Source organism: Apostichopus japonicus, chromosome 11 (genome assembly GCF_037975245.1).
Source record: "Apostichopus japonicus isolate 1M-3 chromosome 11, ASM3797524v1, whole genome shotgun sequence".
Classification (NCBI taxonomy): Eukaryota; Metazoa; Echinodermata; class Holothuroidea; order Aspidochirotida; family Stichopodidae; genus Apostichopus; species Apostichopus japonicus.
The window spans coordinates 20,037,318-20,109,406 of NC_092571.1; the positions used below are offsets into that span (position 1 = coordinate 20,037,318).

At 38.6% G+C, this 72,089-nt stretch overlaps 4 protein-coding genes and 1 long non-coding RNA gene across 5 annotated transcripts in view; 2 read left to right on the plus strand and 3 right to left on the minus strand.

Annotated features, from left to right (window-relative positions):
- Positions 1-6,235: 6,235 nt before the first annotated feature.
- Positions 6,236-20,368, minus strand: LOC139976083 (MICOS complex subunit Mic10-like). The gene is made up of 4 exons (XM_071984518.1): positions 20,208-20,368; positions 15,984-16,031; positions 8,918-9,027; positions 6,236-6,834 (listed from the first exon to the last, which is right to left on the minus strand). The coding sequence occupies exons 1-4, from the start codon at positions 20,290-20,292 to the stop codon at positions 6,721-6,723; spliced, it is 357 nt and encodes a 118-aa protein (XP_071840619.1). The 5' UTR covers positions 20,293-20,368; the 3' UTR covers positions 6,236-6,720.
- A 1,602-nt stretch (positions 20,369-21,970) lies between these two features.
- Positions 21,971-28,908, plus strand: LOC139976101 (uncharacterized). Its single transcript, XR_011795991.1, has 5 exons — positions 21,971-22,201; positions 22,887-23,083; positions 24,234-24,356; positions 25,763-25,904; positions 26,961-28,908. It is a non-coding gene; the product is annotated as an uncharacterized lncRNA (long non-coding RNA).
- Positions 28,909-32,530: 3,622 nt separating this feature from the next.
- Positions 32,531-46,401, plus strand: LOC139975855 (uncharacterized). The gene is made up of 12 exons (XM_071984103.1): positions 32,531-32,739; positions 34,845-35,056; positions 36,873-36,965; positions 37,717-37,857; positions 38,357-38,569; positions 39,497-40,066; positions 40,405-40,560; positions 41,207-41,371; positions 41,715-41,793; positions 42,445-42,481; positions 43,788-43,894; positions 44,684-46,401. Exons 1-12 carry the CDS (start codon positions 32,547-32,549, stop codon positions 44,932-44,934), a joined length of 2,217 nt encoding a protein of 738 aa, XP_071840204.1. The 5' UTR covers positions 32,531-32,546; the 3' UTR covers positions 44,935-46,401.
- Positions 46,402-46,513: 112 nt separating this feature from the next.
- Positions 46,514-55,961, minus strand: LOC139975856 (sulfotransferase 1B1-like). The gene is made up of 7 exons (XM_071984104.1): positions 55,784-55,961; positions 54,263-54,421; positions 50,015-50,127; positions 48,587-48,836; positions 48,246-48,340; positions 47,720-47,915; positions 46,514-47,316 (listed from the first exon to the last, which is right to left on the minus strand). The coding sequence occupies exons 1-7, from the start codon at positions 55,800-55,802 to the stop codon at positions 47,207-47,209; spliced, it is 942 nt and encodes a 313-aa protein (XP_071840205.1). The 5' UTR covers positions 55,803-55,961; the 3' UTR covers positions 46,514-47,206.
- Positions 55,962-69,776: 13,815 nt separating this feature from the next.
- Positions 69,777-72,089, minus strand: part of LOC139975992 (uncharacterized) — a 4,604-nt gene continuing 2,291 nt past the window's right edge. The window contains exons 2-3 of the mRNA XM_071984322.1: positions 71,399-71,599; positions 69,777-70,119 (exon numbers count right to left, since the gene is read on the minus strand). Of these exons, the coding sequence (XP_071840423.1) occupies positions 69,935-70,119; positions 71,399-71,599 (386 nt within the window). The 3' untranslated portion in view covers positions 69,777-69,934. The remainder of the gene's footprint in view (positions 70,120-71,398; positions 71,600-72,089) is intronic.

Below are 72,089 nucleotides of genomic sequence, written 5' to 3' on the forward strand. Positions count from 1 at the left end.
AGGATATAAATGCACATTAATGCTATCATGTGCACATTCTGTTTGTGTTTGGAATTATAAGTAACATTTTGCGAACTTATTCAGTATATTTCAACCAACTCCATCAAGGTCTCCCCAGAGGCTAACATGATGGAGGTGTTGGCATGAAAACGAAAATTAATGTAACATGCCAGTACTCCTTCCAGCCAGATATTAAAGTGGACAATAATGTAGAGAGGAGACTGGCTGAAAGTACAGTAGGGGCAAAACCGGCAGTAACCGCGTGTCTCTTACTTATACATGATACAAATGTACAACTGCTGTGATGTCATTGTGATGTCATTGTGATGTCATTGTGATGTCATTGTGACGTATAGGAGGTGAAACATGTTTCTTTACCTTTGTATTTCTATTTTATACGATTTGTTTTAGACAAAATAGATACAGTATAAGTTGATACAGATAATATTTTACGTACATTAATTATGTCATTATGTGGACTTTCTGTTTGTGTTGAATATAAAAGCAAACTTATGCGAACTTATTCAGTAAATTTTCAACCAACTCCATCAAGGCCTCCCCAGAGGCTAACATGATGGAGGTGTTGGCATTAAAAACGAAATACTAATCCGGTATAGGATTATCATGCCAGTACGCTTCCAGCCAGATATGAAATCAGCCAATGATGTACAGACGAGATATATAATACAGACGTGACAATTATATAACGGAACAAATCCGAGTTATGTTTTTGTTTACATTAAAGAAAGCTTTGTGCTGTACAACTACTGTGATGTCATTGGTGACGTACAGGAGGTGAAACATTGTTTCTTCACCTTCATGTTTCTATTCATATTTTATAAGTGAATGTTAATATTGTTAACACTGAAATCGATTTCTTTATTACGTCAAGGCATGGACACTAATATTGACATTAAGTATTTGCAACCCCTCGTGAGTGTTAAAGAAATAGAAACATTGTATAATAAGTAAAAAAAAAAGCCATGCAAGAAAAAATAAGACGCAAAGGCTATGTGAGGGAGCTGTGGTATATATCATAAATAGATTTGCGATGGTTTTCGGTTTTATTTTTGCTTGAAGAAACATTAAATTCTGATATCTTCCAAATGTAATAAGATTTTTATTCTTAGCTGTTTCGGGAAAGTTGTTCATCACAAGTGCTTCTGTCCAATAGACCAATGATGAAATAACGTAATGGTGCTTGTTTGTGTTAGTTTGAATTAAACATTTATCGGCATCTTCAGATGTTGCAGCATTGGTGACCATTCTTGTACTTTAAAGTATATATATATACCTATATTTTAGCCGAGGAGGGGGGGGTGGGAGGGGAAGGCGAGGGGAATAGTGATATTCTTTAATCGAATAACAATACAGAAAAGTAGACAATGTCCTGCTGCAGTGTTACTTGGGAAAACTCAAAACGTTAAAGCTCAATCCATTATTCTTTCTGTGACCCTTGAATAAGAAACATGTAATTTTCCTAATCCAGCTATATGAAGTTAATGACCTTAAACATTGATTTCTTTTGTTTATGATCACTGCAGATTAAACTTAATAGAACAGTCGTTCTTATTGTTACTCGTTACACTAAGTCTTACCGACCCATATCAGCACTCGTCGACCACCAGTGGAATGAAAAAATGAGACATTTTCAGGTATAATGACCCACATTATCTAGAACATTGAAAAATTACGACCAGCCATCGCCATGTCCTGGATACATTCCTATTTGTAATTAGTTTGTAATTATTGTAACTTAAGATTGTAGTGCAATTTTTTTCAAGGTAGTAATTAACGGTGATTTTAAATTTCGAGATCACATGTTATAGAGGTCGCTATTGATGAAATAAAAGCGCCGATGGTATCGTCTAATGACGTAGTCACGAAAATATCATTGAGCATTTATACGGGACGGAACTCACGCGTACGAATCCTGAGTATAGGCTTACAGTACGCCTATAGGCTATACTCAACAATGATGTATGCATAACAGAAATGTATAGCAAAGGTCATTAGCGTGTTCAATTTTTTTCTTTTTTTTTGGGTACCAAAACTTGATATTATAACAAACATAATGTCCTCTTCAAATTTAGCGGTCGTTTTTATGTGCAAACCGACTTTAAGCAACAAAAAACACGATGTAGATTAATTATCGATCGGGAAACACTCGGCAAAATTCCCATCAACCCCGGCCGATAAACATCACCACAGTTATGACAAAAACCGTGGCAACCAACCATTTTGAAACTATCTTTGTCTTCTTGTATTTCAACAAAGGCCATTCTCGGACACAGATATTCTCTCTGGGATATGCTGATTACGTCACGCATGCGTGAAAAGAGAATCGTGAACCAAAAGCCAACGCTTAATTATAGAACTTGATGCTTCTATACCAATTGATCATAACTGCAGCAAATGTCACTGGTATAAGTCTATAAGAATTGACTAAATCTTGTAATGTAATTCCATCATAAGTGCACGCTCTTACGCACCGCCGACACGAATTGAATGCTAATGTAAGTCAATGTGAATACTACATGGGCGTGAGATCCCGTTATAACGCCCCGAACAATGTTACCTTTCAGCTCAAATTCCGCAATTTAACTGCATTTACAACGATTCTAAATTTCCGGTTTAAATGTATGACTATAGATTACTATCGAACTGTCTGCTACATTTTGATATAAATGTTCCTATACATTTTAAAGTTAGATTGTGCAAAATGAGGGCTTTCTGTCTAGACAGAAGATTGATCGATTTGTCATTCTACTCGTAAAACCACGTTGGGCCCTCCCTCCTCCCACACTCCACAAGGAACATTTAATTGCCTTCCTAGGGAATTTATAGGCCTGCGTCTTTGTAAACATTTCTGAAATCCAAAACAAATTGCAACTGAAGTTTATGTTATTTCATTATCGACAAAGCTGAGAACTATACCGACAGACTGATATATCTACTAACGTTTCATGGACAAGAGGAAATATCATTTTATGACTTTACTGACTGTATCGACCTATCCTATTCGACCCGGCATTCAACTGCTTCATCCACATGGATAGATATCCCTTACCCTCCCCCCCCCATGCCCTCCCTCCCCAACCTCAGACTCCCAAATTTGGAACAGATTCTTGCAGTGTAGTTTCGTATCCGTAACTTTAAACAGAATATTTTAGCCCAAGAAGAACATAATTGTGTGAATATGAGTTCCGATGTATTGTGCGATAAAATGTGATTTCTTCCGACCATTGTTGACGGCGATAGGCTTACAAGTGCCCGACTTTACATCGACCCTTCATATATAAGAATATTAATGATAATAATGAACACTTTATGGGGTTTGACAGCTTCTATGAATCAAGCCGAACGCCAGTACGTATGTATACACAAGTGGGTAATGAAAGCGAGTCATTTTACGATAGCTGAAAATATAGACTATCCCGTGGTGGCAAATTGGCCTAATTCATAACAATTTTTTGTGTTAAAGGGTGTATTTTAAAGTCACACTTTAAAGACAATCTTGATAACACTTTACGGCGTACTATATGAGATGTCTTCTCTTTCTCAAATTCATCTCTAGAGTGCAACTCTTCATTTTGTATTTCAGTACACATCGGTACAGTACAGTGTAGTTAGGCCTACAATACAATACCGTTTAGCTATATAAGAACAAGTTTAGTATCTGTTCTGCATTTCGGGGCCCTTTGCACTTTGTCTTGTTTATAATGATATGGGTTTATGTATTAATCATTGCTCTGTGCATAATCATGGGGAGTGGGGGTTGAAAGTGGATCAGTCGTTTGGTTTTCGTGCCTATGTTCTTTTTTGGATTATTTTTCTTAATACGAAGTACGATACAATTACAACACCTACATTGGATTTCCATTGATTACAATACATACATGCAGTCCTAACATAATATATATATATATATATATATATATATATATATATATATATATATATATATATATATATATATATATATATATATATATATATATATATATATATATATATATATATATATATATATATATATATATATATATATATATATATATATATATATATATATATATATATATATACTCAAGGGCGTAGGAACCGGGGGGCCCCAGTGAAAAATGTGGAGGGGCGGAAGTATCATTCCGCCCCCCCCCCCCGCTTCGCAAGTCAGAAAACCCCTTTTTCATTTCCAAATGAGAAAAAAAATCTCATTTGGAGCACCAAATTGCATCTAAGGCCTGGTGAAAATACAAAATTAAGTTTACAAAATGGAGTGGGTGTTGAAGTGTGCTATATTGCACCAAATTGCATCTGAGGCTATCTGGAAATGCAAAAAAATCCAAAGGGGAGGGGGACATCCCCTCCCCTTAGACCCCTCCCCCAGGCCGGCCATCAGTCTTCAGCCCCCCCCCCCACTCAAAAGTACCTTCCTACGCCACTGTATATACTGCAATTTATTGCATCGCACTGCACAGTAAACTGCTTCTCGGCCTTTTTTTTCGGGAGGGGGGGGGGGGGGACATGTGCAAACAGTACACAGTGGCTCACCAACAATCATGTGTAGAAGCTATTCCCTTTCCGACGGACTCGTGATGGTCACCTGACATAACATCGTCACATGATCAAACGGTTACAGTCTCCATGTAATGGGACTGGGGGTCGAAAGTGGATCAAATTGTTTGGTGTTTGTGTCCAGGTTCTTCTATCTTGAGTGAAGTTTCTTTAAAAGTGTATACTGCATTTAACTGAATATCAATACGGTGGGCGTATGAAGGTTGAATGGAGTTCACGGTTTCGAGTCCCCACCCCCCCCCCCGCCCCCACCCACCCACATTCGGCGGATGGACAGAACACCTGCAGGAAGCTGGATTAGTGACTTGGAAATAAGTGTTTAATAACGTCATCCCACTAGAGACTTAACAGGTCCAAATGTATAGATGTAAATATATTTATATTACCAAATTGAAATGGGAAACATTGAAACAAGGTGGTGCAATGACAATGCCTATAAATAACGATAGAAAACAACTCGTTGTAAAAGCTATTATAGATTTGTGTTAATCGAAACCAGAATTAGTATCTAAACACGTACAAAAGGTTGACGTATGTGCATGTCTAGGGAACAGAAAAGAAACATTAATGAATAAAAAACAAGACTCCGTTCTAATTTCCCCGCTTTCCAGCCTTGTTTGTAGTATCCTTATTCCGATATTTTGCATTTTAACGCGACTTTATGTATGAATTATTCCTTATAGGAGTGACGCTGAATATTCCCCCCCCCCACATACCCACACACAAAGCTTAAAAAAAACTCCTTTTCCTGCAATTAAAAAATGTTGCTCTTTTCTCTGTCAGTGTTTTGTGCGAAATTTAATCATCTAATACACACTTTTCAATGAGCCTGACTTGTTGCAGACGAAATCGACGGTGAGGTATTGTCAAGCCGGCGGAAATTTCACGATACCCGCACCTGCTAGGTTGGACGTTTTTACGTCACAGCAAGGCGTTCTTCACGGCCTGTGCTTCGCATTCCGGAGGTATCTCTTGAAAATGTTTAAAAATGCAATGATTTTTGAAGGCTTGCAGAGGGTCACACAGACCTCCTTCTGCAGAGAGGGCGTGACTGTGCTATGACGTTATAAATATATTATGATTCCTGTTTTGTACATTTTTCGTAGCTATTCCCTCCTTGTATAACCACCAGCCAGCATAAGATAATTACAGTAATTGGTTGGGAGAATGGGGAGGGGAATGGGGAGGGGGAATGCAGAAGGGAATGGGGAGGGGGAATGGGAAGGGGGAATGGGGAGGGGGAATGGGGAGGTGGAATGGGGAGGTGGAATGGGGAGGGGAAATGGAGAGGGGAATGGGGAGGGGAAATGGGGAGGGGAGTTGGGATGGGAAGTGTAAAGGGATGGGAGGTCACAGTCTCGAATTAAGAAGATAAATCAATTTGATGGATATGATTGACTTCTTAGATCAGGATTCAGCTCAGAAGCTTTGCAGAAAGTGTACAGGAGTTAACGAAGTGATTATGCCATATGTGATTGGAAGAGAAAGTATGATCTTTGATGTGGTGGGCATTGCTACCTCACAATTTGGATGCTGCATCCATCCAATTTGCACCCTACAGCCAACCGTTGATCGCCAGGGTAACTTGTCTGTCTCGGACAAATAAAATAAAAAGATCATAAAAGGAAAATATAAAACTGAAACACACAGAGACAGATCTGTTTTCAGTAAAACTTTTGTTTTAATTTGCACCACTTTTCATTATATGAAGTAGCATTCTTGTAACATGGTTTTCAAGTTTTCAAATCAATATCTTAGGCATTTTGCAAACTCTAAATAAACTTTAAAAACATACTGTACGTTCAACTAAGAATGATATAACTTCAAGACCGTACTTAATATATTGACCATGTAAGTGATGTTAAATTTGATAAATTTCATTTATTTCCTCTGTAGTTCTTGGACACTCCGTCCGGAAAATGAAGGTCATTTGGAGTTCAGGAAAACAAGATCGCTTGAAGAAAGGTCAACTTTAAATGATGGTTCTCCACTCGTTAATCTCCCATAGGCATTTTTCTCCAAACAGCGGAACATCTCAACACCCTTCACAATGCAACATCAAGCCAACATCACCCTGTGAACGTCGGAAACGAAAAGGGGGCTCCCGAGGGGCAGCGGTGATTAGCAGCCATTTTCTGATGGTTACGAGGATGATGACGACGTTGGCTCTTTTGAACCATCTGTATTGACTTTACTTGCTTCCACTTTGACCTTCAAATCCTCTGTTTTCGCTTCACCGGGTGGTTTAGGCTCAATCTAAACGATGCAAAGAGGGAGAAGAAGGTAGTCTGAGTAAGTAAAGCTGTTTAACGCAGCAGACAGGCTATTAGACTCATATGACTGATGAGCGATGATGGCCTTTGCAGATGATATGTAACAAAAGATATTACCGGCACGGTAAATACTGAATTAATGAAATGAGAACTTAATTAGATTGCTTGATTTACATGTCCTTTTTCAAAGCCACTGAGAGTAGGAGAGAATAACTGTTTCCAAATTGGCTCTGCTTTGGTCTCCTGGGGACCTATTGAGTAGCTATTTCCGGAGGCTTGCAAACATTACGATAACGACTTCGTGGGTAATTGGGAGCTTTACGGAGACCCCTGCAAAATTGGACGTCATGGCCATATGCTGCAAACAGAGATTGAAAAGAATTTGCAAAGCTTCTTGCCTTCGGTATAGTTTACCCAATTTTGGCAGATCTTATTTATTTTACTCCCAGTGTAGATACCTTTCTAGTTTTTTAATTAATTTCTGTTGACATTTCTATGACAGTGAGAAAGAGTTGCCAACTGATTAGCAAAGATAAAATGATGAAAGATTATTCCATCGATTCCAGGAAAATATTTCACGATTGATGTTGAATAAAAATTTATTTAAAAAATTCATAATTAGAAAGCGGATAACCAAATCAGCTACTGTACAGTATCGTGTGCTTCCCTTTTTATTCACAGAAAATATTCTAATTTTTTGTCACAAATATTTATTTTTTCTTTTCCAGAAGAGGGTAACCAATGTCTGCCCCCTAGTGAGTCTCTTTCCTTCATTTCCATTTTTTTCTGGTCAGTATTAATATTTTAATATTTAGTGTTTATTGTGAGTCAAATTTTGGATAGTATCCCCCATTTATGTGTAAATATGACCAGAATATTTTATTGTATGATGCAATGGCCTCATCCTCTACAGGTTCCACAAACAGACATTGACAGTGAAGCCTTTTTTCTCTTCACAGCAAATTTTTTTAAGGTGGAAGGTAAAACGAGTGGGAACACAAAACACGATTGATCTTGCTGGAGTAAAACTAGAATATTTTGTGACCACAGAAGATGTACACATATATTGTTTTCGTTTCGTCCAACAGGCTTTCTCCAGCTAAAAGAAAATTCACACTTGTACTCTGTAGTGATGCTGATGTTACATTCACTTTTCATGGACTTATTTCTAGATGCTATCCATGTGTATAGGATATGCTTTCAAATGCATACTGTAGCATCTACGGACAATACATGGTAAAGTTTGAACAAAGTTTACAAGCAGGGAGGGGTACCAAAACAAGTTTCAGACTAAGGGGGGATGGGGTGGGTGGGGGAGGGTGCATGACGATGACAATTCCAGGTCCATTGGGAGAGGCCAAAAAGATCCATTACTGAACCATGTATTTTATAACTTTTTGTAAATTTACGTGAACTCCAATATTTTCCAGTATATAGGTAAGTACCAAATACGGCAACCCCATATGTGGGTTACTCTCCGTTTGTAAAAATGGAAATTAAAAATGATAATAATGTAGGTCTAATCGTAACCACGACCTCCACTCTCTACCTTCTTTACATCTCACTTCACGAGCCTTGCCCAATTACGACAGATCAGAGTATTTATAGCATGCATGATATATATATATACAGAGATAAGCAGACTAACTGTACAGCAAGAGCAACATAACAACACAGCTGGCTGTGGATTGCATACACAATATACGGTCTGTACGTGATCGTGATCATCCCGTTGCTAGGTAAATTTGAAAAACTCAATTACGATACAGATCCCACGCTTAAATTAAGTGAAGTTTGCTCGTCGGTGGTTGTTAGCATTATATCTATACGATATACACGTACACCTCTCATCTCACTAACTCTGGATTTTGCCCTCTGAACTTTTCATCAAGTACAAACAAAGAGTCACCCATCAACGGAGAGATCTACGTCAGATCTTCGCATCAAAAATTGACTCCATATTTCAATCATTAAGCGTAAGTAACTCACAAGAAGGGCAAATATGATTTTTCGAAAATCTGTCCTAAAGGGCAAAAAAGACCTCTCGGGAAGTTATTTCAACTCACTCGTGCTATCCTAGCTCTGAGATTGTAAGGGTCGTTGAACTCGTGCTGACAATTAGCGTACCCCATCCCGAGACCGACTCCTCCTCCGAATGCGATCGGCCAGGGCCTTCCTGCAAATTGGATGATTAGAAATTATGAAATGAAAAACTTGATGAGGATCCGATGAAGGACAGGGTCATGCTTCTTATGATGTCATAAACTGTCGACTGATATTTTAAATTTCCATGAAATTATCCTCATCTGTCCCCCCAAGCGGTGCCCATTTTTATATTATCGAAGGTTTACAAGCAATTAACCACGTTGGCTGCCTCCACGAGACTTTAGCAAGCTCCCAAGCGGTAACAATATTGTCGTCATTTTGTCATCGTATCCAATCTTTTTCAAATTGCGTGTGATTGATGACGATCAGAGGGATAACAACAAGCGATACTTAAATAAGTCCTGTAAGTCATAACCTTTTAGATTATTTGGAAATATTTGTTTGTTCTGCAACATTTTCCTATACCACACAATGTCTCTTGCCTATAGATTATTACCTGATTATAACAGACTGTTGTAATTAATGGCAAATGAAGTAAGGCCTATCTTGGCATGATCATTCAAGCAAAACAAAAGAGTTGGTAGATTGAGAAGTTGAAAGTTATTTGTAAAATTCAAAGGTTTTCGAGCCAAACAGCTGGATAATGTGTACAGGTGGTGAAAAACAAGCAGGTTGAATCATTCAATCGTGTTGTGTATTGCCCGGGTTGGGGCTAATGTTTGAACCTCCAAAACCGTTACCAAATAAGACATGCCAGAAGTATCATAATCTACACATTACCAAAATATTCCCAGATGTTGGATCATCTGTACATCTAGGGTTACAGTTCGAAGGTTAAGTGATTTTTATAACTTGTAGAAAAGCTTAAAGTACAGAACTTAGTGTGGTCAATTTGAATTCAAATTGAATGTTAGTGCTTGCTCAAGCAAAATTTGCTGAAAGCTCTTGAAAGTAGTGTAAGATTGAGGAGGGGGTATTGGTGGGAAGGGTGGTTGTTTTCAATGAGGCAAATAAATGTTATGATGCTGAGCTGAGAGCCTGGTAAATTTATGCTTTGAGGATGGCAGTCCATGCTTCTTGAAGTTTGGTGATCTCTCTTCATGTATTATGCAATTTTCTAGCTTATTTAGGGGTCATATGAAAGACCTTTAAAGTAATAATGCTCCCTTCTTCAGACCCGGTAGAATACCCTCTACAGTTTCAAGTACTGGTGAAATTAGAATGATTTTTAGAACCAAAAAATAAACTTCAGTTTTAATTTGGCTGACATTTTGAAAAGAACAGATAAACAACCTTAGCTAAAGAAACTATATCTAATTATAAAACACAAATGAAACAGCTTCAAAGAACAAATGAAGCTTCTTTTAAAAAGTTCATCAAATTATATGCAACACTTTGGGTACGTTGTGTAAAAGATCACTGTTTCTCAAATCTCAGAGGACCCTTTTCTGAGGGCAGTATACAACAATGTCTTCTTACTGGAGAAGCAGTATAAACTCGATAGAGGGACGTAAGAGGATATTTAGACTGAACGATCTACAGTGTTGTGTAGTAGACCTACCTGTAATGTTCATTACATACTTTTCTGCATAACAAAACTTGTTTTTTCTTTTCAGAACTACAACTTTGACAAATTATCTTGTATAAACTTCAAGTGAACTGGTAGTTTAATTTTGGTTCAGTACTTTGAGACCTGGCTTTGTGACTGAGACCAACTTACAACACACTGTACAGTGCTTGTAGTTACCGTAAGTCTGTACATCAGGAATGATAAAAGCTACAGCACACAGTACTGTATAGACTAATGAAATTATTACATATTAATGTAATTATTAGGTATTACTAATTAGCTACAGTACATTGATTGGGGCAATAATTGTTATCACAGTGTATTTTGCTTATGTGTGTTACACAACTTTCCACTGTAGTATGAAACATTTGGCATGTGGGCCAATCATTGGTGAGAAACACAGTCACATGTACACAGTACATGTATGTACTGTATGTGAGGTACTGTACACAAGTCCCATGTATTAACTTAGAACTGTCATGACATAGCAGATATACTGTACATCTCTGCACCAGAAATAACAATTTAAAGCAACCAAACATTCTACTTCAGTTTCATAGAAAATGTAGATAGTATTGCTTGAAACATTAACCCTTGAACTTTAAGCACAACTTGATTTACACTTTATCCAGTATCAGGGTTATAGCTAGGAGATTGTGAGTGCTGGTTAAATAAATTTGCGAAGCGTAGCGAGCGTAGCGAGCGAAGCTCTCGCATCCAATCATGAGATACACGTCATACAGGGGAAACCCCGTTTGTGCACTGTTTTATTTATACATTCGAAGTACGAAGTACAGCTAGACTTCGTTTTACACTGATTTTAGCTTACTTTTCATGATGATTTTTGCTACTTTTCAGATTTACAATTGGTAAATAACAGAAAAAGGTGACGTTATTATCATGTTTTACGGCAAGGGAAAGATAAATTTGTTACTTTTGTTGTATTTCACAAGCATTTTACTATTTTTTGTGCCGGCCAGTGGACTGTTTATTCACTTCCAATGCCGGCCGGCAGGCGTGAGTGGCGGTTACCACCGGCCGCCGCCGGCCGGCGTGGCTATAACCCTGTCCAGTATACTGTACACTCTTTTGACAATGTGCAAATTGCTGTACAAAAAATCCCACAATGTACAAATGACATGGCAGTTTGTTTGTACACTATGTTAGTTTCAAACTCCAAACTGTATACAAAATGTAAACACTTCAGTACTGTACTTATGCTACAGTATGACAGATGAGCATTTATAATTGCAACGTTTATCACCTGGTCGGAGAGGATGGGGGGAGGGGGGGGGGAAGCAAATCATGGAGAAGGGAATTAAGAAGAGAAGAGTCAAATGTGTTTCCGTAAAGTTACAAAACGACCTTCTAAAATTATGGAAATGAGATAGGGAAACTTCATCAACTGAGAATTGACCTTCAAAAGTGTGCTCCTACTGTACATGGTTATCCATACAACGGATAACATGAACGGAGACAAGGAAAAAACACACTGGGGAAAGTAAAAGCTGCACTAGAAATCTGCGAGCACTGATGCAGATGGAAGAAGGACTAGTTGATTGAAATTAAATTTCAGGCTCAGTCACCTGCTCAGGGATTTGGAGATCACTTATTGACAAATTAGTAGAAGAAACAGGTGCAAAACTAGCTGTATACATATATACTGTAGACTAAGGATAAAAGCCCGGTCTTCATGCAAACAGGTCAATAGATGCTTGGAAATAAAACGTTTCTAATCACATTATAAATCCATTCTTCCTGATTGGTGAACAGCACAGGACTCATATGAGAGACCCTGCAGTGATTCTCCTTCCCAAATTCATTTTCTCCCCTCTGGGCCTCTTGGGAGAAAATATGCATTGATTTATCTACAGGAAAGTAAATTCACAGATTCTTGGCAACTTGACTTGCAAAATGTATTTATAAAGAAGGAGGGGAGGGAGGGGGGAGGGGGGAGGGGGAGAATTAAAATCAATTTCCAAGTTAGGGTCTTGAAAAGTCCTACTTTATTTGTACTCTGATTTTATTGGATTACCCACATGACTGAAGTTTAACAGTTTCAAATGCAAAAAATTCTGTGTCATTTTCAAGAAGGGGAAATACTGCATCTCAATTGCTTCTCTTATTATTCTATAGTGATACGGTATTGAATATTTTGCATCTGGCAACAGTAGAGTAAGTAACATCATCGCAGAACGTAAGGAGGAAAAAAATCCTTTGCTGTGTTTTTGGAATGTAGAAATTATTTGTAATTAGAAACATTAATTCTTACAATAAGTCAGGAGCAATAATGATCAGTAAGACCAGAATGTTATTCATATACTGACTTAGTCATCACAGTAATGCAATGAGCTTTCTGTGATCTAGCTTGAAAAAAATTTCCTTTGCAAATATCCTTTCAACAAAAAGAACAATTTTTTTTTATATTTGCAAGCAAAGACCTGTACATGGATATTTGGGTGAGATTCTTCAAAAAACAATTATTCCTGAAGACTTCGAGTTGATGAGGACACCCACAACCAACAGACACACTACAATACTAACTGCAGTTCGAGACAAGCATCACTATTGTTTTTGAAAGTGCTCAGCGAATCAATTAAGACTTCAAATAGAATCATTTGCCCTGACAATATCCTAGATCGGACTTAATTTTCTCTTTTTTTTCAGCCGTACCTGAGTTCTTGATGTTTTCTACTCATTGTGTATGCCATACAAGCCACATTTTTGCTTGGTAATTGCTATGTCTTTTAGACATTTTCATTTTTAAATTACATGCAAAATTAAGAAATTTATGTACTGTAAATTATACAAAATGTATTTGAATATATAAATTTCCCTCCTTGAATTTCTTCACTTCTTTTCATGATCTCAAGTTAGGACAAAGGGTTAATACAAACTTTCTCCTTTAACAGTTATTCTTTATAGGGGTCAGAGGTGGCTGTAACCATGCAATACAATAGGTCAAATATATATGGTCGATTCCAACTTCAGCAGCATTATGAGTTCTTCTAGTTACAGTAAAGTAGCTCATACTGTAGTTCAGAACTGTTGTATTTCTATGTTCCTTTAATTTTTGAGAAATGACCCTTTATCAGAGGTCTCATCACTTAAAGTGGCTGGATGAGTTAGTCTAACATGTGTACATACAGTACTGCATTTTTGTCATTTAGCCTTTGAAGAAGATCCTGCTCGGATCGAAACGTCAGGCCAACTTACTTTTACACATTCTCTTACACAGGCTCGCTACTGGATAAGCAGTTTGCTAACAGTTTCATTTTATTATGTGAACATATACTATGTAGTTCAGTTCCTTAGATGCAATCACAAAACTCTGTGGGAAAACAGAAGAGTTTTATGACCGAACAAATGACATATATATTAAAATACCTTAAAAATTTGTCAAGGACAAAATGGTGTTGAATGTCATCCAAAGGTACTCAGTTAATTATACAAAATGTTCAGTTCATAGAACATGTTTCATATAACATAGGTACTCAGTTAATTACTGTATACAATAAGTTCAGTTTATAGAACATGTTTCATGTAACAAATTTACTCAGTTATTTACACAATATGTTCAGTTTATAGAACATGTTTGATATAAACATTAACATTTGGGCCTGTTAATGTTTATATCAAACACGTGTAAATGTTTACATCACAACATCATCATCAATTTAGCACTAAAGGAGCACTCCAAAGATATATTCAATGGTGAATATCTTGATAACCAGAATAGCTATAGAAAAATTGGTGGCACTCAATCCTTTTTATTAGACTTTTTATTAGACTATGCCATATCAAGATTAAAATTCTGTCAATAGTGCATTGTTTTCTACCAACCTGTACAAGTACGTAACTCTTTTTCTCAATCTCGACAGGATGGACACAGGTAAGTATTAAGCCTACAACCACCTGATGACAATCACAAGTCGAAAGCCTTGAATTATTCAAATTCATGAATACAGCACAGGTATTTGATTTAACATGAAGTGTGCCTTACTTGTCTCACAATGTGTTTGTTACTGTACTTGTGAATGTGTGTAAGACAAGGCAAGGATAGATCATCAACAATCAGAGGAATTTATAGATTGTGTAAAATATTGAAAGTCTTTAGATTATAATCATAGTTGGACCCACCAATGCTACAGTACTCTACGGTACTACTTGTACAGTAAATACACTGAATCAGGTACACACCCATTGCATAGATGTCTAAGATTTGATGTTTCAACGTGAGCCTAATTGACAAAACTTGGGGGCGACATTGGTGATGGGAGATGTTGTTTCCGAACTGTTGATTGGTGGAATAAAAACACACCTCCAAAAATATTACTAAAATATTAACGAGTACATTGCTTGAAAGAGCCAATCACACGAGGCCAAGAAGTGTCAAAGTAATCACTGCCGTCTAAAACTGAACAAGTGTGTCCTAAAGTCACATTGTTCTGGGAGCATTAAAATGTACAGTAGGATATTAAACAACAATTTGTTAACTTTTTGTTTACATTTGAGCATGAAAACAGACAAGTAGACTCACACTCAAGGATGCATAAAATCTAGGGACTATCTTTGGGATAGCTGTAAGGGCCTTAAAGGAGCTTACATGTGCAATAAATTAAATATACTGTTTACCATAATTCTTACACGACCATGAGATAAAGGTGCGAACTGTTCATGCTGTCAGTGTCAGTTTGAGTGCTTCAAAGCACGATATGGGAGGACAGTGTAGGGTGGTATAAGTAGCATTTCAAGAGAGAATTGTTCCAAATAACTGACCACCCTCAGCTGTAACACAATTAAATAGAGACATGTATCCAGTATGGGCAGGTCCTTCCTTCCCTCATTTCAAACACTAATTATGAAACATATTCTTTTTTATCATCATCATACGTCCCAGCAACCCTTCCCAAGACCTCCATCTAATAGCTACTGTACCTACCTACTGTACGTATATACAATTTAACCACAGATCTATCCATTTTCTGAATGGTTGCTACTTATCCATGTGGCAAATTGGAGTTACCTTTCAGGTTGTCCTGGTAACAACGTAGGACCTTAGACAAACTAGTTGTTCCTCTTACAGCAAATAAATTTTTGTTTAGCCATTCAAGAAAAATATCATGGAGACTTCAAAGCATATTAAAATCAGTCTAAATATTTAAAATCGGGGATTAATTAACATAAATTATGTAGTCATGGAGGGAACAACAAAAATAAAAGGACAGACCATTAATCTGACCATGACACAATGATTTGCTGTTAAGACCTTCAAGCAGTAGGTCTAGTACCTTCCATCAGGGAAGTAATGTTACTTCCACTTTATGGCCTGCTAAAAGATGGTGAAAAACACCTGAAGCCCGACATCATATTTCCTGTAGACCTAATTATTATATAGTTATTAACTTATTGTAGATCTATATAAAAAAATATAGGGCAAAGACATTTGTACTCACTCTTGAAGAGAAAGACAGAAAATATGACTCCTACACCGAGGCCACCAGCTAAGAAAAGGAGAGAAAATAGATTTATAAAGTATACATTATATACATCCTTAAAATTGTCTTGTTAAGAAGAGCATCATCTGTATATATTTATTAACAACATGTTTGTCACGCTGATAGGCCCTCCAGTACTTTTACATATCGTGAGAGCTATTCAAGTGATTGTCACTTCAATAAGGGTGGTACTGCTGATTATTTACTGGATTGTCTGTTTAATCTAAGAGGTACACCGGTGCTTATTTACACCATCATCGGTTAATCAAGGATTGTGGTCTTGATTATGTACACAATCGTTTTTTAGATAGCCTGACCATCAGTTCAATAATGAACATGTGTTACAGGTGCATATTAATATGATTGTCAGTTAAATAAGAATGATGCACTGGTGCTAACTTAACGGATCGTCAGTAAAATGTGGATGACGCTCTTAATTAGTTTACCTTATCGCCTCTTCGTTAAGCAATTGCTTATTTCCCCTATCTTTCTGTTTCTAAAGTATGCATTGTGTTTAGCGTATTAAGCGGACTGAAAGGGGAGGAGGGTGGGGGGGGGGGTGAGGACGAAAATATTGGCTGTTTGTCCTTTGGAGAGGTCAATGTAAATTAGAAAGTTTGTTAGGGCATAAAAGGAGGCTTATGTGCAAAATGGTGTTATATATACTTTCAATCATTTTAACTACATTTGTGTGATACGAGTTTTCATTTATGAAAGTGTGTTATTAAATGTAAGTCATTTGGGAGAAATTCTAATCATTCAGGGGGCAGAACACATCATCCCCTTCACCCTATGGTTATAGTCCGACAGGTAAGCCTAGCAGCCTACAACTTAGAATTTACAATTATTTGACAATTTACAAAAGATTTCTATGGGTATGGTGATTGGCCAGAAGCCTTGTTGTACAGCAAGAATACAGCGAGAATCTTCTTCTGATCCATTTCTATGCAGGGTTACGGCTAATTCATGAATTCCTGGATTATTGTGTTTACTGAACGCTACACGATTATTCTGATCATGAGCAATTGGACTGTTTATAGTAGATTGGAATTTGGATACATATAGGCTGAAATACAAAGACTTTCCTGGAGCGCTATGGCTTGATGAGTCTTTCAGCTCACAGACTGTGATCACAGAATAAATTCTGTGGAAGTGATCACGTAAATAAGCAAGGTCGCCATACTTATCCACTCAAAAATTAGCTAGACCTAATTAATAATTAGCTACAGCCTTTTCATAGGCCTAACATTAGGCTTACAGTACAGTAGGTTAGGTCTTATCATAATATAGGCCTACACATGATGCCAACTAGAAATGTTGACACCTGAGCTACTGTACACACATGACCAAAGGGTACAACTATAGAATACCCCGCCAACACAAACCACAGTGTAGCCGGCTACTGTACATTGTCGCTGGTACACACAATGCCCACACACAATGAAGATTATAATGGATCACATTATTATACTGCAAGGGTACTTGATGCAGTAATTTCAATGCAGCAGGTGTAATCACACCCGGGGAAAACTTCAGACTTAGTCTTTCTGAAACTTTCTCAACATTAAACTTGTGTAGGAAATGGTTGGGATCAAAGATGGGTCGTTCTTATATATTACTGAAAGGGTATTTGATGAATTATCCGACGAGGTTCCAGTGCCATTCCGCCATAGGTACATGCCGCCATACCTTTCCGCTATAGTTTTCAATCCTTTCCGCCATGGCTGAAAGGCTCAATACCTATGGCAGAAAGGTACATCTCAGGAATGGATTTTACACAGGAATGTATCAGTGAAACTTTCTTTGATTCGCATGGAAAGATAGGTACTAGGGTTGGGCGATATTTGCTTTTTAATGTCACGATAAACAGTTCAAAAATTATCGCGATATTTCGATAATTACGATAATTTTTTCTTGTTGTTTTTAGTGTGTTCGCGAACACACTAAAAACAACTGCCTTTTTCCTACCGGTGATTTCGCGCAGCAAACACACCGAGCATAATGGCGTGGGGTTCAGGGGCCCGCCTTAGAGCCCCGTTGGGGTCAAGGGGTGGAACCCCTTGTGGGGGTCCAGGGGGCGAAGGACCCCAGAAAAGTTAAGTATTTTTGCGTGTCTGGCGATAAAAAATTCGCAATTGAGGATTCAAAATACTGACTAACTTTATGAATTTAAATTGTCACGAAACTGATGAAAGTTTTAAAATGACAAGTTAGAGTAGCTATATAATGTGATAAAATGAAAAGAGAATTAATCTGTCTTACAATCTTTATAAAGTTTAACTTACAAAACTGTCGATATTATGAAACAAACTACGTTCGGCAAAGCCCTGTTTCTAGACTGCCTAACAATCAGTTTACAACTGCAGTGTTTAACCGTACTTAAATATCACGGTAGGCTACATGTGCTTCCAATTTTCCCAGGTACCTTACCAAACAAGTTACAACCCCCCTGTCTAACACCTGTTTGTTAACATTTTTGGCACGGTTCCAAAAAACTTTTCATGGAGTAAACTATTTTGGCTCCACTCTAGAATTAATTAGGTCAGTCAGTAAAGGATCGGTAAAGTTATGCGAAATATTATCTTAGACGTTAAAGGAAAGTAGGTAAATATCCCTGTAACATTAAGGTAAGTAAAACACACCTCAAGCCAACCGACTCCTCCGCATGAACAAAACAATCTATTCCCCATGATACACGAGGCACGGTCTATACCATACAGACATAGCACGATATCAAGGCCCCAATAGCTACAGTATGGCCATCTTTATGAAATTAAACCCTCTAATTCCATGTTTTAGGCCACCAGGCGTGATTAACTTAATGCTAAATATTGTTTCCATGTCCTTGTAGAATTCGTCAACTTCGCAAAATACAATTAGTTGTGTTTTTGTTGTTACGTGAGATCCGTAACCGACGAAGTGGTTAGGCTATTTACTATACACTTAACTATGGTAGGATATTATTATTATTATTATTTTTTGGGGAAATTCTAGAAAATAATTCTTTTCCCCCCGCTTTACACCAGATGTGGTCTTCAGGTTTATTCATAAATGGGTGTACTAGAGCCTTGTTTACATGACACTTGTTGCATTTAGCACGATATGCCACTTTCGCGTGAATTTTTCGAAAGTATTTTGCTCGATCTTTCGTAAAATTAGAAAGGTGTACCAACTTACTTTTCGTACACAATTGGTAATTTCTCTACTGATTTTCAGAGTTTTGTTCTCTATACAGTCAATGTTGTAAAGGACGGGTTTTTTATGAAGTGCAAAAGTCAGTAAATGAAGTTGATAAACTTTATTTCTTTTCAACTTTCTTAACCATGGAATGCTAGAATAACATTTACACATAAAATGGAGATTTTTTTCTACATTTATTTCAAATTTCTTTCACAAGAAATTATCGTCATTTGTTCAATTCTCAAAAAATATCGTCTTGAAAAAAAATTACCGCGATAATAATAATTTTCGATATATCGCCCAACCCTAATAGGTACAATGTCTTCGAATGTGACGGTACGCTGGATAGACTGAATTGTGGTTAAGACGAAATGGGGAATATGTGAAGCGAAGCAATAAACAGTGATTATAGACCTACAGTGCACCCACAAAAATATGCTCCTTCCGCCATACAAAAGTGCTTTACCGCCATCAATCCTGACATGGCGGAATGGCACTTTTTCTTAGACGGAAAGAGCACATCTTCTATGGCGGAATGTACGGCCCCATCCTAAGCAGCCGATGTACAGTAGGCTAGCCACTCCTGGGGAAACCTTTGGACTTCAGAAGTATTTTTAAAAGTATTTGGAGCACACGATGTAGTCACTCGAATTGAGGGGGTTTCTCATGGCAGGGTGTTCTATAATGGCTCCAAATATCTCATAAATTATTGCACTCACATTGCCACTAACTTAGTAAGGCCAACACCTAAGTGGTACTGGCAGTGGTAGACCAATATTGTAGTTATATTGTAAGTTACGTTACGCCTAAGTTATGACAACTTGGGCTAGAACTAGTCTAACTAAAAATTTACTATGCAGACCAATGTAAGCCTAAGTTCAGCCTAACACTAACAGTAACAGTCTATTAGTAACACTATTTTAGGTCAGTTTGTGTAAAGGGCATGTCAACTGTCTTCGTAACCCGTAGGATGTTTAGAGAAATTCACACAAAACAACATACCAATTTTGATCAAAGAGTCAGACACACAGCGGTCCCATTTTCTTCCTAGAACATTTTCACTTCTTTTAGGCTGTTGTTCTGACATTTTCACGGTAATCTTGTTGTTTCGTTAGTGTGTGAATTTGTTTTATTATTAACAATTAGTGACCGCTGTGCTATACCTACATACGGCTAGGAACAGTAGCTAGTCAGTTGCTAGCAAACTAATCTAACTTGCGATAGCTGTGTTTCCAATTTATTTATGGGGTTCTTAACCCCATTACTTCTAATAACCTCAGTTCCTACCTCTCTCAGCATGCTGTTCAAATAATATGAACTTGTTACAAATTAAAAATGTGTTAATAATTGTTAAAAATTCCAATGAGTGTAAAATGCAATTTCATTTCAGGATGTTTTCGATCCCATATTCCGTGAACACAAGCAGATGGAGAAACTAGATGTACTTGTGATATCACCCTTACCTGGCATTATAAGGCGTAGGGGGGGGGGGGGGGTTACAAAGAGCCAGCTTCACTTTCTTGGATCGACTTCTGGGGGTGCGACACCCCGCCGCAAATAGTGGCTTTATTTTATATCTTCTTTCCTTTCTAAACTATACACGGAAAATAAAGGTCTTTAACATCTTACGTCTATCACTCTTGCAGAGTTACGTATTCTCATGATATGAGAACAAACCAACATAATCATAGAAACACCTAACACAAATTCTATATATGCTGTTCTGTTAGCCTGTTCCGGAATGGTCGACAACAAGCAACAGCTTCCCAGTCGATATAACTTTCACCAGTAATTTTTGAATGCAGCACGCAATCAGTAAAAGGATTTTCAGTACGAAAAAGGTTCTCTAACTTGGGCAGGTAATATTTGGCATGAAGAGTACTGCATCTAGTTTGACTTAACATTGTACTGGCAGACGGGTTGTACGAGCCTTGTCTTGCTCATTATATCATTTTGACTTCCGTCCAGAAAGTTGTATCCATTAAACTTTTCTAAAATATATTAAGCGGCTGAAAATTAACCTTTGTTTGAAACATTGTATCTCTTTAATGCGGCCGAATGGCAGGTGTACGTATCCGAAAAAGAATAACCAGCAGATTTGTAATGGCATTATCCTTCACTACGGTTTTATTTGGTAACGGGTCGTAGTTACAAAGTAGATCCACCCCTGTTTAGGATAGTAACACCTGTTAAGGGTAATAGCATCGCCTGATTAGGGTAGTAGCACCTCCTGTTTAGGGAAGAAGCACCTCCTGTTTAGAGTAGTAGCACCTCCTGTTTAGGGTAGTAGCATCTCCTGTTTAGGGTAGTAGCACCACCTGTTTAGGGTAGCGACGCCAACTGTGGTCCTTTTGGCGTTCCATAATTAGCACCTTCCGTTTAGGGTAGTAGCGCCACTAATTTGCAGTAGCATCGCCGCCTGTAGTAGTAGCATAGTAGCATCGCCTATTTAGAGTAGTAGCGGCAGCTTTTACATCAGCATCGTCTCTTAGGAGTATCAGCACCTTCTGTTTAGAGTACGTAGTAGCACTACCTGCTTAGGGTAGTAGCACCTCGAGTTTAGAGTAGTAGCACCGCCTATTTAGGGTAGCAACGCCACCTGTGGTCCTTTTGGCGTTCCATATAGTAGCACCTCCTGTCTAGAGTTCCTTTTGGCGTTCCATAATTTTCAACTTGGCGAGTTGAAATCGAAAACCAGAGAAAATGGCGAGGGCGCTACAACAAGTTCGATTGTGCAACTGCATGACCTATTCGAGGTATAATGTTAATTTTGCAAAATGTTAACACGTGTATGCCGCGCCGCTGAAGCTGGAAGCATGTATCTTTCTACCGTGTTCCAAGTGAGTCGTAAGTTTCCAGTCCGCTCTCGAAAATACACCTAGAAGAAAAGCACAGTGGTATTGCAACGGAATTTTATTTCAAGTTGACTTAAACTATCAGTCATGACCGTTATGTGAACAGCAAGAGTAATTCTCTTTGATTGAACTGAAAATCAGGTATTTAATAGGCACTGTCTCGACTGTCCGTTTTGTCGGTAGGCATAGGCTACGCCAAACCATAGGCCAAGGCTAGGCCTAAATTAGTTTACAATTACAATAATTTCTTCATGCGAGTTGTGTAATTAGGCTAGATAAAGCGCTCAACACCACAGTTAAAGTGACTTTGATGCTGCCTTCCATTATAAAGAAGCATATACTGGTGCATATCCAGGATCGGGTGTCCTACAGTATTCCCTGCTTGGATTGTTCCAATTTCCATTTATTTATTACTGCCATTTTACAGCAACAATTATTGTTCTTTGACAATACCTGATTACTGTACTGTATACAGTACAGTAATCAGGTATTGTCAAAGAACAATAATTAGTCTTGTGAAAGGTTTCAATAACAAAGAAAGATAGCCTGTTGAATAGCCTATTTGGGATCATGCAACAAATTGCATCCAATTAAGCCGGCTTGTCGGTAGCTATTCCCTACTGAAAAGTTGCTTGGAGATGCATAGAGCAATGGTCAGCTCCAAATGTGACATCCAGAAATCTACGTGGCTGTCGCAATCAAGGCTTACCTATATCTGTAAGTGTAAGTTTCAAGTTATAGAAAATTGTATTAAATAATAAGAAATGTCACAAAGTGATAGCCAAATGTTTGATTCTGAATGCAGATTGTTAATCTTATCTTGCAGTATCTGTTTGCCAGTCATCATTATGACCAATTGTTTTGGACAAGACCAGTGGGTGGGCCAGTGCATCCATGTGGAAGTCACCTGAAGGCCTGATGGAGTGGATGTGACCTACTGTACCATACAGTATGTAAAGGTCACCCTGAAGCCTGCTGGTCAAAGTTGACATCACAATGATGATCTTTGCTTGATAACTAGTGGTAAGACATTAAATTCTTATGAACTTAATTGAACATTTCAGTTACAAAAGCTAATTACCTACTGTACCATCTCCTTGAAAAGCATTACTGACAGAGAAGTGTCAACTTCAGAATACATATCTTTGCACATTTCATTTTGGACACTACTGTATGTAGATGACCCCTGTCAACCAATAACACATTAGTGGAGTCTGCATTACAAACTGGTATCATTTCTGTGATCAACTCCAGAGTCTCTGTTGTTTGCCAGACAAGTAAAGAGTAATCAATTTGGCTATTTAATGATATTTGAGCCTTGACAGACCTGCTACTGTAGATCATACCATTTGGATCATAAGAAAGATGTCCATTACATGTAGCCTCAGTATAAAATGTAATTCCTGTCATTTCCTGATCAGTGAAGTATGGACAGTAGTATTCTATCTACCCTTTGTGCCTTAATGTCAGTAGTAATCTTTTGTGCCAATGCATCCAATTAAGCCGGCTTGTCGGTAGCTATTCCCTACTGAAAAGTTGCTTGGAGATGCAAAGAGCAAATGGTCAGCTCAACATGTGACTTCCAGACCATTACGTGGCTGTCGCAATCAATGCTTACCTATATACATTATTTTAAAATCATCGGTCAAGTATCTTTGAGCAGACTGTGTTTATCACCCATTTTTCGGCATATTGAACTCCATTATTTATTCTTCTCTGTGTACGTAATAAAATCTTAATTTTAGGCACAGTTCATATTATGGAAGGCTTAGGTGAAGATTGCCGGTGTGTTTAAAAGTTGCTATTTCACAGGGCTAATTTCCCTCAAGTCTTTTGGCCTATAAAACATCAAGATTGATGACAGTTTGCTACTCTTTTATGGGAACGATATCAATATAGTCCTTATATGAGTAGATGGTCAGTATCACCAGTGGATTACCCAACGCTTTTTCAGAAGTCAAAATGTGAAACTATCTGGTTTTCATCTCAAAACATTGTGTCTGTGCGACATTGTCAACCTCTACAAACTCCAACCATACATACTGTACATCTTTACTTACAGAACATCTCTGTGAAGAAGTTTTTGAGACTGAAAATAAAACTTCATACTTTTCTAGTGTATGTAAATAACTGTCTATGTTAAGTGAATAATTTTTTTTTTTAATTCTCATAGTCAGAATGAATCCCATCGACAGTCGCCCAGTCGTTAAGTGGGCAGTTGGTCCCACAGTCCTGAGAAGCTACGCAGAGCTGGCATCATGAAAATGTGCTTCAATTGAAGAGAGATTGGTAATTGGTAAGATAAAAAAAATTGTTTGATCATGATCCTACAAGTGTTTAACATTTGTTTTTATGATTTTTTTTTATCTTTTTGTTGGAATACTCCAGAAACAAAGGAACTACTAGCTATAAGGCACAGAATCACTGCTTGGATGGATTGCATAAAAAGGAAAAAAATATCTTAGCAAATTTTGTGAAAACCCTAACATTTTTAAATCCATTGCTGGTATACAGGCACTTGGGGAATATGAGTTGCTACCATGTTTATGTGACCAAATTATGCTGATTTAGTAGCAGTTTATTTAACTGTACTGAGCAGTTGTTGCAATACCTGCAAATATTGTGACACCTTAATACTTCATTTGACTATCCCAGACATGTCTTTCTCTTCATCTAATTCAAACTAACATGTTGGACAGTTCCAAAACTCGATAACTATGGGCTAGAAGTTGAAAGTGTTTTTGTCTATAATCTTACACACCTCAAACATCTGAAATTATCCATCTTTGCAGACTTCAAAGAGCAGTTGTAAAATTGTAGTCACAGCACAAATTTAGGTTTCTTAATATTGCCTCAAATTGGAATATAAGGGAATTCAATTACATGTGGGCAGATAATACTGTACAAAGGACAAAACTTGTCCTGTTAAGATCTTAAAATCAAAGTTATTAGTGAAATTATGGTACTCCTCATTGTTCATTTTTAACAAGAGGTTGGATTACTCCCTTACCAACCTCTTCCACAGCAAGAGGAAATATTAAAGAGATGCACTCCACTCAGCTCTTGCATCCATCAAGTACCAGCAAGGCTTGATGGGTAATGCTAGAGCCGAACTAATTGTGATCTGACAGTAACTTTAAGTTGACGACTGACTGAATGCCAATAACTAACTGAGTGGTTGCCTTTGTTTCATCTCTGATTTGATGTTTGATCTCTGTTTCACTTCATGCATTAGTATTCTGTAATATTAGGCTGATAGCTTCATATTACATAATTTGATTCAGGAAATCTGGTAATGCCTTCGTCAGGATAGTCAATTTAATTTCTGGACAGAATCTGTAGTTGATACTCTCCTACAGTATCACAGTCAACTCTGGATAGTGAGTCTTCTGAATGCCAAGTTGAAAAATGTTTTTTTTTTTTTTTTGCAAGGACATTCCTGTGGATTTTCTCATCTTTTGTTGTTCATATTGTTATAAGTGCAGTCATTGGAAGTGGAAGTAAAATGCCTTAAACTATTAGCTGAATGGTTGACAGTCTGAACAGAAGGTATTATTAGATAGTTTCATTGATAAACCACATCCCTTTAGTGAGTAGTGATGGTACTTACTACTTTATGTTGTATTTTTAAGTTAGTGGATGGATATCTGATATATTAAAATGGTAGTTTTATTGTGTTGGATCTGTTTTCTTTCCATCCAGGGACTCTGTCAGAAAATCTCTTTGCCATTATATCTACAATTTGAGGGATTGTTGAAGAGGAGACTGGAATGTCTTGAAAGCTGTCATAGTCCATAAAGACTACAGTACATTACAGTAGCGTTCCACAGAAGATCACAATATGGTAGGAATTGATATAGTCTACTTTGTTTGATATCTGTGATATGATTTGCGAAGAATGAACAAGTTTTTAGCCATTCAGTTGCTAGGCATTCTCCTCTTTGCTGATTTTTAACAAGAGGTTGGATTACTCCCTTTCCAACCGCTTCCACAGCGAGAGGAAATATTAAAGAGATGCACTCCACTCAGCTTTTGCACCCATCGAGTACCAGCAAGGCTTGATGGGTAATGCTAGAGCCGAACTAATTGTGTTCTGACAGTAACTTAACAATATTGTATATGATCTATGAGATTCTACGGACTACTGTATGGTATTGAATAGAATGTGACAGAAAAGGTTAGATGCGGGGGTGGGGGGGAGGAAGTAAGAATCCTTACATACGCTCTAACTGTGTGAATTCTGCAGAGCAGAGTGAAATAGCATACTACTAAGAAGGCTAGAAATAGAAGTGATGGATAGTGTGACCTGTTCTGCTAAACTTAATGCGTTCAGCCTAATTTACTGGCCTAATATCAGGGAGTTCAGCATCAGATAAGTTAGTAATTCAAGACTGTTAATCTGGCCTGCATCATCAATTAGTCCAACCTAGGTTACCGATCTTGTCAAAATTCTTTAGCCAGTGATGTACAGACCTGCCAAGCTGTCTTTTGGATGGCTGGAAGTTGAAGATATAAAGAAGATACCAAGTTTTCGCATGGGATTACTGTAGCAAGTGAAGCAGTCTTTACTTGCTTGTGGCATATATTTTAATTTTGCAGTCACTGTATCTGAAACTGAATATTTGATATCTTTGTAGAGATGATTGGGAAAAACAGTGTAGAGACAAATGGCAAATGATAAGCAAGTCCCTAACCGTACAGTAATGGTTTGTTTGGCCATATACCAACTTAAAGTCACTGAATGTCATATGAAATTAATTATTGATTGAGTCCATATGAATGACTTGGTATTTTCAGAAGTGAGAATGATAAAACAGATCTTCTTTGACGGGAAGAAGCGATGTAAACTTGTAAAATGTATTTGATTGCTCTTAAGTGTTTCTTTATTATTTCTTTGCAGAATATATTAAGCTTTGGGATGTCACCGTACATTGAAAGCTGTGAAGACCCAATATTTCAAAGGCAGAATTGAATGTCCATTATATTGATGTAGATGTTTCTTACTGGAGCTACTTGAGTTGAGGTTGCTGAACATTTTGAGGCTATTAATAGATACTACAATGCATGATCATCAGCACTTGCTAAAAACAAATATAATGGCTAAACTCAAGTTATCACTGGCTTACTGGAATTTTACTGAATTGCAAACAGGAAACAAAAATCATTTAGTGTTCAGATATTGTAGCACTAGAAGGCCCTGAACTTTTTTTCTCTCATCGATGACTAAAGTTCCTGTGTTACATCTACTATAGATCTTTACACTTATATAGCAACTTGACCATTTTGTTCAGGATGTTGCAAAGTAATACTGGATAAAATATACCCTGGCAACACACATCAGAACACTGTACAGACTTACAAGAGCAAGCTAATAATATTCGCTGATAACAAGCTTAATACAGGGCTATGTTAGGTATGGTGGTTATGCCGAATCTTTTATTTACGGTTGTTAAACCGACTTATAACGTGGTTTACGTTCTTAATACAGGGCTACGTTAGGTATGGTGATCATGCCAAATCTTTGATTTACGGTTGTTGAACCGACTTATAACATGGTTTACGTTCTTAATACAGGGCTATGTTAGGTATGGTGATCATGCCAAATCTTTGATTTACGGTTGTTAAACCGACTTATAACGTGGTTTACGTTCTTAATACAGGGCTACGTTAGGTATGGTGATCATGCCGAATCTTTGATTTACGGTTGTTAAACCGACGTATAACATGGTTAACGTTCTTAATACAGGGCTACGTTAGGTATGGTGATCATGCCGAATCTTTGATTTACGGTTGTTGAACCGACTTATAACATGGTTTACGTTCTTAATACAGGGCTACGTTAGGTATGGTGATCATGCCGAATCTTTGATTTACGGTTGTTAAACCATAGCTCCATGGTTAAACCGACTTAACACATGGTTTATGTTCTTAAAGGAATTGTCTGGTGGAAGATTATGATACATTGTCCTTGTAGTTCTTATTTTTCTCTTTCTAACCATGTGAACATTGTCCCCATTTGAAATTTTCTTCTTGTAGAAATCTGGTTTTCAAATTCACCAGTTTCTCACCAAAAGCATGGTTTGTTCAAACGCATCAATTTGGTGATTGACTTAGTGCAGGCAAATAGGCAAAAAAGGCGACTTGAAGTTAGCTCTCCTATTTCCGCAGCAAATACACTCTCGTGTGTACACGCACAGGTGGTTGTCTGTTATATTACAAACATATCACAAACTTATACAGCCTACCATGCCCAGTTGGTATACGTAGATAGTGTTGCACATAATACACTAACATTCAAACCACAGTTCATAAACTGTTCTGTTGGTTTATGTTCTTGATGTCTACTGGCAGGAAAATGACAGTCCTGGATTATGTAGTTCGTTGCCGTGATAAGTCAAGTTTTAAAGTTTAGATAATGAAGTCAAGGTGGGAAATTTTCAAATGTTTGTACTTATTCCATGTTATTAGTAATTATTATTGTTGTAAGCTTATTTGTACATTGTGGCCCTGGGCAGAGGAGTAATCGGTCTGGTGACAGCTTATTCTTCTTATAGTTTCTTGTACTCTAAATGATTAAGAGGGAGCCAGACATGTTTTGGAGGGGTTTTATTGAGCTTGCAGTATGAGTTAGATTTCTGAATATCTAGTTCAGTTCAGATGCTGTTAGTAGTTGATCAGTGGGTTAGTAGTTGAGGGAAACAATTGGTCTTTTTTTTTCCCGGCCCTTTGAACTTTAGATGAAGTATGACGAGAATGTTGCATATAGCATTTGTTTGCCATGAAGCTGTGTAACTTTTGTTGATTGTGTCATTCTGTTACAGCTATGAATATATTACATAAACTGCAAACTGCTTGTGTTGTGTATTCTATTTCCGTTTTGTGTATAAAGTGGGAATCCTAAAATACCAATATAAGGTGTGCCCACAGGGAAAAGGAAAAATATAAATCATATATATATATAAATATATATATATACATAAAAATACATATATATACATAAAAATACATATATATACATATATAGACATATAATATAATGAAAATCCACGTTTACTCCAAAACAAAATAGTATTAGAGAAATAAGATTTGACAAATAAGGAGTAAAGTTTAAGAAAAAATATTGGAATTCAGTCGACTGCAAAGTATTGCTATATATATATATATATATGCCTTCAGCTGGGCTATTTGGCACTCTCAACCTCATTACTCAGAAGCACTTTGTATTCAGATAACAGTGCCTGGCCAAGCTGCCTGTTATTGAATGCAGCAACTATTACATACCCCTTTAAGTTGCCATAGGTCCCCTCATAATTATTACAATTGGCCCACGAATTGTCAGAAACTCAGGTTATTGGGGGAGTCGTTCATAAGAGTTACCTCTATCACCCAGGCCAATGAGGATGATTGTAATGCTACTTTAATGTAACTCCCTCCACACACAAACCAATAAGAAAAGTAATATAATTAAATGTGAGAGAAGAGTAAATATAAGTTATTTATAGAAGTGTTTCATCTCACCTAACTTTCTTTATATTGCAACATATCATTATCTCTATAAGAGAGAACGTTGATATGAGACTTCCAAAACCCACCAAGGATAAGTGCTCAAAACCAATCTGGGTGTACCTACTCCCTATCAGCGGTTTCTCTGTAAGCAGAGCTGTTTTTTGGGAAACTAATTGAAAACCACAAGCGGCACTGATAACACCCAAACGGCGTTCCATGTGTTGAGAAAAGGCACTCATACGATGGATCTTCATTTCGAAAACAGTTACATGCTATTGAGCAGGTGCGTATCCAGGGGGGGGGGGGGGCGTTGGGGGCGCGCGCCCCCCGGGTAAGGAAAAGAGGAGAGAAAAAAAAAGAGAAGAAAAATGGGAAAAGGAGGGGAAAAAAGAAAAGGAGGAGAGGAAGGAAGGGAAAAGAAAAAGAAAAAAGAGAGAAAAAGGAGAAAAGGAGGGAGTTAAAGATAGCCAAGACCTCGGGAAGAGAAAGATCCCTATTATATACACAGGGTAGCCAGTGACAGATCAAGGATTACGGAGGGGGTGTGCGCCTCACCCTACCCCTTACCCCGACAACTCCATTTTTGACGTTTCCGTTTTTCCTCTCTCACTAATGTACTTGAACTCGACCGAGTCGTCGGGGAACATAACGCATTTCGGGAAGGGGTCGACCGCCCCCCCCCCGAGCAAATTTTCTTTATGACATCGCTAGTAATTTCAAAATAGACAATGCTTAGATGCAACTTACAAGGCCTGGGAAGTGTCATTTCCAGCGATCTGGGAGGCATTTTCGGCCAAAATTTTTCTTGTACGCTTCGCGCCAACTCATGGTGGCGCTTCGCTTAGATAGTTTGCCTACAGGCTTCGCCCTCCCTTGGCAATTACTCGCTACACGCCTGTTCGAATTTGTAAAGCAAAGAGCAGATATAACATCATATCAATGAGCATTGAAATGCATGTTCCACGATGAACAGCCTCAAAAACTGTCAATGTGTGTAGTCAAAGGCGTAGGAGCCAGATTGGATTTGGGGGCTGTAATGACTTGCCCGAAAAAAAGAAAAAAATTTTCGCGCGCAAAGCGCGCATTCAACATGTCGATGCCAATATCATATAGGCAAGATCGCTCATTACATTGTAAGGCATCGTGTACCGCACGGTCCGTCAAAGTTGCACAGTATACCGCCGGATGCTAATGTAAACAAACAAAAGGCTTATGTAGATCAGGAGAAAAGCATACGGATCCATTTATGTCAAAACTCTCTTTTACAGTAGTAATATCGGCCAAGCTTACAACTTTATTTCAATTACCAAGGAGATCATTTTAAGCTATTCATTGCTATTTATTTTTCTTTCAGTAGGTGCCCGAAAAAATGGTTGCGGGGGGGGGGGGGGGCTGCAGCCACTGCCACCTACGGGACCTACGCCTATGAGTGAAGTGTTCGGTTTCGATATACCTGATATCGGAAATATCTCCTATTTTTCTGTTCCTTCAACCAAGTTTTGTAAAAGCCATTATAAGAGGTTGCAATATTTCTACACCAAGAAATTAACTGTTTCCTCACCAACATTCTTCATCATACTTTCCTCTACTCGTTCAATTTTGACCTGTCTGTTAGGGGTTCAAGGAGGTTTTTCTATATTGGTTGTCTATAGACTGAATTTTCTGCAACATTATGGGTATGTTTTCAAGTGATTTTATTCACGAGAAAAGTCAATTTTCAAATTCTCAACAAGTAATGGGCTTAACACCTTCAAAAGTGGGGCTTTCGGATATTGTGGGCCGTGACGTAGAATAACCTACAAAAGCAATGATCCATAGGACATGCAATCAGGTCGAACATGATGTGTGACTGGTGACAATCTTCAAAAAGGTTATGGATGGAAAAAACTTTGGGGAAATACTTAGTTCTCAGGCAAAAGTGTACATCTGGTTGCTCATTTTCAAGCCCGAGAAGTGCCATTTCCGGTGATCTGGGGGGTATCAAAACCAAAAATTTTCTTGTACGCTCCGCGCCAACCGATGATGGCGCTCCGCTTAGATAGTAATTCGCGCCCCCGGGTTAGAAAATCCTGGATACGCGCCTGTTGAGGGTTGTCATTTAAGCACCATCTCACAATCGAAGTTAACCCGTTAAAGGAATCTGCCCCCACCGAACACTCCACCACCTCTGGCTTCTCCACTGGTCCATATACTTTGGCAATGAAATATTTGGCATCCACAGAAAAACAATGTCGACAAAGCTTTGTCTCTAGAGCAGTTCATTATATACCCGAGTGTAAGATAGTATAAAAAGTAATTTATGAATGACTGATGTACGCCGGTAAAATGTTCATCTAAAAAGCCCACGTCGCAACCGATATGAGCTTAAATCAGCAAGTCATCTAGTAGGCTATATCGCTAATGTGAAGTAGGCCTACCTCTGTTGGGACGATGACCTAATTACTTCAAACAATATTGGAAGCTTCAGTGGCCCCTCCCGCACCCCCCACCCCCGACAAAAAGAAGAAAAATAAATGTTTACAGTCAGCCCAAATCACGGGGGGCTTCACTGCAGTGCAGATAGTGTTATGATGCCTTGCTCAAGTCTCTGCATTTAATCTAGTTCAGTGTTTCATAGAACCATGTTCCACATTTGAGTAAAAAGTTGACGGTCATTTTACTTGAGTAAAAAACTTTCACAGGTAGACAATTCGATCGTCACACTGTCAGATATAGGGTCCATAAGGAATTTAAATTTCAAACTACAGCTTTCAAACCAAAATTTCAAGTTGTCCAAAATCAAGCATAACGATCCAAATTCCATTGCAAGTTCTTATATCTCACTAAGAATTATTTTGGAATGGAAAATGATAACTTTTTAATGGAATTGGGGTCGCAGTACTTGATTTGGGGCAACGGGTAATTGGCATTTGAAAGTTGTAATGTGTCACTTTTCGCTGATAATGTGGCAACCAAGAGCAATATACATCTGGCAACCCTGATGATATTAGGCCTTCGGAAACTAGCAGCGATGGACACAGACGTCCACGATGAAAACCAGCAGCTTGTTTGGGGGAACCCATCAAGAGGATCTGTTTATTGTTGGATTGCAGACTATGTATTTCAAGAAGCCTGGGAGGAGTTTTCGACTGTTTTTACTGTTGATTCAGACACCAATAAGCATTTCATAAGTGGTAAGGTAACTGAGACTAGCTTGTCCACTCGTTAGTCCTATGATTGCATAGTCCAATATAATTAATTTACCCATTGACTTCACACTAAATCGTCAAAGTAATGTGGTCCTATAGTAATGTAAACAAATGATTTCAGGATTTTTTTTTGCAGTTTCTTGACCACCATCGATAGATGAAGTGAAAATTTGATTAAAATATACTTTGTATTTCGGAAAACAACATATTCTCGATCACAATCACAAATGTGAAGGCCAAAGTTGTTGGTGTTGGTAGTAGTTCCACGAATTTTAATTGCACTGTTGGAATGCACAGGAATTCAAATCCCGCCGAAAAAAATTTTTTCAAAATCTAGCCGCATTTTCTTTCTAACTCGGGCCGGAGTAGAGTAACTTACAATGTTTCATAAATATAAATGTCAGCTTTTCAATACCTTTGAACGAAATACTCATGCTGGAAATACAGGACTTACGAGTTAGACCCAACAACATTTTCACTTGTCAGCATTCCAGGGCTAGGGACATCCTCTTCATATTTGTAAATTTCATATCTAGTATTCAGCTGTGGTTCTTTACAGTTGTGGCTTAATGTACTGGACTGTGCAACATGTTTTGCTGAAATGTCTTGTTGGCTGACATATGTTCTAGAGAATGACAGACTACTGTATATTGGTAGAGATTTGCACAGTATCTTTAATAAGCAATAGGGTCATAAAAATAGAATTTTATTCCTTGAGCAAAGTCATGGAAAAGATCTCTTTGTTAATTTCCATCCGCTAAGTAACATCAATAGAAGGAAAGAATATGTAGAAATTTTAATTTATGTACACCATCACCCCCACCCCCCACCCCACCTATACTCTTGACCCAAGAAACTGTTGGATTATGTTAATTTCTAAATATGCTCAATCCAGCTGGGTTTTAACTTAATCCGGTATCCAGCCAGATTTAAAATTCCAAATCTAGTGCATCCCTATTAAGGTGACAAGAAGATGTGCAATTATAAAAAAGAAATGGGAGTGGGGAAGGGGGTGGTAGGTGCAATTTGGGTAAATTTACCAAAGCACACGCCAGTGATGTTTACAGGATTTCAGTGGCATTGGGTTGGGGGGGGGGAGACGGCAATTCCATTTATTCCTCAATCGATTTTAGTACGGGATGAAACTTAATTTACATGGACCCGCTGTACAGTAGGCTGATCAAATTTTTTGCAACAGAGCGGTGTGGCTGTGGGTTCAGCTGAATGCGACTCCAATGTAGGGGGACAAGGTCTGGAGTCCTTTTCTAGAAAAATCAAAGTGTAATGTGCATGTGATCAGTAGTTCATGTTTGTCCAAATAGTTCGGTGGGGATAATTACCACTGACGTGCTTTTATTAATTGTGCATGCATCCAATAGGATTAAATTGTCTGAAACTTTCTCGGTCTCCTCCTGAGGCCGATCAATAGGCCATAATCAGCTCTGTAGGGAACAGTTTGGAATGCAGTTGGTCTCCAGCTACGTATTCATCTCCTCATATAGGGATTGATATCATATGCCAACTAATAGGCTAGGCTATCCTACCATAGGCCTTAATGTAGGCTATTCATATTAAAGTTAATTTCATTGCGTTACCATCTCTTGTCATTGGGACCTCTAGGCCTAAGGCTATTCTAACTGTTATTTGGTGCTATGAAGTATGTCTAACTTACTTTACCGTGAGCTAAGCCTAGGCTTCACGAGTGAGCATTCTGTGATTTAAATTCCATATCTACACCACTGTTACTTTATGTTTTCTTGTGATCTCAGAAGTTGCACATGTATAGTATGTAACAATTAGGGTAGATGTTATATATGGAAAGTTGTTGGTAAAAACTGATAGGCCTACTGATCATTTTGGTTTTTAGCAGGAATGAGTCAGGCTTTCCAGTTAATGACTGGAATCAATGACTTGGACTGGAGTCAGACTTGAGCCACAGGTTTTGCCTTGACTTGTGACTTCACTTCACTTTAAATACAATAAATAAACTGTGAACTGACTCCTTTAATTGAATTTACTTGACTTCTTGATGTTGTTTGAGTAAATGATACAAGATAAATTATGAAGGTTGCCTTGTTGTCCTCTTACAGGTCTTACCCAGAAGATTGGTATGAACTGTCAAAATGAGAAGATCATCACCAAGTTTAGACTACTCCACTTCATGGTTCTACTTTGCGACGCTAAATCAGCGTTGATAGAAGATGGTAACGGCATCACATACTTGGAACAAGCCTACAGTTTGCTGCAGCAAGACATAGACTTAGATGACAAAGAAGCACTGGCGGAGAAACTCAGACTTCAGGTTTGGAACATTTCGTTAAATTTATGTTGTTGCTTTAAATGCTGTACAAATTTGAAAGAACAAACCTCTGCCTAAAGTCACCCTCTGAAGGAAAGAGCATCAAAATTGCACCATGAGGAATGATGACATCAGAAATGATGAAATCAGGAATGATGACATGAGGAATGATGATATCAGAAATGATAACATCAGAAATGATGACATCAGAAATAATGACATCAGGAATAATGACATCAGGAATGATGACATCAGGTATGATGACTTCAGGATTGATGACATCAGAAATGATGACATCAGGATTGTTGACATCAGGTATGATGACATCAGAAATGATGATATCAGGTATGATGACATCAGAAGGAACATCAAAAGTGCACCATGAGGAATGATGACATCAGGAAGGATGACATCATGAATGATGACACCATGAATGATGACGTCATGAATGATGACATCAGAAATCATGACATCAGAAATGATGACATCAGAAATGATGACATCAGGAATAATGACATCAGGAATGATGACATCAGAAGGAAAGAAAATCAAAAGTGCACCATGAAGAATGATGACATCAGAAATGATGACATCAGGAATGATGACATCAGGAATGATGACATCAGAAATGATAACATCAGATATGATGACTCCAGGAATAATGACATCAGAAAGAACATCAAAAGTACAACATGAGGAATGATGACATCAGGAATGATGACATCAGATATGATGACATCAGGTATGATGACATCAGAAATGATGACATCAGGTATGATGACTTTAGGTATGATGACATCAGAAGGAAAGAACATCAAAAGTGCACCATGAGGAATGATGACATCAGAAATGATGACATCAGGAATGATGACATCAGGCATGATGACATCAGAAATGATGACATCAGGAATGATGACATCAGAAATGATGACATCAGGCATGATGACATCAGAAATGATGAAATCAGGATTGATGACATCAGGAATGATGACATCAGAAATGATGACATCAGGAATGATGACATCAGGATTGATGACATCAGGATTGATGACATCAGGCAAAACCTTTCATAAGGTTAGCTAACTAATGACAAGATAAAAGATTACATTTAATTTGTGAGGAAGCAAAATTTCTGTAATATTTTTGGATGATGTGCTCAGTGCTTAGTAACTCTCTCTAAGTAAGAGTGGCCAAGCTTTGTATAGATCTCTCTGTTGGATTGAGGACTTTGCAGTCATGTGTAAATATCGATGTTGGCCTTTGTAAGAATAAGACAGAGTACTTATCAACTCGACGGTGCGCAAACTATGGGGCCCGACTGGATTTTCCAAGCACAGGCAAAAATCTTTTGTTGTTAGCAGTTGGCCATCACAGATCCATTTAGTTTTTTATTAACATGTCCATGGATAGTAGTATAAGCTAGCTTTCATGGATTCTGGTGGTTTGGGACTCAGTCCTCATAGAAGATCCTTGATCCTTGGGCCACAAGTTTGATGACCACCGAGCTCAAAAAGCAGCATTTATCCAGCGACATCAAATTGACACTAAAGCTTTATTTAATTATATTTACCTATTTTTCTTCATTCATAATTTATTTTCTCGGATGGTTATTTCAAATGTTTCTGTAGGCACTGTAACATCATCACTTAGTCGGTTGTCCTGCCGTAGTCATCTAAAGTCTGTATAGCGTGAAGTGTTGTTAGCATTATTTGTCAATATTTCTACTCCCTCTAAGCATCTGGTAAAAGTTTAAAGGTAACCTTCATTTTGGTTAATCCATTTTAATCCGCTCTTCTACTTTATTCTTCTTTCCATCCAGGCTGTGTTGCTATGCTGTCGTCGAGAGGAGTGGGACCTTGCTAATGTTGTCTTTGAAAGGCTATGGAAATGTGATGATTCAAGTCCCACACAAGTAAGAAATGACCATGTGAACAGAAAGTTTTTTATTCTGGGTTTTAAAATTAATGAAGTTTGTTTGCCAATCAAAACAGAGACTGTGAAAGTGTTACACATTCATTGTAACATAATGCCTCATTTCCTGCATCAGTGGTCTTGCAACCACCCTCCCCTCCCCCTCCCCTCCCCCTCCCCTCCCCCTCCCCCTCTCCATCCAATTTCAAAAGAAAATAGGAGAAATTTCTCCCTCATGCAACTCTCCTTTTCCTACTGACTGATATTTGTAGGCTATTCAATCATTCATTTCATTGTAAATAAGACGTTCATTGTCAACATCACAATCGCCAATATGTAGTGAACTTCATGGTGAGAGATGTAAGGTCATTTCAGGTAAATGTCTGAATGCTTGTAAATATCCTTATGAAAATGAAACAGGTAAAGGGTCATTTGAGGTCAACAGATCAAAGCCTGAAATCCATGTAAACGCGATATTGAAAAAGTATAGACTTGGATGAATTTTACTTGGTATGTGGAGTCACTATTATCGAGTAACAAGCACCCAAATTGGTGGAGGTCAAAGGTCATTTTGCAGTCAAGAAAACATGAAAACCTCGTAAACTAGATAACTCAGAGATTGAAGCTCGCATGAATTTCAAACTTTAGTATGTGGATCCCCATTGGTAAGCACAAGAACTGCATTGAAATCGGTGGAAGTCAAAGGTCATTTGTGGTCAATATAGGTTTTCAATCGTTTTGCCCTTTTTCAGAAAATGCTGAAAACCATCTTGGATGAAAAGAAACAAGAAAATGTTCTTCAAAATTGCCCAGCATATGAGACTTTCCTTCAAACTGCCCGAGAGTCAATCTCTGGCACCATGAAGAAGGTTGAAACACCTTTGTTGGAAAAAGTTAGTTTAAATTGCATTATTCATTCAATTTATACTGTCAGATACAGGCGTTTGGCTTCTTAACTGCTGGAGAATACACTAGAGGAAAAGAGAAAAGTGTTCTTACAGTATGTGTCTTTTGGCTTCTAGATAGTTACATAGATAATGTCAGTTCATGCTAAGAATGAATTATGTTGTTTATGTGTCTTTAAGCTACAAGATAGTTACATAGATAATGTCAGTTCATGCTAGGAATGAATTATGTTGTTTATGTGTCTTTTAGCTACTAGACAGTTACATAGATAATGTCAGTTCATACTGGGAATGAATTATGTTGTTAATGTGTCTTTTAGCTACTAGATAGTTACATAGATAATGTCAGTTCATGCTGGGAATGAATTATGTTGTTATGTGTCTTTTACAGTAGATGCTAGATTCACAGATAGTGTGAGTGTTTTAAAGCTAGTCTCTGGATAAACACTGAAAACTGTTCATGTTGTCTATTTCTTATGGTTTCAAGGTATACCTTCAGATGAAGGCATGGGAATGCGACAGTCATGGTTGCGATGAGGAAGACTTCAGTACTCCACTCCAATCGCCTCACACCATTAGTGCTAACCTTAGCCAAGAAAAGGGTAGCAAAGAGCATATCCCTGTTGAAGAAGTAAACAGTAACCATAACAACGCACCAGAAACGGAGCTGTTCAATGCGCTAGAGCTAACACCGAGAATGGTGATTGGTTTTTGTCTCTGTTGATTCCTTGCCAAAAGAATGAAAGCTTGAAACAGTGTTAAACCTGTTTAAACTAAAAAAATGAAAGGAATTGGATAAACTAAAACTTCACACTTTTGCACATAGATCGACCTTAATGAGCACATGACACCCTGTTGCTTTCTGTGAAGTTCAAATGTCATTTGAGGTCAACAGAAGTAAAAGGAAAGTAGAAGTAAAGATTGTATAATGTTTATACATGTGATGTGGATCTACCTTAATGAGTGCAAATACCCTGTTTTTTCCTTGGTGGGGTGGGTGGGGGGGGGCGAATGTTTTCACCTGAGGTTTGACAAGGAGTCACATTATGTCAGTAGGCATTGCTGGTTGTTTGTTTGGTGTGTAGATGTAGAAGATTACGCTACTATGAGCGGTAGGCACTCAATTACAAGAGGGGAACTAAAAGGTGTAATACATCTGAAATTTCTACTTTTAAACTCAGTTCTTTCAGATAAACTGCTTTTAAGTCGTTCTGAAAGTTTGGTAAGCATTCTTTTACTGCTGTAGCTTCAAAACCTTGGAACAAACTTCATCTTGATCTTTGATGATGTACTTTTACTCGTCCAATGTTTATTTTTGATCGTACCCCGTTTAAAGGGTGCTTTGACCCAATCTCATCCTCGTCCTAAATTGAACCCCCCCCCCCTTCCATTGGAGGTTATTTTGACCCAAGCTCCTCATCGTCAAACAACCTTATCTAGATATTGAGGTGGGGTTTTGACTAACATGGTGGAATACGAACTTTTGCTCTTCCAAATAATCATCAAGGATTCATTAAAGTGATAGCACAAATGGTTGCATAATAAATACAGAGTGGAAGGGGCAGTTTTGTACTGTCATACTGAATTTGACAGGATGAAGAGATGTATTATTTGATTTTCTCTTCAGACAAGGAGGAGGCAAAAACTGGCAGTGGATGGAGCAAGTGGGAAGGTAGACCAAAGAGATTCCGATGCAAGCCAAGAGTTCTCCATCTCAGTGGTGGAAGTCCCTAAGAAAGAGTTACGGTCAAGGACCGTTCCTGCATACGTCAAGCAACAGACTGTGATAAAATCCCCCAAGAAGATGAGAATCTTAGATGAGGAGAAAGGCAGAGACGGGGGTAGTCTACACAAGGAAATTTTCCAGGAGGAACTCGTCATCGATGAGCGAGGAAAGATGGATGATGCGAACATTTTGACCTCAAGCTACGTGGATGGAGGTGTAAGGGAGGCGGGTACGTCATCTCATAGCCAGCAGAACGGACAGGGTGGTGGTGTTGGTGGTGGTGAAGGCTCCAAGGAGGAAACGTACAGACTGCGAGAGAATGGGGAGCATCATGAAGACGATCTCGCAGAGGAGTTAATAGATCCACCGGTCACAGGCATAATTCTCAGAAATACCTTCTCTAAAATGGGTCATGGTCCTCAGTTCTGGGATTCTGTTGACAAAGATTTGTTTCATTTACATAAATCGCTGGTGAGCTGTTCTTTTTTTCTTTTTCGTTTTTCTTGCTTTTATGAGTTGTTCAAGTCATTGTTATTTTAGTTTCCCAGATACTGTTGCATCTTCCACACCATATAAAGAATCTCATAAACTCAAAAAGTAAATCCATCTGCATCATAAATAAATCTTTTGGTTTGACAAACATGTAGTGTTTCATATCTGACCTTACTGCAGCTGGTTGTGTTTCCATGGTAACATCTTTGGGGCATGCCAATACACTCCAGTGACTTTGACTCTCTTTGCACATTCAAGTCACATGGAATGCTTAAACCTCAAGAAAGTAAGTTTCTTCCTCTCGCTTGATCTGGCAGGCCAACGAGACAAGCAACCATGCTGAAGAACCTGAATCGGACGAGGATGTCCTAGCTGCGCCTTCTGCCTCTTCCACACCCAATAAAAAGTCTCCGGCCAAACTCAAATCCTCAACGGCGCCCTCTCAGTCCCCTAGCAACCAGCGTCGACAAAGGGTAAGATAAGTTGTCTGCTTTGAAGTATTCTATCTCTCTTCCTTGTGTTACATTCAAATTCTTCAGTTTACAACTTTTATTTTTTACTGGGACAGTCTTGTTGTTGACAGTCAATCCTGCAGGTAACTGCCTTCTTTGAAATCTAAATAAGTATTTTATTAAAGAATTAAATAGTATTTGCTTAAAGATCAATTTGTTTTCCTTATTATTGTTTTACTTAAGCATAAAGATAACTTCTAGATATAAACAATATTTCATATTTGAAGTTTATATAGGTTAATGTGATCTTTTGAAGTGTACAGAGTTATGAATATAAATGGCATAATGAGGTCTTAAAATAAATGTCCATCAAAGGAGGCTAAAGTTGACAAACAAGCTAGACTTTCTTAATATTATTCATCACCAAGCAGCAAGCAAACTATAAGTTACATCTCAAAGTGTTTAGATTCTGAGAAAAGTCTTCAAAGCATTTCTTAATGGACATCCGGTTGAAAACTACTTTGCTCGTGTAGAAATGAGCCCAGAATTATTGCTGTTTCTGGACAGTTACTGTACGACCATATTACCATGCTACATAAAGTGGCATTAGTAATTTTTGTACATCAACCAAGAATTTTAGCAATTTATGGTTTTAACGTATCTTTAGATGAGAGAATTAAGCTCAGAGGAAGAGGAGGAGGAGGAAGTTAAGGACCCATCTGCAACCTCTGCTGCTCCTACCACAGGTCCTTATAAAGTATCTTTAACTTTCACCAAACCCTTGCCAGCATCTTCACGTCTTCCATTCAGGAAAATACGAGCAGTCACAAAGGTTCGTTCATCTCAATTCTGTCGGGAAGTAGGGGTGGGGGGTGGAGGGAGGGAGGGGTAGAGTAAAGTAAAGCTCTAAAGACCTAGCAGGAATGTTTTTCATTAATGAAATCAAAGGAAGATGATAAGGATATTCTGTTAACTTGTTTACTCTTAATTTTTTTTGGGGGGGAGGGGGGGGAGCTCACTGTATTACAAGTGAACCTTGTACCCTCTCAGGGGAGAGGATACTAAACTCAGGTAGCAGATATTTGACATCCTTCAAGAGAAAAATATTCCACACAGTTCAATGCTGAAAAACCCATCTCAATTCCTTATTTCTACCCCTTTTGTTTTAATTACAGGACCCTTTGCATCACAACGGGTATAATGGTAGTGACTCTAGGGGGAAGGACCAGCCCGGGCCATCCATTGTTGGAAATGGTGAGTTGAGTAGTAGGTTTTAGACTCGAGATGAAATTATAACTTAAAAATAAAAAATAACTAATCAGCAAAGTTTGAGAGAGCAACAAAACTTTTAGTCATTTCTAAATTATTTTTTGCAGGGAAGAGGCAAGGGTAGGGGACCTCTCAATACAAGTTAACCAGGACCATGTAAGGGAGTTCTGAACAGACTCGGAGGGGGGGGGATTGGGGGGGTGGGAATTGGGAAAGTGGAGCTCTAGCAATAAGGAGATAAAAGCCAGGAATTATTTGCCTTAGTACCCATAAGCTATTCTTAACATGTTTTTTGTGTATTGTTACTGGTCTTTTTAGACTCCTCTTGAATTATATCCATCAATGTCGTTTAGAGTTAAGGATGCTTGTCTCTGATGGGACTGGTATTTGCTAGATACCTACCAGCCCACCACCTCCACACCGACACCTACCATGTGATCAGTGTATGGTTTTATTTGCAGATTGAACTTGTTCTACCAACGATTTGCCTTCTAACAACCTCCCAAGTTAATAACCATGATAATCATCTGTCTAATGAGTATTAACAAACAAATATCCCAAGTTGGTAACAATGATAATTCTTTGTCTAATAAGTAGTAATTAACAAATATCCCTTTTTCTGTTTTGTTCTCGTAGACCATTCACATGAAAATGACTTAAAGAGGAAGAAGAGGTAAGCATTAATATAATATATATTTTTGGCATGACCAAAAGGATGAGGGGGAGGGGAGGGGGAATCACATCTGAAGCTGTAATTCCAAGGCTCGTTACCAGTAAACAAAACCTGTCATTGAAATTCACCAAAATCGTTCCACAAATGACATTAAAATAAGAGATCAACTCCATGAAGGTTTGCCAATGAAATGTAAACAGTTCATTAAGTGTGTTTCATAAGTGAGTTACTGAAGTAGTAGGTTTATTCCAGGCTTCATCTCGTAGAATCTAAATCTGTTCAATCATATAAATCTATACCATTCATTGAACTGTTTGTCTGATGTAGGCAAGGTATATTCCAGTGTAGAAGTATTCCAATCTATCGCCATTCCAGTCTAGATCCATTCCGGTCCAGTTCTGTCTTAATCTATTTCAGTCCACAACTATACCAATCTTAAACTATCCCAATATAGGCTTATTTCAATCTATATCTGTGGCAGTCTAGATGTCTGTTTCAATCCAGGTTTATTTGAAGTTAGATCTTTCCTCACCCGAAACTGTTTCAATCTTTTAACATCCCCACGTACCAGTCTAGACTCATTCCAATCTAGATCTGTTTCAATTCAGGTCTTTTCCAATCTAGACATGTTCTAGTCTATTTCCATTTCAGCAGATCCATTTTAATCTAGATAATTGGATCCTCCAGAGCTATTGTCATATTGGAATATTCCAATCTAGAACCATTCCAGTGTAGATCTCATGCAATCCAGCTCAATGTTTGTTAGGCTAGATCTTGTTCAATCCATAGCTATTTCAATCGTGGAATATTCCAATCTAGAACCACTCCAGTCTAGATCTTGTTCAATCTACAGCTATTTCAATCAAGGAATATTTCAATTTAAAAGACCTTTCCAATGTGTAAATCCATCCCATTCAGATTTGTTCCTAGTTGAAAGGGGTGTTTCCTTTTTGTATGTATTTTAGATCCTCCTGCAAGTAGGAGCTCGCGAAGAAGCCATCATTGGCTTATCAAAGCTGCAAGCTGACCGAAGTCAGTCTCTTAGATTCATATTTAACGTCCATGATGATGAATTGTCAATTGTCAACAACTCTGTAACTGGACGACATACATTAATCTTGGAGTGACTCGAACTTGGGACCTTATGATTGAAAGGCACTGGCGTTAACCACTGAGCTAACACTCCTTTTTGTTACTGCGATGATGAGAGATATCCAATCCGCCACATTGACACATTTCCATCACGTCACTGCCGTCTTAATCAGCGTTTACTTTTATCTTTCTGCCACTTTTGTTTGCTTCAAAGAAGACACAGGTTGCGCGACATCGAGAAATCGCTGGAGGAGGACGGAGAGAAGGTGATGTGGACGTCTTCATCGTCAGAGAGCGACTGCAGTGTGGATAGCATGATCAGTAAGTATCCTCTCGAGATGGATTTGAATGAGAAAAATGTAGAGCGAGTGTCTGATGGTTGACAGTGGCAGGGATGTGCTCACACTGGGCGGCACCGGGCGGCTGCGCCCAGCAGTTCTGAATGCCGCCCAGCACAAACAGTATTTTAAACATTTCCGTCTGGCACTTTTTTTTATGATAATTAAGCAAATTTTACTATAACCAAAATCTGGGAGAATACATGGCACAGAATAGGAAAATAGCACCACCTAAGCATACTTCATGTGCAAAATTTGTCCAGTGGGGAAGGGGTACCCCATCCATGAGATCCCTCTCCCAGGGTGTGGATCACACTACCGCACAATCTGCCCGGCACTCAAATATTCCTGAGCACATTCCTGCAGTGGGGGAAAACCTCAGACTGACTGAAATGAAAGAAGCACTGTTACTTCACCATCCCCTCTCAGTCGAATTTCTACCTCCTGAAATGAGATAAGACTTGCTAGTTTTTTGTGACCAACGTTGTTAATTTTGGAAATGTGAAGATTTTCAAAATGGTAGTGAATGTAAAATTCAGTTGGAAGATAGTGTATCGATTTTAGTTGTGTGGCCATATATGCATAAGAGGTTAAAAGGTTATCAATTTGAAAAAGGCTAGATTATTGAAAACACATAGCCTCTGCAAGGATTCAAACTCCAGCCCTTTCCTCATTTTATATATGTCAACAAGATTCCCAAGTGAGGAATTTGCAAAGCAACGAGGAAAGGTTCTAACTTCTCTGTCGTGATGTGTTTTTTTCTTCTCTCGAGGCAAAGCAAGTTTGAAGTCACCGAAACTGAGGAAGTCTTTAGAGCTTTCATCGGTGAGAACCCGTCGACCCTGGACGAAAGATGAGATCAAAATGCTCATCAAAGGTGTGAAACAGTTCGGAGTCGGCCATTGGGCAGATATCGTAACCCACTACAGCATCGACCGAACGAATGTCAACCTAAAAGATAAATGGAGGGATCTGGTGAAAAGGTACCAAACCTCAAGCCCATCCAAAATGGAGGATGACTAACCAGGATTAAATCAGGGAATTACCCAAGTCAAACTCACAACAGCCGATGGAACAGCCACTTGTTAATCTTTTTATTTATTTGTTCATCAACCGCCAGGTTTTCTTGTTATGTTTTGTTATGTAGGGGGATTTTAATACATCCAGCGACACGAACGGATAAAGTCCCTCTTTCTGCCTGTTATGTTAGTCACATGTAGCCATGGTGATGCTTGTAAGAAAAATATCTGGACCCTTTGCATCAAGTCATACTGACGAAAGTTAATCACAATGAAGCAGTAATCATTATTTTGATATCAATCTGTAATATTATCAGCCTTCTTAAATGAAGATGTCGTTACTAATCGGAACCTCTGTGAGGATTTATCAGACACTGTAGACAGGGGAGCACATTATTAGAGGTGTCATATTTGCACAGATCTGATAGAGTCTGATGATAGATATATCAGCTTTACGAGTAGTTTGTGACATTGATATCATGCCAATGTGGAAAGCTGCACAGCAGCACTTGGAGTAGTGCATCGTGTAGCTGACGTCTTTACTTCACTCTGAGGATGAAGGGAAGAGTGTCATCAACTTCCAGTGGTTCTAAAACTTTGCCAAGATGATGAAGAATATACCAGCCTTACACTCTATTGGGGCTATCTGTACCCCCCCCCATCCACCCTTCCCTAGCCCCAAATAAAATTATCGTCTCGGAAAAGAAAAAAAAGGTTGACTAATTTTGATAAAGGCATCTCCAGATATGCCTTTCTTTTATCACAAGGTTATCAATTGTGCGTTCTCTTCTGTTAATTTTGTTTTCATTTAAACTGTTGAATCTTGTGTTTGTCTTTTAGTTATACTTTGCATCACATTGCTCGCAGGCCATTCGCCCGGTCCTGCTGAAAGTGTTACAAATGGTTGCCCATGTCAGGGGCATTCAGTAAAGTTTATACATAAAGTAGGTCAAAGGTCGTTTGGTGTCATGGCATCAAGCGATTCTTCATCATTTTGCATGAATCTAACTCCCCCTCCTCTCCTTATACAATCTAAATGATTTAGCTCTCGGTTGAATGACCTAAATTAGTAATTGACTTCTGCTTTAAATTAATTGTCACAAATATTGTGATTTTTGGAGTTTTGAATCATTCCTAGAAAGGATAAATCTGTTTGTTGGCAGGTCTTGAATCACAATTTTGCTTGTTTTCCCTAGTAATTTTCACAAATCTGTGTAGCGGTCATTCCTAACTTGTATATTTATGTAATATAAGCGACAATAATTTTGTACATTGTTGTATAGGCTGTACATTGTTGTATAGGTTGTACAGTTTACATACATAGAGAGAGATCCCTCATTCTTTCTTTTGCACCTTGTAAGTTTAATCATTTAGTTCTTGTTTTCTGTATTATTATGAGAATAATGAGCTTTCAACAAAAAAAATGTGTCTTTCCCTCATTTTTTGTATGTTTTCTTTGTATGTATTTATATATATATATATATATATATTTATATTTATATTTGAATTTTTTTTTTTTTTTTTGGGGGGGGGGGGCTTTTCCCATGCAACTATGTAATGGAATCATTGAACTCAAACGACCATCAAAATGCACGAAACACTTTATTTCACAAGTATTTAAATCTGTCCACTTTTATCACATTTCATATCTATGTTGAAATAGCATTGCGCATTGTAGGTAAGACGAGTTCAAACGTAGCTCTATATGACAATAACTCGCTGACCATTCTGGCATGTTAGTTAACAGACCATTAATCTCCTCTTAATCTCTGTATTATATTATTAGCACAAATGCGAAATGACAGGAAGGCTTTGTCCTTCCAGTTCCTATTCCGTATCCGTCTTTCTCAGTTCTTTGCCATCCTTCCATTTAACTCCCTTACCCCTCTCACACCCTCTCTTCCCTTCCTCCCTCTCTCATGGAAAGTGCCAAGCTTCTAGTTCTCGCTATATATATATATATATATAAATATATATATATACATATATAAATATATATTTATATATGTATATATATATATATGTATATATATATATATGTATATGTGTGTGTATTTGAGGTCCTGTCAGTCGGTCAGATCCCTGACGATCACCGCTTGAAATTTCGAACGAGATCAGATGTGAATCATTCCTATGGAGGACAAGGTTAAATATGTATAACGTTATTCCACGGAGAAACATTAAAACGCCATCGAAATAATGTCATATTAATCTTCATAAATTTGAAGTAAAAACACGTGACCCTTGTCCCTTGAAATATTTATAGCCTGTTTAGTTCATTCAAATGTAAAGCTGAGTCCTGTCCCTGCAAGTTTTTGTCGAGAAAGCTCATCGAATTTCTCACTCTGGGTCACCGTAAACCAATTCTTCCAATCACCGACAATGCCTGAATAGTCAGAAAGAAATCTTAAGTAAGTTTTGGGGTTTTAGATTCAAAATGGTTGTGTAATAATTAAACGTTCATTTGTGGAATCATTTATAGTGGTGCCTTTGTTTATATGAAATTATTTCATTAGAGTCTCATCTACCAAACGTACTATGCACGTGTCTATATATACAGCTGTACAGAGGCTCCAACATCGCAGCTATGTTATTCATATGTTGATTCATCATTGACCAAGCGTATGGACTACATTGTCAAGGGGTTTTAGTTAGTATATCATAATATGTATATGTTCTTGTTCAAACTCAACCTCAAAAGACATATGTCTACCTTTCAAGTCCATACTTTGCACATGAGGTCGAATACAGAAATACATTTGTCACATTTAGTATGAAGTTCAGTTTACCTTTACGCAGAAATGTCAAATGATTTGCGTTTGACTTCTTCCAATTAGTGCCTAGTCCGCCTTCACTATCCGGGTTGACGTTGGGGTTCTTTCTCATATTGTTGAACGTAACGTTTTCACAGATATTATCCAATTGTTCATCGGTCAAAGACTTGGCTAAGAATTGACTCACTTCTAACACGGACGCTCTCAAATCCTGTCAATAAAATACAGAGCGCAGTAGTATGAGAATGGTTAGCGTGCTCACTTATTTATAGGCTACCGCAAGACTATAGTCTTACCGTCTCAGTCGTTTTCTTGGCCTACAAAGTCAACCTGTTAAGTTATCAAGTTGCAAAATAGCAGAATATATAAATAAATAGAAAGCAAGGTTTGTCCTCTATTTTGACCAGATTAATTAAAAGACTTCTAATCCACAATAAAATGAAAATCTAAACAAAGGCACTGAAAGTAAATAAAAAGTAGTTCCATCAAAGCCCGCATAGTGAGCTTTTAACTTCAAATTATACTAGTTATATCTTTTTACCTTTTTCATATCTTCATATTTGATGAAAAGTACATTTGTCTCATTCCGTCTCTCCCACCAATAAATGTTATGCTCGAACCAATCGCCGTGGGGAACTGTAAAAACAACAAAAGCAACAACAGTTGCTCTAACAATTGTGCAATTGATAAGGTAATATACGTGAACTAGTAAAAACAAGTACTCTAAATTAATGTGTTCCCCTTTAGTTTCTACCTACTCAAACAGTCACAGAAAACATAATTCCATCAACAGTAGTCAATATACACTATATATAGATGGACGGACGGACGGACGGCTAGAGTATATATGCAGTGATATATAGGTTAAAATAATATACTTACGTAGACCTTTGCAAAACTGATCCAAGAATTCATCCCATCCTGCATAGTTCGGTAAAGCTTTATTTATGTTACAAAAATGGAAAAAAGAGACGGCGGCGTCTTTTGGATTTCGAGCGACGAAGATTTGTTTTGGTGTTTTCTCTGTTAGTTGTCGGGGTAAAAGTCGGGGCACGAGGTGAGTTTTAAAGAGCCTTGGATCGGTGCTGTCTTGGCCTTCAGACAATGTGTACTGCCCCTCTGAGTCTGTGTCCTATCGTGCAAGATGGGAAGCATAAGTAAATCAGGTTGGGATGTGTTCGTATTGTCTTGGCCATTGTTCATGAGAATATTAAATTCACTTTAATTGACGAAAAAGTGAATGGAATTTATACCCTCTTTAGAAGCATTTTTTGCACTTCCAGGAATAAAGACTCCACAACTTGGTAGTTTGATTCTTCTGCAATTTTGAAAGAAGTCACACATGTAGGCTACAAAATCTTTAGATATACAGTAGAATTTGTACTCATAGTCTGTAATAAAGTTTGTACTTGAAGAATCAGCTTGGCTTAAAAATTGAAAAGGTTAAGGAAGGTGGTACTTTTTGAAATCTAAATGTCTTAATCAGGCGCGTAGCGAGGAATTTGCCAAGGGAGGGGCGAACCTGTAGGCAAACTATCAGAGCCGTTAATATGGCTGTGCAAACTATCAAAGTGTAAAAGTAAGTTGGCCTGACGTTTCGATCCTAGCAGGATCTTCTTCAAAGGCTAAATGACAATTAACAGTAACAGAAGGGACAAAAACACACACAGAATACAGACAGGTTAATGAGCATGCATGGTGAACACAAAGAGATAGATGTATCTATCTATCAAACTATCTAAGCGTAGCGCCACCATATTTTGGCGCGAAGCGTACAAGAAAATTTTGGCCGAAAATGCATCCCAGATCGCTGGAAATGGCACTTTCCAGGCCTTGTAAGTTGCATCTAAGCATTTTCTATTTTGGAATTACTAGCGATATCATAAAAACATACAATAAAAATATGCTCAAGGGGGGAGGCGGTAGCCCCTTTGCCCCCCCCCCCTCCCCCTTGGCTACGCACTTGGTCTAAATGTCAATCATAGAAGTTTGTGAGATAAGTGTCTTAAATTAACCACCTTGAATGGACGATGGATAACTAAAATACACAAATTAAAATCTAACGAACAAGTAAAGGGGATACATGAAGGACGCAGATAATCTATACAGAAAGAACCAGTTGCCAAGAACAGCATTGTCCAAGGAGCTGCTGAAACGACTGAACAATTATTAAGCAGCATACTTTGCAAATGTGACAGTGATACGCCTGGCCTGGGTGTGACTGGAGTAATGTACACAGTTGTTTATGGAACAATACGATAGGCTATACGTTTTGGAAAATTAAATTAAGTTTCGCCTTTTTTTCTTTACCTGCACATTTATTGAATGTTCAAGAAATATCCATTTACGAAACAAATGTTGGTCATCACCCTGTTCTTCTCCGCGTATGATTTGTACAACCATGTGCTGCATCCACGTAGTGCCTGGCAAAAAAAAAAAAAAACACACACGCACGTAATTATTACGCAAGACACACCAGTGCATGCTTGTACGCATACAGACAACATTAGGAAAAGGTCATTTTTATAAGTCTCACGATATGTAGAGAATGATGACACAAAATTTAAAATAGGAAAGATTGAGGTGTTTAGGTTCTGGGTCAAAGGTCAATTTAGGTCATAGGTCGAATTGACCTAAATTGTGCGAACAAGAATGTCGTGAACTCCTAAAATGTAATTCCGATCACGGTCGAACGTGGTGGTTAGGTTAATAACCATCAAAACTGCTGCCTGCGTGATTGGTGACTTCAATTACCAAACAAACTGTATCTTCAGCCATTATCTGCTCTGTCAGCGTGTTAGGAAAAATTATTAAAACCACGAGATATGTAAAGAATAAAGGGACAAACTTTAAAATAGTACTGATGTAATTGTTAAGGTTCTAGCTCAATGGTAAATGTAGGTCAAATTGGCCTAAATTGTGAGAAGGAGATGAGATCTGGAACTCCATGGATTGCCATCTTGTTTTTACTTCACCCTGCCACATTTATGAAAAGCAGTCTCAATGCTGGACATCTCTTGCTTAAAAACTAGCTGGCTTAGACTTATCTGACACATGAAAGTATTCTACTTTGTGAGTTGAAAACCCCATCTCAATATCTTATTATCTAACTCGAGATATGGTTGACCGAATGTAACCTATTTTAGACTGGCTGATGTCTCGAATATTCCAGGGGGTGTATCGTAGTACAGGTGCGTATCCAGGGGCGGGCGTTGGGGGCGCGCGCCCCCCGGGTAAGGAAAAGAGGAGAGAAAAAAAGAGAAGAAAAAGGGAAAAGGAGGGAGTAGAAGATAGCCAAGACCTCGGGAAGAGAAAGAGGAACAGTCATAGTTAAAGCGCTGATCCCTATTATATACACAGGGTAGCCAGTGACAGATCAAGGATTACGGAGCGGGTGTGCGCCTCACCCTACCCCTTACACCGACAACTCCATTTTTGACGTTTCCATATTTCCTCTCTCACTATATAAATACTATATATGGTCTATCATAACGCGCGTGTGTGTATGGACGCCTTAAACAATTGTACGATTGTTCTATATGGAACCAACTGTGGCTGGTCTTGAACTCGACCGAGTCGTCGGGGAACATGACGCATTTCGGGAAGGGGGAGACCGCCCCCCCCCCGAGTAAATTTTCTTTATGACATCGCTAGTAATTTCAAAATAGACAATGCTTAGATGCAACTTACAAGGCCTGAGAAGTGTCATTTCCAGCGATTTGGGAGGCATTTTCGGCCAAAATTTTTATTGTACGCTTCGCGCCAACTCATGGTGGCGCTTCGCTTAGATAGTTTGCCTACCGGCTTCGCCCCTCCCTTGGCAATTACTCGCTACACGCCTGTTCGAGTTTGTAAAGCAAAGAGCAGATATAACATCGTATCAGTGAGCATTGCAATGCATGTTCCACGATGAACAGCCTCAAAAACTGTCTATGTGTGTAGTCAAAGGCGTAGGAGCCCAAGCGCGCGTTCACTACATCGATGCCAATATCATACCAGCAAGCATCGGTCATTACATTGCATGGCATCGTGTACCTTACGGTCCGTGAAAGTTACACAGTATACCGCCGGATGCTAATGTAAACAACGAAATGTCTTATGTAGATGGAGAAAAAGCATACAGATCCATTTATGTCAAAACTCTCTTTTACAGTAGTAATGTCGGTCAAGCTTACAACTTTATTTTAATTACCAAGGAGAATTTTTAAGCTATTCATTGCTATTTATTTTTCTTTAAGTAGGTGCCCGAAGAAAATGGGAAAAAGTTGGTTGCGGGGGGCACTCCTACGGGACCTACGCCTATGTGTGTAGTGTTCGGTTTCGATATACCTGATATCGGAAATATCTGCTATTTTTCATTTCCTTCAACCAAGTTTTATAATAGCCATTATAAGAGGTTTTAATATTTCTACACCAATAAATTAACGGTGTCTGAATTTTTAAAAAATTTCCTGACAAACATTCTTCATCATTCTTTCCTCTACTCGTGCAATTTTGACCTGTCTTTTAGGGGTTCAAGGAGGTTTTTTCTATATTGGTTGTCCATAGATTGAATTTTGTGCAACATTATGGGTATGTTTTCAAGTGATTTTATTCACGAGAAATGTGAATTTTCAAATTCTCAACAAATAATTGGCTTAAAACCTTGAAAAGTAGGGCTTTCGGATATTGTAGGCCGTGACGTAGAATCACCTACAAAAGCAATGATCCATAGGACATGCAATGAGGTCGAACATGATGTGACTGGTGACAATCTTCAAAAAGGTTATGGATGGGGGAAAGAAACTTTTGGGAAATACTTGGTTCTCAGGCAAAAGTGTACATCTGGTTGCTCATTTTCAAACCCAAGAAGTGCCATTTCCGGTGATCTGGGGTATCAAAACCAGAAATTTTCTTGTACGCTCCGCGCCAACCGATGGTGGCGCTCCGCTTAGATAGTAATTCGCGCCCCCCCCCCCCCGGGTTAGAAAATCCTGGATACGCGCCTGTAGTAGGTCGACAGTGATGTTTTCACGATATATTGCCTTCAAAAGCTTTCCTTCGTGTGATGTATTCGTGAAACGACTGTCTCTTTTTAAATATTATTTTCCTCTGTGAATAAGTCATATACAAGTTATAAAGAAAAAAAAGAATAAACAGTTTCAGCTAAATTGGCGTAATGACATCATGCACACTGCTTGCCAGATGTATTCACAAATTACCAATAAGGTGACATACTCCTATTAGAGTCTATATCAATCCGCCCGAATGTTCTCAGGAAAAGTGCCAAAATGCAGTAGGAGAACATCTTTTTTGATATGTTATCAATCAGGATCTTGTTTAATGTGGCTTGCATGAATGGAAGTACATGTAGTGCAAAACTTGGGTCAACTGAGGTCAAGGGCGGCGGAACCGGGGGGGCACAGGGGGCACGTGCCCCCCCCCCCACTTTTCCTCAGGTTAAAAATGTGCCCTTTTTGTACATAAAAATTGAGGTGTCTCAGGTTAGCAAGAGGCCAGGGAACCAGAATGAACACTCGGGAAGGGCCGTTTCCGGCCATCTGAGGGGTTTGTAAAACCAAAAATTTTCTTGTACGCTCCGCGCCAACCGATGGTGGCGCTCCGCTCAGATAGTCGTGCATATAACTTTGCAAATCCTGGCTATGCCCCTGACTTTTAATGAATTTCTGTGGGTCAAACTCAAAGCTATTTCGAATGGAAAAAATTTGTTAAGATATTGACAAGAAATAAACTCTAATTCGGAAGATTCCTACATTAGCAATTAGCATGATTTCATCCATTTTGTCTCAAAAGAAAACTTGTTCCTTGTTTCCCAATTTGCACATTGGATATTGCAGTGCAGCATTATTTCCTTGGGGGGGGGGGGGCGGGGCGTTGATGGAGTGATGTGTATACGCAAATAAGATAATACAATAAGAGTTATAAAGGGTATTAAATATAAGGCTGCATCAGTCCAATCGAATTTCTGCAAAGTGCCCTTTGATGTCGGTGCCCCCCCAGATTAAAAGTGCTTCCGCCGCCCTTGATTGAGGTAATCGTATACCCCTTTAGGCCTCCCAGGAGCAGCGTACGAAAATTGTTTACTACTGAGTGCAGAGGTCTGTTTACAAGTGACGGAAACTTTATGCATCTGATATCAAAAAAATCTTTATAATCATGACACGTTAACTTGATGGTGCAATGAAAGGCCAGCTTGTCAGCTATCCTGTGATGGGTATAGCGTTTATCTAGTGAACACTTCCATCTAGACTTAGAGACCACATTACTTTTGTGATTTAGTGTGTAAGTCAATGTGGCCTTTAACGGGCGTATGCTATACCTTAAATTTGAATAGTTCGTATCTTCACCTTACAAACTGCTACGAGGAAGTGGTTTGACCTAAAGATGCAGCAAATACCCAGCTGTGTTCATAAACAGGGTAATATCTTAAATAATTGGCGCACATGGATGGACGAGTAATCATTGTTTAAGATAGAAAGGGAGTGAGGGGGTGATAGGTAATAAGTGGGGTGCATAAAGTGGCTGAAAACAATAGGTAAAGTGATTATTACATCTTACCCGATTTAGGCCAGGTGATAACAAACACATCTGTCCCTCGAACGTTTAGTTCACGAATTCCGTTGATATATCGCTTCTTCACAAAACCAGGCAAAACAGTATTGCCTTCAACTAGAACATTTGACTTTATTTGCTGCGGCAGCTGAAGGTAAACTGACTCTTTAAGAAAATATGAAAACATGTAAAAAAGGGTTTGGTTCCAAATCTACGAAAGAGTTTGGACGACAGAGAATAAGTTCTTTTTGAAACCGTTGCGCAACCACGTACGGCGCTCCCCGGAATAAAATAAAGTGGTGCAGCTCCTCAACCCCCCCCCCACCCCACCCCACACCAACTGACAGATAGAATATTACAACAGCAACAATTAGTGGCATTCAATACATATATATGTAGTATATGTATGTGCTGTGCAACCTAATAGTTGAAGACACTTTTTTCAAAAGTTGCAAAATATATAGCACCATTTTGTACTCAGTACCACTCCATTATACCAACATTTCTCAAAGGGGTGTAATCCTTAGAACCCACCTCTAGACGGCACTGCAACCCCCTCCCCTCCCCTCACCACTCGCACACCCGTTCACCCCGCTTCTGTCAAATGGTTGCTTCGCTGTTAGTTTCTAAGTATCCTTCAAACGTTTTGGAAGCTTTTGCACTATACCATCCCTTTAAATTAAACGGAATGTGAAATTGTTCTTACGCTCACAGGCACATTCATAATATCCAACCCAACCTTGTGTGAATCCTCAGATTTAAAGTAGGAACAACTGTGCCATTGTTCAAGTGTTTCCAAGTTGTACAATATTATGTGGCTTCTTCTTTTATTTTATTTTTTCTATTTTTTTATTTTTTATTCATTCCAGTATATACATATACAATTTATAAAGAGGAGATATAATACGTCAACAAGAAGAATAGCTAATATAAAAGGGAAAAGGTTAAGATGATAGGATATCATATTAAATACATCTATACACATACAACAGTTACTGTAATACATAAAACGATATAACAAACATACTACAACAAACATTCTAAGTGCTCGGATGGAATGTATAAAGCAGCACGGTATAGGAAAGCGTTTCTGTAAACTTGTGTTCTGTATTTTGTCACGATGTGTGGATTTCTTAGATTTCTGTTCGATTTGTGCAGGAGACTTTTTAGTACAGTATACAAAGGGTGATTCTGATCACTGTAAATCTTATTAGCCATTCTTGTAACTCAGTACGTTCTTACAGCAGCATTTACTTTTTTTCTAAAAATATATTGTAATCTAAATGAAAGATAGCTGATGTAGTATTTAAGAAACTTCATTATTCTTTCTTTGCTGTTTTGCAGTATAAAATGCTATACCAGACAGGCACTGCATTTGTACAGAGCAGTAATTACAGATGTAGTATCGTTCCCGGTAGCATGTATAGGTTAATTGTAAAATCTGGGGCTATGTAGCCTCAACGCGGACAATGTTTATTTATAGGACATGCCAAGTCATCCACTCAGACTAACAATAAATTGACTTACCTCGATCGCAGTTTGCCATCTTTCCGTAGAAGTATATATTCCAATGGATTAACGTGGAGTCAATAACGTACCGTTAGCCTGACATTAAGGGTTACGTTAAATGTCAACATGTACTCTGTACTTGTGATCAGCATATTTTGGCAGACATTAGATAGATAACCTAAGTAAATATGACGTCATCAGAATGCAAAAGCCGTATGTCATGTTGATACATGATAATGCATGTGAGGCGATGCGTTGGTGTGCATGTGGCGCTGTTGGTGTTTAAACAAACACGAGAACAAAACTGCGATGAATTAATTTCATACTTGGTAATAACGGAGGCAACTTAGTGACTATACGGAAGAACCCTATCTGTTTTTCATAACTGTGAAAGGTCATATGTGGTTTACAGACATCAACATCTGTTAACGCAAAAATCCTTTAGTTAAGCTTCAATGAACATTATAATAATAGGAAGGTCCATTTTAGTGACGAATTCTACTTTTTTCATGGAAGTCAAAGGTCATTATAATTCAAAATAGGTAAAGGCTAATAACCTTCATACTCGTTTGCTCCCAAAGGAAAGCTAGAATGAACTTGATTCTAAGCATGTTGATCCATGTTAGTCAGTACAATAACATTGGATGGTGTCAGATGGGGGGGGGGGGCGGGAGTGGCGTCGCCAGACATGTCAATCTAAGGATTGTTGCACCCAAATGCGGCACACGCCATATCACCATTTCGAGGGATTTATGTCGATTGATCACTTTAGTTATGTCAAAGACGTATGTTCTTATTACGCGCCGGGTACTTTCTTACCGTTCAAGCAAAGCGCCACCATTTAGGATGAGTGGCTTCAGTATATGTCGAATGACGTCATTCTCCCTATTTCAATACACGTTCTGACGTCCTCGGAACTTAGTGACGGATTCGGTGTTCAGCTAATGGAGCAGTTAATCTTGGTAAGAAACATATAATGGTCTATAGTTGCCCATGGTTCTACAACCGGGTGTAAACGATAAAGGGCTTCAAGGGGAGAAGTGCCACACAGCATCAGGGGCAGCTTTTATATGAGGTTTAAACTTGGCTTGGATGCAGAGACGCAACTATAAGCCTCCCAAAAAAAATCTAGGCGGCCTCAGCCTATCCACTGGCGAACTACAAAAATAGTGGTTGCGTCCCTGCTGGAATGTTGATGAAAAACAGGCCCTACATGTGGTGCCAAAAATGTGGTCAAGTTTATACTATTTTATATACAGCTTACATATATACAGCTTAAACCTTTTTTCTTTTCTTATTAAAAGGCTCATTAATATTGCTGACAATATCTGTTTATTATTCTGTTTGGTGTCTCATCTACGCTTGTATTGTCTTTTACATGAAACTTCTCGTTATTTTGCTCTCCTGGTGACGATGTTGTGTTAACATGCTTTGACAACACGTTAGAATTTATGTTTAATGTCACATCAATGTTGATGAAAATATCTATGCTTACTATTCTGTTTGGTTTAAAAGTAAGTTGGCTTGATGTTTTGATCCTAGCAGGATCTTCTTCAGAGGCTAAAAAAAAGTAACAGTAACAGAAGGGACAAATACGCATAATAGAGACAGGTTAATGAGCAGGGTGAACACAAAGAGATAGATGTAAGGGGATTAGTAGGGGATTTGGTCGGTAAATGGCTCCAGCGGGTGGTTAGTTTTTTTTTCTCTCGGTACTAGCCGCTCCTATACATAGTTACGTCACTGCTCGTCAAAGTGTGTTATTGTGAACTAACTAACAAAGTATTACGGTTTCACTACGAAAAACGTTCATTAGCAATTAAAATCAACTTTAGAGGCACTTAAGGTGGCAATAACTGAACATTGTATCCCGCTTATGTTCTCTAACTAGGAACAGAGGAACAGAATGGGCTAGTGGTGCGAGGGAGTCAGTTTCTATTCCCATCATCTTGTCAACTAGAGATGTACTCCACCCACGGCATCATTAAACGATGTGATGACTCGCGCACCAAGAAACGTCTCATGCCGGTAATCTGACCTAGTTTCGAATGAGGTGTAACAGAAGTGTTAGACACCACCATCGATCCCAGAAAATACACACACACACACAGCTTGCTACCGTCGGTAATTAGACACTATATATGCAGCTACGGTCAATATCCACAACACAGTGTACATATTGTCTTTGCCTTTGTGCTATATTTTCTGCATCTGCATAATTAAGTGTAATTGTCTATTGTTGATGTTTCCTTGTGTCTGTTTTCCCAATATCTGTCTTTTGTTCAAGGGGACCTTACATTTAAGCTAGTTATAGCTTCTTTGGATTCCCCTTAACCTATTTTATCATTTACATTCATCATTTCTTTAGTTTCAAGCTGCGTAAATGTACTAAATCTTATCCCACATTTCTGTATAACTATTCATACTTATTATGTTAAGCGACGATGGATGAAAAAAATTTTTTTGCAAACCAAAAATCAAATCATATAATAGCAGGGATGGACATCTCAGGTCTTAGATAAAAGATAACAAGGTATCGCGTTTCATTACTGTCTGCATTTTGTAGCGACACGAACAAAACGTCACTTGCAAGGAACGGAAAGTTAACTTTTTTTTCAGATGGCGGCACGCGGTTTTGGGGCGAGTCTTCAATGCCTTTAAGCGGGGTCCTATCATTGAGCAGTATCCATATCATATGTAGTAGATAAGGAATGACATGCTATCAAAATGATTCATTTTTATTTCATATTCCGCTATACCCTCATAGCACGGCGTCCGATTTTTGTTTTCGACAAGCAGTCAAAAATTTGGACATAAAATAGTCGAATTTTTCCATACCCCGCCTGGGCCGACCGGGGCGCATTTACAAAACTAAGCCTTTTCTTCTGATGAAGACGCTAGACACCGCCAGCTCTCTGCCTTCTTAAATCTCAATAGCTTTCAAGTCTACTGCTTTGTACAAATATTATTCACTTTCTCTTTGGAGAAAGACCTAGATGAAAGTAGAGGAAACCATTTAGAATCGACAGATGGGATAAATATGTTAATTGGAGTCGAGAGAGCGAAGAAAGAAAATTGCTTACTTATTGCCAAGAAAAACATAACATTGCTTGTGTAGGTTAATGTATTAATGTTATAGCGCTTGACGATTATCCGATCCTAATGTGATATTCGTCAAAGGTATACCTCCCACGCAGTAAAGCAAGTTCTTCAGGTCATTAGTTTTGAATATTGGCCAAATCATATATTTCCTTAACAAAAGAGTCACATTGTTTCTACATCGTTGCTCATTTCGCTTCCTCCTTCATCGACAATAATATCTTTAATTTTGCAATAACATGAATACAATTTTGCTAAATGGTTGATAATGAATTATAAAATACACAGTCATTATAATTGCTAGGACTGTTTGGGTGGGATACAAAACAGTTCGTCTATGTTTTAGGATTTCAACAGGTCATGAGAAACGCTGTTTTTTATCATCATCATCATCATTATTATTACTATTTCTTTTTTCCTTTTTTTTTTGGGGGGGGGGGGGGCGGCTCAATGTTAACTATTGATTACTAGCAGTCACCTGCAAAGGATTTCAAAGGTGGGCGCCGGGGGGGTGGGTGTCAATATTCTAAATGATTTAGGTAGAGGCATGAATGTTGATGGAAGTTTTGGCATCGTGGGCGCTGAGAAGTGATCTAATTCTTCCCGACTAACTGTAATAACAAACAAAAAACCGACTGGACGATTCAAACCTCCCCCCGCCCCCCCCCCTCCGACGGGCGATGGAGTTGAAGAAGCCATACCCACCCCTTCTATGCGCATGCCGTTGATAACAATGTATAACTATATATAAACTAATAAAACTTACATAATAATGAGCTTTGAGGTACTTTTAAAAAGTCACCAACGCTCACTCTGCCTGGGCACGAAAACCAAACAACTTGACCCCCCCCCCCCCTTTTAAATCAAGACTGTTGCATTATGGGTTGGATGACATTGAGAGAGAAAAAAAACATGCAGGCCTCCACATAAGACTATTCTGATTTGTTCACCAGAAAACCGCATTATCCAGGCGCGTAGCCAAGGGGGGGGGGGGCGGAGGGGGCGACTGCCCCCTCCCCCTTGAGAATATTTTGTTTGTATGTTTTTATGATATCGCTAGTTATTTCAAAATAGAAAATGCTTAGATACAACTTACAAGGCCTGTGGAGTGTCACTTCCAGCGATCTTGGAGGCATTTTTGGCCAAAATGTTCTTCGCGCCAATTCATAGTGGCGCTACGCTTAGATAGTTTGCAGAGCCATACGGCTCTGATAGGATGCCTACAGGTTCGCCCCTCACTTGGCGAATTCCTGGCTACGCGCCTGGCAATATTTACTGACATTTTCAAATTTCTTTGTTTGTTTACAGGTCGGAAAGTTGTCGATTATAACCGACTATAGAGTGAATAACACTTTACAAATTAAAACATATAAAAGCCTACACCGCCTGCCGGAACTATCCGCAACACTTCTGTGAAACAACATATAAGAAAGGTTCATTGTATAATAAATAGTTCAGTGTAAAAGGTTGACACCCTCTGCAAAGAAGGAAGTTTACATCACACGTAAGGATGCCACTGCTTTGTATGATGTACATGGGCTATTTACACGATAACATACGACATATTGCAAGGTAGCCTATATTATTACGAGATACGTCAGCACATGGACAAAAACATGCCAGGCAGGCCTACTTCTTCGAGTGTTATGACCTTTTTGTAGTCTGTCAAGGTAAAAATAGAAAACAAACTCACACACACTCATAAAGAAAACTGCGAAGTTGGTCGATGTTCGTTGAATGATGTTCTACGCTATATGTACGGTTCAATTCGTTTCAACACAAACGTGCACGGTCTCTCGATCCAAACGGGACTTAGTAATAGCGAACCTCGTGTATTTGGCATCATCATGCACTAAATGGAACGGGAATTGTGTCTGTTTTCTCTTCCGCTACTAAACAAACCTGATGAAGGATTTAATCTGTTAATTGTACAGAATTTATATTTACGTTTCGTGACATTTCCAACGCGGACCATTTATCATGAAAATCTAGTTCTAATGGATTGAGCTTTAATTCAAGGATGCCCAACTAGATTTGCTTGACAACTCAGACGTTGGGATATTAACAATTTCTGCTGGATTTATTTTGGAGTTTTAGGTCTGGTTTTTTAAAAAAAGACCTGCATGTGACAACTTACCGCAGGGAACCTGCATGTGAAATAATAAGGTTGCTTTTGTAGCTAATTGTCTGTCCGTATGTGTGCATGTAGGTGTGTGTATCATAGGTCCCCCTGCAGGAGCGCCAGGGTTATTTTGTTTTATTATTATTAATTTTTTTTGTGGCTACGGAAATTAATCGTAATGCTGAAATCTAAAACAAAACAAAAACTACTGAAACTATACTAGATGGTAGGGTCTTTTTTCAGATCTTTTCAGATTTTCTCTTTGTGGAATAAACTCTTTTTTTGGGTGTAAATCAGTAACAAGGTTTTACGATACAAACAAACCAAAAATATGGAATTTTACGCAGTAGTAGCAAACACCATCCTCATATTTGTGATATCTATGTGTGCAATTAGTTATGGATTCAAATTTGAAATTGATAATCATCACTTTTGGAGCGATTCAGAAGATATAGAATTATCTTGCCCTTGTGATGAAGAGAAATTTGGTTTGACTAGTACATTAAATAAAATGGATGTTTCGACAACTACATCGGAAGACTCTGACGAACACACACATACACCTATGACTGAGAGGATGCCTGGAAGTAACAGAGAAACAACCGAACTCGGAGGAGTGGTCACTACATTAAATATATATCAAGGAATCATCTCAGGAAATTTCACCCAAATCGTGAAGAATGGTCATCTTTTACCTAACAGATCTAATATGTATTCATTTGATAATCAGTTGCGACATTTACAGATATTTAATACAACCAATCGTGAGAGGGAACCGCTGACTGACTACGTGTGTAGTTGTTTCTATAACGATAAAGTCCAACGAAGTTGGAGATGGACCACAGATATTAGTTACGTTCATATCATAACCGAAGAATCACTATCATCATCATCATCATCAGAGTGCGTTTTGGCCTCTGGGAAACACGGGATCCATGTAGCTGGAGAAGACCTTGAACTAAGATGTAATTGCATCAGCATCGGTTGCTCGGATGCTATAATGATCTCGTTTCGGAGCCATACGTCAGAGTCACGGATATACAATGAAACGGTAACCAAGGGGAACTGCTCGCAAAATAGTTGTTCTTATCATCTACCAAATATCACCATGGATTACAATAACACAGAGTTAAGTTGTTCAGCCACCACCCTAACATTAATGAATACTCCCACTAATCTATGCTTAAATGTTCCAACTTTGTTCATATTAACAGAATTTACGGTGAATTTAGACCCCCCATCAAGAGAAATATTTTCTGGTAGTCAAAATGTAACATTTACATGTTCGAGCAACGTAGGGCTGCCGTTATTGGTCAAAACGATAGAGTGGGATGTTGATATGGGCTTTGACGCGGAGTTTCATCCTTCCGAGACGTTTGGAAAAACTCAGTTGACCATTTATAATATCCGATGGATTGACAACGAGACAACAAACGCGTTCAACATCTCATGTAAAATGAACTTTACTGACCATAAATCAGCAAGCGCAGAACCTGCCATTATTCGGCGTAAACTCAACAAAGTTCATCCCCTTCGCGTATTTCTTATGACCATCGGGTGTACCACGGTAGGGGTGACTTTTACACTGTTTCTTCTCATATTCATCACCCGGATGGTTTTTAAATACAGACAGTGGCAAGCACAGAAGCTCTCTCCTAATGAGCTAATAAATATGAAAGGTTATCCGTCCCCACGTCCTCCGGGTGGAAACCCGAACGTCTTAGGAGGTGAACCATCAAGAAGGGTCCCCGTCCATACAGAGGAGGATGGCGATTATGAATTTGACTATGAAGTAACATCTATGCCAAATAGGGGAGCGTCGCATTACAAGTCGGAAATGTTCTATCAAAATGTATAGGTTTCAGAGTGACGTCATGGCAAAAATATTCAACTGAAGAAAGAAGAAGGATATTTTTATTTTTTATTTATTTTTTAATTTTATTGGAGGGTAGTGAGGGGGGTGAATGATGGAAACTGACTACGTATACAAACAAACTGTTTTATTTTTATCATTCATTTTGCATTTCTATTGTTTTGATATTGGATTTTGCAAACGCCCCCTATACCTTTTCCCTCAATCTATGAAACTCTATAGTATAAATGACTGTAAGGTGGACCCAGGTGGACCTAGGATGGTATGTGGGCCCTTTGGGCCATCGAGGAGTCTGGTGGTCCGCCCATATATATATATATATATATATATATATATATATATATATATATATATATATACTTACCTTATTTAATTATTGTATCTCACTCGAGATCCAGCCTTTCTCTAATCAAATCAAAAGCGACTTTTTGTATTTCAGATTCGTGTTTAACGAGCAGATTTACAGTAATAGTCAAACACAAAACTATAAGAAGTTAAATAAAATTATTATAAATTTTAAATTATAAATTTATTAAAATTATTATTATATAAAATAAGTTAATATATATATATATATATATATATATATATGCATCTTATATATTCAATTAGTCTTTTTTTGTTATACTTTTCGTCTGCATGTGCAGGTGGGGGGATGGCTGAGTCTAATATGATTATATATATATATGATTATATATATGATTATATATATATATGATTATATATATATATATTATATTATATATAATACAGTTCTTATAAAGCGCAAATACACACTTAAGTCTCAATGCGCTGATTATTATTAAACCCTGGTCATTGGTAACTTGTCACACCCACACACCAAAGTGTGCACAATTCAATCAATCTCTCCTGGGGCACCACAGTGCACCACAACCACGTGTCCCTCGGGGGACTTCCCATAGGGTGCAGCCACAAACCGGCGCACGCAACTATATTTACAAGTTACCTCGCAGGTCCCCATTTATACACCTGGGTGAAGAGAGGCAATGGAGATAAAGCGCCTTGCCCAAGGACACAACGCAATGATCCAGGGCTCGAACCTGTAATCCTTAGGTCACAAGTCCACTGCCTTAACCACTTGACCACAACGCCCTACATATATGTATGTATATAGTAGACATATGAAACCGATAGGTGTAAAGGGAAGGGATTAATTGTGAGTTTCATTTCTAAAAAAAATTACAAGAGGATGTTGTGGTTTGTGTTTAAAAAAGGGGCTTACAGGTTCCGGAAATCTGCCTATAATGTTTCCATAAGCACTAGATACAAAATGAAACTTACTTACATATAGTCAGTGCTCAGTTATTCGTTCAATAATATTGTATTATCATATATATCAATATCATATATGAAAATTTTTACAAAGAAACATTATGAGTTAAGGTTAGACATTTTCCCTTAACATTGCCAATAAGTTAGAAATTTACGTTTAAAAGCAAAAGGATATAGAGAGTTTTACCAAGTCAATGCATATAATTTTACAAAGTTTACAAAAGAAAAGACCATATAGGTTAACCGTATTAAAATGACGTCATCAGAGAATATATATTGCAAAAACACTATGAACTTTTCTATTTTATGGCTCACTTATTACATCGAGTTACACTAAACCTATACAATGGGTCAGTGTTCATTATTTGTACGCAATATTTATCCATTGAAATATGTTACCTTACTGTCATATTGTAACCAAGAAGTATAGGACAGTTGTGCCTGATATTAGGAGTTGGGGCACCAACAATTTAAGTAGGTCTTAAGTGCAGTGACCCCTCACCCCACCCACCCACTCCCTCACCCATCTGTGCCACCACCATCTGTACACTACAGCTTCACAAGTAACAGGACACCGGTACTGTGCCCCTGCCTAGATTGTTGGTGCCCCTTCAACTCAGAATTCCCACCTGGATGCCTTGGTAGAGTAACATAGGTCCGTAGTGACCATCTTTTTACGGGTGGGGGTGGGGTAGGGGTGTGTGGTCATGGGGCGTATAACTTAAAGGGGAATTAACGCTACACTTTTCTATAGAATACCGTTTTGCAGTACGCTCTTTTCGACAGAAGCAACACAAATGCTTGGAAACATTTCCTTCAACCTTAACAATTGATTTAATTGTCACCCATTCGCCATTTTGGTTGAATTCCGACAGTTCAAAATACATTTCCTACGTGCCGTTCGCGGTAACTAAGGCAATATATAGTCTAAATTTTCCCCGAAACTTGGGCCCGGGAAATTTTTCTAAGAAAGAGAATATGCATGGATGCATTTGGACTTGATTGCTATCAAATCAAGCCTGACTACAAATTAAAGGCACTGAGACAACGAGACCTAGAGCCAAGGGCGGCGGAAGCACTTTTAATCTGGGGGGGGGGGCACCGACATCAAAGGGCACTTTGCAGAAATTCGATTGGACTGATGCAGCCTTATATTTAGTACCCTTTATAACTCTTATTGTATTATCTTATTTGCGTATAAACATCACTCCATCAACGCCGCCCCCCCCCCCCCTTCAAGGAAAATATGCATACTAGCACTGCAATATCCAATGTGCAAATTGGGAAACAAGGAACAAGTTTTCTTTTGAGACAAAATGAGGTGAAATCATGCTAGTTGCTAATGCAGGAATCTTCCGAATTAGAGTTTATTTCTTGTCAATATCTTAACAAATTTTTTCCATTCGAAATAACTTTGAGTTTGACCCACAGAAATTCATTAAAAGTCAGGGGCGTAGCCAGGATTTGCAAAGTTGTATGCACGACTATCTGAGCGGAGCGCCACCAGTTGGCGCGGAGCGTACAAGAAAATTTTTGGTTTTACAAACCCCTCAGATGGCTGGAAACGGCCCTTCCCGAGTGTTCATTCTGGTTCCCTGGCCTCTTGCTAACTTGAGACACCTCAATTTTTATGTAGAAAACGGGCACATTTTTAACCTGAGAAAAAATGGGGGGCACGTGCCCCACCCCCCCCCCCCCCGGTTCCGCCGCCCTTGCCTAGAGCTCGCTAAACAGATCTCATCTTTGGCCGACACTGGCATTTACTACATGACGCTAGTACTTCCAACACTAGTAAAAGTTCTGCGAAAGATGGGCAAGCCTGGTGCAAAGTTGTATGCACGACTATCTGAGCGGAGCGCCACCAGTTATCGCGGAGCGTACAAGAAATTTTTTGGTTTTACAAACCCCTCAGATGGCTGGAAACGGCCCTTCCCGAGTGTTCATTCTGGTTCCCTGGCCTCTTGCTAACTTGAGACACCTCAATTTTTATGTAAAAAACGGGCACATTTTTAACCTGAGGAAAAGTGGGGGGCACGTGCCCCCCCCCCCCCCCGGTTCCGCCGCCCTTGCCTAGAGCTCGCTAAACAGATCTCATCTTTGGCCGACACTGGCATTTACTATATGACGCTAGTACTTCCAACACTAGTAACAGTTCTGCGAAAGATGGGCAAGCCTGGTGCTTTTGTGCCTTTTGTACGTTCTCTTTTCTCTGGAAACCTTTTCCCGTCAGGAATAACATAATATTGTTTTCCCTTATAAGATTTAATCTTTTCATATTTTCCCTATCCTCAAATTCATACAGTTTTTGTTTCTCTTTTCTATTCCAGATTAAGAATTTGTTTTTTCAGCTGTAAAATTTAACGCATAATTTCATATAAAAAAATGTGTGTCAGCAATATACTTTGATAATAATCTCACGCACTGCAGGCAATAACCGTAACAAGGAAGCGTTAATCAGTACCGTCTACGAATATATGCCTATATATATATATACACACACACCGCACATGACTAGTCAAACCGCACTGCAGGCAATAACCGGAACAAGGAAGCGTTAATCAGTACCGTCTACGAATATGCCTATATATACACACACACACACCGCACATGACTAGTCAAACCGCACTGCAGGCAATAGCCGGAACAAGGATGTGTCAGCCAATACCGTCTACGAATATGCCAATACACCGGTATGACTAGACAAACCGGTTTATAGAAGTACGTGACGTGCGAACTGGTTCCAAATTTAAGCACCCTACTAAAAGCTCCAAAAGTATACCTGCCTGGCGGTTCTGACACACCAAGTGGGAAAAGGAGGTCGGGAAGGGAGGGGGGGGGGGTAGATTAATTAAATTAAACTTTCCATTGAGGTAAAAAGCTATGGGATGACGACTGAAGTTAGAACATGACTGTATGGCCATAATCAGACTTCCTGACAGATGTGTGGGCTGTACTGTCAAGGTCTTCTACGTCATATTGTTACACCATGTTCAACCATAATCATACCCATTGTGCTCATGTTTGCCACATTTTCATTCCTCTGTGCTTTCCCGCGTCTACACATCTTGGTATCTTATAAACCCCCTCCCCTTCCCTCTCCCCCTTGTGCTTCCCCGCGTCTACACATCTTGGTATCTTATCCCCGTCCCCACTCCCCTCCCCCACCTCCCCTCCGCCGCCTCCCCCTCCCCCTCTCTCTTCACAAGTATATTCAAGATTGGTATAAAATGGTTTCTCCGGTACATTTGTGCATATAAATGGCAGACTGTATTTATGGATGTTTATATGAACTTGACCTCCACTCTTCTTCGAAGAAGTAACAGTTGGTGTCTATGTAAACATAAAATATATTTACGATTAGCGCTTTGCAATAGTATGTTGGTGCAGCGATAAGCAAAACAAAATGGCAGATTTGAACCTAATTATAAAGAAAAGAGTTGAATAACAACCATAAGTAACTGAAGTGCGTCCAACCACTTTTGCAGGTAAATACATATAACGTTGTCGTAACACACTCTTACTATATAATACACTGTTCTGTGAAGTATTTACAAATTATAGACATGCATAGATTTTCATGGCACGTGAGGCTAACGGGGAGATGGAGGTGGGGTGTGTGGAGGCGAGCGGAGGAAGCATAAAACAAATAAAAGCCCCGTTCTCTTACGAGACCGCAAAATTTTCGTGTGGTCGGGAGTGACGGTAGGTAAAAGTATACTAAAATACATATTGAACGGGAATTCGCACACTAAACCTAAGAATATTTTAAGGCATAACATGTATTAATGTACATTGTGACAAAGCAAAATAACAAAATACTGGTCCTCAAAACAGACATTGATGAGTCTTAAATTAGACAAATTGTGTCGTATGGGGAAAACCCTTTAAAGGTAGAAAGTAAATGGTTGGTAAATGTTTGCGTAAGGTCGACCATTTATCTGATTTCTCGCATGGGCTTATTTGTGAACAATAGTAACAATAATCGTACACCTTTAGGGTCTACTGTTAACTATTTTATAAGCGAACACATGTTTGGAGACTTCATGATGCAATAAAGAGCTTGGGATCGATGCAAATGACAGTGAAATTTGAGCAAATTTCCTCCCCATCCCCCCCCCCCCCCCCCGCAAATCAGAAAGTTACCAACGAGCTTCCAATTCGTTCAATAACCACTAAAAATCAATAATTTACTGAATTACCAAAACAGTGAAATTAATCTTTTCTCAAGTTTCTTGTAAGATGCTCGGAGCTGACCTCACTAACTAGTCTCACTGCGCTGCGCAGTATGACGTCATTTACAGTATTTAAAGAGCTAATGTCTGCTTTATCAAGTTTAGCACGGTTAAAAATTTGTCACACGTATTGAAAGCACCTCTCTCGAGGAAAATTGTCTGCAGTTATTAAAATGATCACAGAAAAAAAAGTGAAGAACAAACAAATCAAGAACAAAATAAGAAAGCAAAATGGAAAATACCTTAGAGAACCTTTAAATGAACCTTCAAATGTCGACTTTATTTTCTACAGAGTTAAGCATGTAATGTCATACTATAACTGTGGCTCTCCTCGGGTGCCAGATGATACCTCCCCTTTAATCCTACATACCCCCTCTAAAAAGAAGAATTACTAAGAAAATCTCAAAACGTGTCCCGATGTATCACAGCAACGAAAGAGCGGGAAATCGATCCGTAGGAAATCAGATTTTTGAGCTTTGTTGCTATGACAACTCGGTCAAAGGGTTGCTCTTTTTTTAAATTGATATGATCCATATACGTTTAGTGTTATGGGTTTAGCTATATACATATATATATTACTGTTATTTTAGATGCTCGTGATACTAGTTGAGTATCCCGTTTCGTTTACCTTACCGACATTTAACGGTGTAGAGTTATCACCATAATTGACACCTTCGGTAACACCTCCTGTTCTGTTTGAGGAATTCAACTGTCAGCGACTGAGATACGCCTGCTGCAAAGCATCAACAGGTCATTAAACTGACATTATGTGAAGAAGAAAAATATGGCTGGCCAAATGACTTATTTGAGTTTTATAATATTGTAAAATAATTGCATTCTTAACCACAAGCAGTTACATACTACATTCAATATATGTTAACATCAATACATGGATAAGTAGCAGTTTTGTGGTTTGTGGTTTACACAGTGTTTTAACAAGTACGGGTGTGAATAAAGTCCATCTCCGTACGGTGAAACAGGTCCGCGTGCAATTGTGCCAATTTTACGTACAATATAGTTATTGAGATTCGTCTTACATTGTAACCATTGGTAGCGAAGTCATACTCCATTCAGTAGGTGGTACACAAGTATATGCAATTGAAACTACCTCCCCCCCACCCGCCCCTCCCCCACCCGCCCCTCCCCCACCCGCCCCTCCCCCACCCGCCCCTCCCCCCACCCGCCCTCCACCGTTAAGATCTTGTTTTCACTTGTAATATTTTATTTATTTATAGTCGGTGACGGGTGGTGGGGACGGGGTATATATCCCACTTTGTATATGAAACGTTGTATTCAAAAGAGAAGATACAGAAAAGAAGTTTGATTTTTCATTTTCGGGCAAAATATTCTACCCTTCCATCCCCTCCCATCCCACTCCCCTCTCCCGCAAAACAAGCACCCCATCCTCACCCCATTGCCAGTCCACCAGTATCAATGGTTTCCTCCTATATCCATATTATTATAATTGGATATCGTGTCTAATTACAACCCGTTGCGGCTCTTATTTACATTGTGTGTGACTTCATATTTAGGGACTTGACAGAAGTTAATCACCGTCTAAGTGCAATCTGCCTTTCGCAGATCCCGATTTTCATAGAGTAACATGACAAGGTATTCCAAAGGCTGCTCCCATCAGGGTGTGTAGTGACCTCTACACAGTCAAACGTATCACGACCCTCGAGTATAGGCTTGTAATACACACCCCAATCATCACCATTAATCCACCGAAATTGACCTATAACAGAGAATAAGGAGAATTAATAAATATGTAAGTGTAACCCCAAAAAATTAAATGTTATAATTCACAAAATATAATTTATAAATTTAGTCGAGTTCCATTCCGTGAACAAACTTTTCCATGTAAAATAAATTTGTCAAACACAGCCACGCCACCTCCCAAACCACCCACCCCCACATTCCATGAATTTATACCTTTTGCGACTAATAATAGCTCTTTTATAAAAGCTCTTTCCCAACTTCACATTATATAAGAATTGAAACAAAAATGGACATAAATATCATTTTGATCACGTGATGAAAGAGACAGCGGCTGGGAAAGGATGTAAGCTTCGGAATAGTGACGTCATGTTTTTTGTTTTCTCAGGTTATCGTCTGCATGACTTGTTTCGTACAGTGTGCATTAGTTTTCCAATACACAGTGCTTCAATAGTGTGTCAATTTCAATGCTCAAAAGATTATAGATTCAGAACAACGCAAATCTCCTTCTAATGATAATAAAAAAAATTGCCTTGATAAATTCGAAATCAAAATCAACAGCGGATCCATGGTTAATCATCAGAAGATGGGACCCGGTTGACAAATATCGTTCGATATCGAAATAACTATACCGTAACGAAATAACGGTGCATAAGGAAATAAGGGGTTAATCAACGGTCTAGCGTGCGTTACTCACAGGATTAATGCACGATCGGGGGATAATGCAAGCGATGCACGAGGGCGGAGCCCGAGTGCATCCAGCGATAGCATTAACACCCGGAGTGCATTAATCATGTGAGTAACGCACGCTAGACCGTTGATTAACCCCGTTCATTCATACACTACCATTTGTGTGGGAGAAAAATCATAAAACAAAACATTTTTGGTTACATATAACCAAAGATTTATTAAAGTGATGCCCCGTAATTTTACCGTGCGTTACTCACAGGATTAACCACGGTCAGCTGACCTGAATGGACCAATAGGATTTAGGAATCTTTACTAAGTATGAATGAACACCGGTTAAACCGAAAGAAATGCCCTCTCTCAAAGTGTTTAAAGTTGTTGCCCTAAAATGTTCCTTGTTTTGAGCAAGATTACGTTTTGTAGCTAATTTCTAGAGTCAACCAATTGTAGAAGAGAGGGCCCTTAACCCTGCTGCCCTTCCCTACCACCTCCCCCTCCCCAACCCCCGTCCCTGAGATTGTCCATGAATGTTACAAACTAATGTTATATAATTAGGGTGACTAAATAAAACTTTCACTTTGGACACGATCATGGCGGACATGCAAACTCACCCTCTGTCCTCACGGCACCGATCCAAGCCCCCTTTTCCTCAGCTACAAATGCAGTAAGGTATGCATCCTCTTCGGGAGACTGAACGGTGACCATATCTCCATCTAGCTCTAGGCACTCAGCTCTTGCTTCTACGAAGTCCATCATTCTTGTTTTGAGGTAACATGAGGTATTAAACTGGCCCCAGTTGTACGGACAGTCACCTGCAACAGGTTTAATTATAATTCCTCGGTAAAAAACATACTTCATTCCCGTTTCTTTTAGTCATTTTAAATGATTAATTACGGTACGGTATGAATATTGAATTGAAATCATATAAAAATAATCACATTTAATTAACACATTTTGCCGGATTAAGTTTTCAGATTTTGAGTTTTGTGTTAAGCTATACTAATGCAGTTATTTAAGTCAAATCCCCTCATGTAAAGAATATTACGAATTTTGAAAGTGCGAACGTAGAAATTATTTAGCTGGAGCAAGATACGAACCATTGGCCTCAGGTTTACTTGTCCTGTACCCTACCAACTACCAACAAAGAAAAAGTTATGTACCACTACCTAATCTAAGGGCTGCCAGATAACTCTCTCCAAATGTATTAAAAGTTTCTAACGCACTAAGAATATGTTATTCTTTACTCTGACCAATGAAATGGTAAATCAAGCAGGCATTTCCTTGGTCCGACACCTCAATAAT

Excerpts from the sequence above, each read along its gene's own strand:
- LOC139976083 (XM_071984518.1), bottom strand. The coding sequence starts at position 20,292 with ATGTCAGAACAACAGCCTAAAAGAAGTGAAAATGTTCTAGGAAGAAAA. Across the intron at positions 16,032-20,207 it reads TGACTCTTTGATCAAAATTG|CTGGTGGCCTCGGTGTAGGA; the intron begins GTATGTTGTTTT and ends TCCTTTTCTTAG. Across the intron at positions 6,835-8,917 it reads TCAGAGCTAGGATAGCACGA|ATTGAGCCTAAACCACCCGG; the intron begins GTGAGTTGAAAT and ends TGCATCGTTTAG.
- LOC139975855 (XM_071984103.1), top strand. The coding sequence starts at position 32,547 with ATGATATTAGGCCTTCGGAAACTAGCAGCGATGGACACAGACGTCCAC. Across the intron at positions 35,057-36,872 it reads CGGAGAAACTCAGACTTCAG|GCTGTGTTGCTATGCTGTCG; the intron begins GTTTGGAACATT and ends CTTTCCATCCAG. Across the intron at positions 36,966-37,716 it reads ATGATTCAAGTCCCACACAA|AAAATGCTGAAAACCATCTT; the intron begins GTAAGAAATGAC and ends GCCCTTTTTCAG.
- LOC139975856 (XM_071984104.1), bottom strand. Across the intron at positions 47,916-48,245 it reads AATATGAAGATATGAAAAAG|GATTTGAGAGCGTCCGTGTT; the intron begins GTAAAAAGATAT and ends TTTTATTGACAG. Across the intron at positions 47,317-47,719 it reads TTTGACATTTCTGCGTAAAG|GCATTGTCGGTGATTGGAAG; the intron begins GTAAACTGAACT and ends CTGACTATTCAG.